A 60954-nucleotide genomic window follows, 5' to 3' on the forward strand; every position below is an offset into this window, starting at 1 on the left:
CTCAGATGTTCAAGTAGAGCAGTTTATGCTTTCATTAATTAAGCATCAGTAAAAGAGTTGACTTATGTTTAACTTATGGTTTATGATCTCTCTCTCTCTTTCTTTCTCTTTCTCTCTTTCTCTCTCTTACACACAAGCACATGCACACACATGCTTGTGTTTGCATGCTCGCATGCACGCGCACGCACGCAAGCACACACACACACACACACACACACACACATATCACACACACATTAAGGAATGATCTTGTTGTCAGCACAAGATAGTTTCTCAGTGCTCTAGTATAAGCAGTATGTGCCTGAGTAGATCAGATGGACCATGAAAATTTGTGTAGGCCACCTTCTTTTAAATAGTTTCTTCTCTCTCTCTCTCTCTCTCCCTCTCTCTCCCTCTCTCTCTTTCTTTCTCCCTCTCTCTCTTTCTGCCTCTCTCTCTCTGTCTCACTCTCCCTCTCTTCCTTCTTTCTGTCATCCTTGTATATACTTGTATATAATGACATTAAATGTTTATAGTGTGTTATGTATATATTGATTCAATTACATGACCACCTCAATCCTGATTGTAATCCTTTAAATGTTCAATGTCCTCAGTTGTACAATGCCCAATTGGCATATATCATATTGTTATACTTCTGGAGTCACTGTCCCCAGAGTAGAAAGCTACAAGACTTTCTACCTCTGCTTTCTATCTCAGTTTCCCATCTTTGCACATACCAAGCTGGGAGTAGTCATTGTATGAATGACAGAGAGCAAAGGAGAAAGCATTGAACTACCCTTTTCAGGAACATTCCAAGTGGAACACTTGGAACAGTGTTCCAAGAAGGAACACTGACATGCATGATCATTTGTGGCCAGGTTTTTTACAGGAGTAAAATTAATTCATTTAGTAGGCTTGTGAAAAAAAATATAGGGCAGTTAAAATACAGCATAAATGCTAAATAATAAAGTGACAAGCACAATATGTCAGGGGATGCATAGTAATGCAACTATATCTGTAAAACATTGACTGTATTTTGTCTCTAAAATGTACAACAACAACAACCCACCAAATGGTGGCATCTGTGCTCATTTCCTTCCTGGTCCTCGATATTTGGAATCTTTTCAATGTTCAAATGCCCAAAAAGGCAATAAATATTTTTACTTTGGTAATATTTGCTTCAACATTGAAGTTGGTACTGGACAGAATTGAGGGGCTACTCATATCATGTGACCCCCCCTCTTCTACCATTTGACCTGTTTACCAGTGAAAACTGATACCAGCAAGTGTCAGATGAAGCCTCATAGGAGCTGAATGAGGAATTTATAAGAAAGGTTTTTTTGTTTGTTTGTTTGTTTGTTTTTTGTTTTTTTTGTTTTTGTTTGTTTGTTGTTTTTTTTTTTCAAGAAAGGGTTTCTCTGTATAGCCGTTGTTTTTCTGGAATTCATTTTGTAGACCAGGCTCAAAAATCCACCTGCCTCTGCCTCCCCAGTGCTGGGATTAAAGGCGTGCATGCGCCACCACTACCCAGCAAGAAAAGGTCTTTTTACAAACCTTCATATGTGGTGTCAGTTTCGGCAGGAGGTGGGCTGGTAGGTTTGGATGAACTCTCACCTCTTTGAGCACCAGGTGGCACTACTCTCCTCTCTCCTGTCTACTGACTACCTGTCCAGAAACCCAAATTTTGCAAGAAAGGTGAGGCAAGAGCGGTGAACTCTTACATATCGTTAGAAGGAATGGGCAGAGAATGTAGAAGTCATGAGGTCACTTACATATTGCATCCTGGGAAAGACGATCCTCATGGGTTTTGATGTTGAAAACCTCAAATTCATGAATTAGAGAAACTGTTTCAAGTGTTAAGTTTTTGTTAGCAAGTTGACATGTCAAACTCTGAAAGTCAGAAAGATACAGAGGAAATGAGTAAGCAAGCCAACTGATATCAATCACTGACTTAACACCTACTCAGCCATCCTTTTAGAAGGAACCTGTAACATCAAGAAAATGCCTTTTCTTCTATGCTGTTAGTTTCTGTAGACCTAAAGGAGTAGCTGCTCAGATCTCACTTACTCATTCACTAGACTTACTCATTAAAAGACCATATGGGATCTACAGCTAGTGTACTTTTTGCAGGAGAGGAAGTGGTGCTAAGATGTTCCTCTGGATTTATGTGTATCTTGCTTTCCTTCTTACATCTGGCGATTTTTCACTTTTAATTTTAACTCTTGGTATCTTGTAGAGGTTTAAGTGTTCCTTAAAGCTTCTCTAAACACATTGTAAGAAGGGACAGAGACATGGCACACTCTATAATCACCAGCTATTCCTACGGGGGACAGTTTGTTAGCTACCACGAACCAAGAGAACTTTTCCTGCCTCTAAGAAGTTTCCAATAATGTACTAGGCTTATGAGGAAATATGCCCTAAAAAAAGAAAGACTCTTTTTAGAATACTAGTAAGAGTTGAGATACTTAACCATAAACTCCGGGGACAAAAGAATACTTGATTCCACAATTAACTTTGTAGTTCTACTGCAGGCTCTGCATGGCCTCAGGCGAGAAGGATAAACCTCTCTAAGCATCAATTTTTCATTAGTAAAAGACAGATTTATCTTGGGACAAATGCTCAGCTATGAGGATGAAAAGCACGTGATATTTTTGACAATTGTTATACAATATTTGGTCACTGTGAGCAAAACTAATAGGAGGGAAGATCAATGTGGATAACATACTAAAGGAAAAAGTGATTTCAGTTGAAATTTGGCACAGTTTCTGTAGTAATGTGTCATGCCACTGAGGCTGCAGGTATAGCCAGAGCCGTTTTCATTTTAAGCTTCTATTTTGAGGCGCTCCAGACAATATTTGGCATTGTGTTCATAGTATCAGAAGGAAATTTTCGTTTTTTTTTTATAAAAAATATTACAAACGTATATCTTTGTGGAGTTCGAGGCTAAAAGAGAAGGAAACTGAGAAAAGTGAAATTGGGAACATTTCTACAGGCTATCTTTCCCTAGTAAATTCAAGAGAAATCAAGAACAAGAAACAACTGACATTTTTACTGATATTGTCTGTCTACATATTTCATGTTTAGTTTGTTAACTTTAAATAAATAAACATATTACATATATGTCACCATATGTGACTATGTAGAAATGGTGGAGAGATTATCTTAGGATAGATAAGGGAGAGATGAGAAAGAAACTGAGCCAGGCAAGTGTCTTGGTGCTCAGATTGCTCTGAGAATACACGGAAAGGCGTGGGCAAACTGTTAAACAGAACACATTCTAGGGTCAGGGTCACTAGAGGCCCTCAAATTATTCTGAATATGCCCTGTGACTTTTCTAAATAGTGGCTTCCTTGTCTAAAATAGGTACAGTAATATCAGTCTTGTTGAGGGAACTAATATGTAGTTCAGCAGGGCGTGATGGCGCATGCCTTTAATCCCAGCACTTGGTAGGCAGAGGCAGGAGGATTTCTGAGGTCAAGGCCAGCCTGGTCTACAGAGTGAAGTTCAGGACAGCCAGGGCTACACAGAGAAACCCTGTCTCGACAAAAAGCCAAAAAAACCAAAACAAAAACAAAAACACAACAAAAACAAAGCTCCCCAAACAAACAAACAAACAAACAAACAGACAGTGTAGTTCATGGCCATGGCCAAAGGTTCCATAGAGAGCAGCTGATGCACTGCAAGCTGTTCTTCCAGCATCATCTCTTTTAATTCCTGGGACTCAGTTGGGAGAGGAACAGAACTGCATGTAGCTTTGGGGTTCTGTTGAGGTGGCAGCTGGCTTTGCAGGAAGTAGTCCCATTATATTTAAACTCTTATTCAAGACTAATCTTTCAATGTCAGAAATATTTCTCCATGATTTCTTTCTCCACTGAACTTTGCTTTAGTTAACATCTTCTTCAAGGTTACTTTCCTCTTCTTCATTTTCAGAGGGCAGGAATCATGGTGGAGGAGTGCTGCTCTGAGGAGGTCAGGAGCTTTTCATCTCTGTGTTTCCCAAATGGAGGGGTATGCTTTCAAAACAAAATCCTGACTTCATATTTGAGTTCCTTGTACTAGACTGGATTACCTCAGTGATTGGTTTAAAATGGTGTACTTTATAAATTCTTAGGCTAAAACTTAGGCTAAAATTTAATATCTACTTATGATAATCACCGCACAATATTTGGTTAAACATCAACTTGGAAAGTAAAACTGAGAGATTTAAGGAGATGTTTTCTCAAATCTTGTCTGTTCTAGAGTTTCTTAGACTGATTACTAAAAACAACACCTCTGGTGTGGAATCATAGCCACACAGGATCTGAATCAGCACTTTTAGTAGCTGGTCTCTGAAATAGCTGCTACTATTAAATGCACCAATTTTTATCCATGCCAAATTGACAAAGCATTGTTTTTATATCTGTAGACAAGTCAATTCTGATTTTTGTCTCTGTGGATCAAAATACCTGAAGTATAAGATGCCACAGATGTGAAATGGTTGAAGTCAGCTAGTTATTGGAAACTTTTCAGAGTGAGGCATGACCTTGATATTGGGAGGGGGAAAAAAGACAAAAACTGACAAAATATGGGGTCCTGAGATAAATTTACTCCATTCTTGATTTTGCCTGCAGATAATCCCTGGGAGACAATAGAGCCGGTGCAAAAAGAATGGAATTTAAACCACAAGCAACTTCTGAGTTCAGAACCATACTCCCAAATGAAATAACTCTGTTATTATTTTTAATTCCCCTTGCCCAAATACCCTAAGGCATTAATCTGCTTGATCTAGCAGTGTAGATACAAGTACATTTTCAGAACCAAGGCAGCTTTTCTGTTTTATTTCTCACATCACAGTAAAAATGCATTAGATAGGTTGAATGCCTGGGTTCAAGATTTCAGAAATTTGCACCTAAATTGTACCTGTAAAATATGTCCCCACACATGCACAAAAGTAATTTTACTTGCAAATTATTGTTTTGCATATGTAATTACAAAGTTGCAGCTGGATATACATTTTGGAAGACAATTAAGTGTTTACTTTACAAAATTAGATCACTAACTTTATGTTCATTTATTTAAGACGAACAATTTGAACTTCTAGAACTTTGTTTAGATAGAAAGATCAATATATGCTGCACCTGTTCTAAGTGGTAGGAGAGAGGCACAGTCTTTTACTCATCCATGTGTTAATTTGCCAGGTATACCTTGGGTGTTTTCTGTTGAGTCCTGCAGGGTTCTGCATGGCAGAATCACAACGATAAACCAATGATCCAGTCATTCAGTCATGGATATCGTTATAGTGCCCAATCAGGTTTAAGGGCAGTAATAATTTGTGTCCTATGTGCCAACTGCAAAGCAAACAATTTTCATTATTTTTTATAACAATTTACATTGAGTTATCTCCCACTATGTGTTATATCAAGTTAGCCATTGACAGTTGTCATTTATCCTTCTACTCAGTTGATGGAGTAGATAATACAAATGGGAAATGGGTGCTACAGAGATGTTTCGGTCTATAAAGTTCCTTTGCCTTACAAAGAAGACCTGGGCTCAATCCTCAAACTCATATTACCAAAAAAAAATTGTGTGTGAGAAGAGCTAGGTGAAGTCAGTAATAAACAGGACATAAAGTTGGGAGGGAGATATCTTTGAAAAATTACATGGAAAATTGGAGGAAAAGAGTGATGGTTTGACGTAATTTAGAAAAATTTTTTTACAGGTATGAAAACTTTGAAGAATAAATAAAAGCTAGTCAATGAAAGGTCACTTAACAAAAACAAAAAAACAAATATAAAGTTTGGTACAGTGTTGGGCCCTTGTATTTCCAACACTGTGCAAGGGAGAGACCTAGGCAGATCCCCATACCTTGCTAGCCAGTCAACCTAGACTATATGACAAGCTCAAAGCCTATGAGAGATCCTGTCAAGAAAAAAAGGGATCACACTTCAGGAATGACATCTGAAAGTTTTTTCTGACCTTTACATGTACACATGTACTTTGTACTCCAACATACAAGCATCTGCATGCTGTTGCAAACATGCATATATACACACACATACGCACACACACAAATGGGTCATTTAATTTTGTGTACACTTAGTTTTCATCCCTTCTAGTTCACAAGGCAGTGTGATATGCTTTTGGTGTGATTGCTGAACTCTATCAATCAGATAGTAGGTGATTAATGGAAGGATGAATTACTGGAAATGAAAGGCTAAATAAAGATGACTTCTGAGTGAACACCCTTTTTAGAGCATGATGTGGGGGTTTTCTGAGCTTTGACACTTTTATCTGGGTATATAAAAGTAACTTTTATTCTCCAGATGTAAGTCATCTCAGAGGCTTACTGCTGAATAAGCTCACCCTTTCTTGTTCTTTCTGAACTAGGCTGTGTGGTTCAACTCAACTGTTCTGGTTCAAACTCCTCTCCAAACTGACTGGTTTCTCTTACCTTCTGATGGAATTTCTCTGATTAGTTTTATACTAACTTTGACAGTATGTTCTAAACTTCTGACTCCTTCTCATTCTTTCGCTCATTATGACTTCATCTGCAACCTCTTTATGTAAAACTGTCCTGGTAAAATGGCCTTCCCCCTTCCCTGATTTTCTCTGTGATGTTCTCTTGAGTCCTCTTTTCCCTGTCTATTCTCATAAGAGTTGGGCATATCCTATATATGACTCATTCTGTCAAATCTCTCTCTGATTCATCACTTTGTCTGTCCTTCAATTAAACATCACTTTCAAACATGGCCGCTTCCTTCTAGAAACTAAATTTACCTTCATTATTTGGGATTAAATGTGTGTACTAAGGGCAAGTCTGTATTCCAGCCAGAATGATAAGGGTATGTGGTATGTTTGCATTCCATCTGGATCACCATAACTAGAAGGTCTGTAGCTATGATCACTTGTCAGAGCAGCCATGTTGCTGGTATAACTCCTCTACATGTGTATACAACAATGTTTCAAAAACAGTTAAGACACCAACCTCAAAAATACAAAAAAAGAAAACTTTTATGTGCGTATATATTGCTTCATAAAGAATTACCTGTACACATGCATTTGTGTGTATAGTGTTCCATAAAATCTATATAAAACATTGCAAAATAAACATGTTCAATTTCTCTTTCAGACCCAAGTTAAAAACAGAGTCTCTGTTGAAAAGTGTAAAGGATATATTTGGCTCAATTACCTTACTTTACAAATTGATAAGTGGTTGAGAACTGTGTTTCTCAGCCTTCCTAATGCTGCAACACATTAATAAAGTTTCTCATGTTGTGCTGATCCCAACCACAAGATTGTTTCATTGTTACTTCATTATTGTAATCTTTCTAATGTTAGGAATCAAAGTATAAATATCTGATATGCAGGATAGTCAATATGCAACTCCTAAAAGGAACATAACCCACAGGTTGAAAACTGCTGGCTTAGAGAATAAGAGAAGGGAAGAATAAAATTTGTTATACAGATATTCCTTATTATTTGTGATTGTTTGTATATCCTTGGACCAGGGAGTGGCACCATCTAAAGGTGTGGCCTTGTTGGAATAGGTGTGACCTGGTTGGAATGGGTGTGTCACTGTGGGTGTGGGTATAAGATCCTCACCCTAGTCTTCTACTAGCAGCCTTTGGATGAAGACGTAGAACTCTCAGCTTTACCTGCGCCATGTCTGCCTGGATACTGCCATGCTCTCACCTTGATGATAATGGACTGAACCTCTGAACGTGTAAGCCAAGTCCAGTGGTTCACAGATGTCTAAAACACTAACTCCAGGGGGTGCAGCACCTTTGGTGTCAGCAGGCACCTGCATTCATGTGCACATAACTACATGCAGTCATAAACCTACACATAGTTAAAAAATAGTAAAAGCCACTACTAGAATATGCCTGGTCTTATAAGATGATGAAGTTTAACTACAATAAAAGAAAAATAAAAATCATTGGTGCCATTGAAGCCAACAGATCTATTTATTTAATGATTCAGAAGACATAGGCATTTGTTTTTCTTTAATGTAATAAAATAGTTGTTTATCTCTAATAGCTGTACAGAGGTAGTTTAAGTCAGTAGCTCTTCTCAATGAGGGCACCTTCTGACAGACAGCTCTGGTTTATGTTTTACTTATTTAGCACCATAATGTTTAATTTTTAACTTGTGGGAAAGTCAAGCTAGAATGCAGAGGGAAAATGGCTTTTTTCAAAGGCCTTTGCTGAAACACTGAACACACTCTCACTACTTCTGCATTAACATCTATCTTCTCTAATTTCTTGAGTCTTGTTCCTGGGGCCACAGGTATTTATCTTTTACTTTTTTTTACCTGTTGGGTCAGGAAATTGGTCCTTTGCCCTCAAAGGCTGGGCTCTCTTATTTGATCCTCACTTAATCACTTAAACAATGGATCTAAAGTTTCAGGTTTTCTCATTATATCTGACGTGACATGGAAGGTAAAACCAGAAGGTACAGTCTCAGGAGCTCCAAGTGGTTTTTAATGAAGTCAAATGCAGTCTACACATAGTTAATTCTTCCAAGAGTAATTTGAACATGAGAACAATACAAGAATGGAAGAAACCTAGCTTATTTCATTTTCACCATTCTCTATAACCCTCTGTGAGGGTTTATAAAACACAGGGAAAGGGGATTTCTTTGTTACTCTGATTGGAGTGCTCTGCAATAAACAAGTGTAATTTACCAGTTGCATGCTGTGGAAACCTCATTTTATATTTTGCTTGTTTTGCTTCCTTTATCCCCTTTCTTGGTCAAATAAATTCACACCTCCTAGAAATGTTTTCACCTGCATCTTTAACTCTATCTGTGCTCTAGAAAACGTGCACAGAGGATGCATTTGTCTGTAGCTCATGCTGGTCAGTCTTGTCTCATCACTGTGCTATAAAGAACATCTTCTCTGAATAGGGCAAAGAAAAAAAATTGACTGGACGTTTAGACAAGTAGGCAAGATTTTACAAAATAAAGTCAGGAATAAGAATAAAAAGTGACCTAAACCAAGATGATATGCATACATAACTCCTTACACAAAATCAAACAAAATTCAGTTAAGATTTTAGAACCTCACAAGAAAAAGCAAACATTATACACTTCTGTGTCCTTAATATCTAGATAAAACAAAGATGATCAAATTCTTTACAATTTTCAGTACTCAAAATGAAGACAAGTTCTATCACAGTTAGGAATATCAACTGACAGCAGGAATGGAGAGTAGATATTTGATGCATTAGGTTTTATGTGGTGGTGCCAGAGTACCTGTGAGATAATTCAGTGGGCAAGGCATTTGTCATGTAAGCCTGGAAAATGGAGTTTGATCCTCAGAACTATGTAAAGGTGACAGGATCTACTACACAAAGGGTCTGTCCATGCTTCGGCATTTGTGCATACCCCCACACATGTGCATAGACTTACACACAATGTGAATACCCCCACACATGTGCATAGACTTACACACAACGTGAAACCCCTCCACATGGATAGTACATTTTTAAATATATTTGAAAAATCACTGATGTATTTGTACAGTTTGTTCTCTATTTTAGGACATTGATTTTTTTTTTTTTCTGCCTTCAGTTTGTCATTTCTTAATAGTGAGCTATCGGTTCATAGTAAGTATCATAGATAGGTATCAAGGAAAGAGGGAACAGGGAGGGCAGAGGAAAAAGGGAGTTTCCCTCTCTTCATTATCATGGATGAAGGCATCTCCTGGGACTTGCATATGGTCTTGTCACATGGACATGAATGAGAACTCCACGGCCAGAGAAAACAAGAGATTCTATTCCAAGAATGGAAACACCTCTACTTGAGGCTGGAAAACAGTCAATGGGGAAAAGAAGGCAGATGAAAAAGAAATTTCAGGGTTTTATCAGTTCATAAAATGAGTATGAATTATAGTGATATAATAAATCATATACAAGATAATGTAGTATGTTATATTTTTAACAGCTCTCTCTAAGTCCTCTCCCCAAATGTGGGCCCTTCTAGGCTAGCATGGAAGCAAAAATTCCCCTTGATTTGGACAGGACTACATTTACAGGAATCTTGTCTTTGCTCTTTTAGTACAGAAGATTCAGAATTTGATCCACGTGTTCAGAAAGTCTGTCTTTAACCCGTCCTTAGATTTTTCAAGGATTTATACTTGGCACTGACTTCCACATTAAAGTCCCCAGGAACTGAATGTAAGTCTTTGATTTTTTTTTTCTTATTTGTACATAAATTTCTAGAAACTAGTCAAGTTATGGGGAAGGTTTCCTGACTCCAGGGGAAACTAAGGAATCTAATATAAATGCGTGCGTGCTATCTCTGCTTGCTTACGATCATGCCAGGAAACCACACTTCTGCTCACAAAATTGCGCAAATTGGTTTCAGTGCCTGCACAAATGGATAATAAAGGTCCTCCATGTACATGCCGTATTTTACTGTGGAAATAATTATACATGAAGAATTTTAGGGCAGGTAGAATCACATGCTTGCCTGGACAAGAGTAAAACTATCCATAAAATATGTACAAAGTGGCAAGCTTTCAGTACTGCTATTTCCCAGTGTAACCTTCTAAGATTAACTGTTGGCTAATAGGCACCAAAATAACTAAATGAGGTAATTCATTGTGTGGGGTTGTTATTTATATACCAATTAAAAGCAATATAATGACTTCCAAAAATACCACCTTTAGTTTTATAATAATCTTCCTGAGCCTGCATTGGCAATAATCAGCAAGTTGGATTAGATCGTGGCCACTACTAACATGGAATAATAAAATTATGCTATCTTTAAATATCAGAATCTTTTCCATTTTCCCCTTAAAATGGAAGAGAGCTACTCCCTAGTGTTGGTTTATTTAGCTCTGTCAACACCAATGACTCACCTGGTGTTTTTGAAATGTTTAGACACTTAGAAAAGTTAAGGATGTAAATGGTAGGTCTGGGAGAATAGAGAGGTCTGAGATTGAAGAATCTAAAAGCAGACTCAGTACATGCAAAACAAGCAAGGAAATGGTCTCAATTTTTCTTTGGCACAGACTTATTCCTGAGATCAAGGTCACAATGATGGAGATACAAAGACTGTCTACTTTTAAATCTGGAAGAGTATATTTCATAATAAGATACAGCAAGGCCAAGAGCTGAAGCTTCATCACAGTCTAGCTCCTTTGAAAGCTGCCACTTCCATGCTATCAGCAGGCGATGGTCATTTGTACTTCTTCCTTTGTTTGCTTGTGGGCCATAGGGTACTTAAATGAGCCTGTTAGGATTTCCTAATTAGATCTAAGTGTAAATTGAAAGTCTGGTCCTTGGGATTTTTAGTGTACTATTTTTACTTATTTACTTTCCCCCATTTTTTTTCAAATCCTTAAATGTATCTACTTAAGTGAAAACTCTGTTTTCTCCATATAGTAACTTTAGAGCTCTTTTCCCTCACTCACGTGCAGACTCCACTTACAGCACTAACATGGACATGCACATGTGCACACACGTGGGCACCTTCCACAAGACACCAGTACCTACCTTCACATACACTTAACTTTCCTTTTCGTATCACGCAACAGGGACACATAACTGAGCAGGTCGGAAGGGCACAAGAAAATGAAGTGCTTTACTCCAGGAGGCATTCATTCAAGTTCAGTGTCAAGGATCAGGAGTTGTGTCTTTTTGAGTCATCCATGAACTCATACTATCAGAAACACAGTCCCGCCTTAGTTCAATACACATTCTCAGTTGACCTCAATCATCTTGCCTGTGTGACTCAAGAGAATGTGGTGTCTTATGATATATTCCCCAATTATATATATATATCCCTCATGATATCTTAGATATGAGTGCATATCAAACCTAAACTGCCCAGATTAAAAACTCCCATCAATCTCTAATCACACAATGTTAGATTTTTCTTTTTTAAAAAAAAATTATAAAATACAATTTTAAATTTAAATTTACTTTAATAATATTCTGCCTCTCCTCCAAGTCCTTTCAGATCATCTCCCATTCCTTAGCCATCCAACTTTCAGTTCTTTCTGAAAAATCAAACAAACTCCAACACAAGAACAAATCCTCCAAACCATGAAAATATAAAACGTCAATCCCCCAACCAAACCAAACCAAATTATAACCAGATAAAATCCCCTACGCTATCACAGAAAATACTGGGGAGTCCATTAAATGTTGGTCAGCTGCATCTGAATATGAGGCCTGTCTTGGAGCTGTTGGTATACCCAATGCCACTCCATTGGAGAGAACTGACTTTCTCTCTTTCAGCAGGTATAAATGACAGCTCAGTTGTTAGCATTTATTATAGTGGCTAAGTATTCATTCATTCATTCATTCATTCATTCACTTATTATTTTTAAATTAAAAGCATAAAATACAATAAAACAAAGCAAAATGTACCCATTGAATTTGGACAAGACAAGTCAACAGAAGAAAAGAGCCCAAGAGAAGGCACAAAGATCACCCACTGGTTCACACACTCAAGAAACACTAAACTGGAAATCATAATATAAGTTCAGAGGCCCTGTTTCAAGATGCTTCAGACTCTGTGCGTTCATATGAGCTTTGATCATGTTGATTTAAAGGGCCTTCTTATCCTGGTGTTCTCCATCCCCTCTGGCTCTTAGACTCTTTCTGTCTTCTCTGTACAAGGTTCCTTGAGCTCTGAAGGGAGGGATTTGATGCAGACATCCCATCTAGGGCTGAGTGTTTCAAGCTCTCTCACTCTTTGTGTAATATCATGCATGAGTCTGTACATTTGCTCTAATTTTCCAAGGAGCAAGCTTCTCTGCTGATAGCTGAACAAGTCTCTGATCTACGAGTGTAGCAGAATATCATTAGGAGTCATTTAATCACAACTTTTTTTTTTAACCAGTATTATTTGGTTTTACCCTATGATCCTGGGATATCTAGTCTCAAGTTCTTGATCATCCAAGCAGGATCAGGAATGGGTTTCATTTTGCGGAATGGGCCTTAAGTCAAGCTAGTGTTTGGTTGGTTACTCCCACAAGCTTTGTGACACCATCACCCTAGCATAGCTTGCAAGTAGCATACCTTGTAGATAAAGGGTTTGTAGCTGGCTTTGTGTTTACAATTCTCTTTTGATATTGTGCAGAATACCTCCCTGTACAATAATGTTTGTTTTTATTCAAAATAGGCATTTGACATGGATAACCAAAGAATATTTGTTAATATCCTGAGATTTAGAGGATACAAACTGGAAAACAGAGCTGCAGGAGAAAATGGATTAAAAAGTACTGAAGTTAAAAAATAGGAGTTAATATTAGGGCTCTGAGAGAAAACATACGTGGTATACATCTGTCTATCATCCATCTATCTATAATCTAAATATCTATCTATCTATCTATCTATCTATCTATCTATCTATCTATCTATCTATCTATCTACCTACCTACCAACCTATCATCTATCTACCTACCTATCTCTCATCTATCTACCTACCTATCTCTTATCTATCTATCTATCTATCTATCTATCTATCTATCTATCTATCTATCTATTTATCTATCTATCTATCTATCTGCCTACCTACCTATCATCTATCTACCTACCTATCTCTCATCTATCTATCTATCTATCTATCTATCTATCTATCTATCTATCTATCATCTATCTATCTATCTATCTATCTATCTATCTATCTATCTATCTATCTTTCTATCTTCCTACCTACCTACATACCTACCTACCTACCTACCTACCTATCATCTATCTATCACCTGTCATCTATCACTTGTTTATTTATCAACTCTCTTTAAAATAGACTTTTTTTTGAATTTTTTATTAGGTATTTAGCTCATTTACATTTCCAATGCTATACCAAAAGTCCCCCATACCCACCCACTCCCCCTTTTTGGCCCTGGCGTTCCCCTGTACTGGGGCATATAAAGTTTGCGTGTCCAATGGGCCTCTCTTTCCAGTGATGGCTGACTAGGCCATCTTTTGATACATATGCAGCTAGAGTCAAGAGCTCTGGGGTACTGGTTAGTTCATAATGTTGTTCCACCTATAGGGTTGCAGATCCCTTTAGCTCCTTGGGTACTTTCTCTAGCTCCTCCATTGGGAGCCCTGTGATCCATCCATTAGCTGACAGTGAGCATCCACTTCTGTGTTTGCTAGGCCCTGGCATAGTCTCACAAGAGACAGCTACATCTGGGTCCTTTCGATAAAATCTTGCTAGTGTATGCAATGGTGTCAGCGTTTGGATGCTGATTATGGGGTGGATCCCGGGATATGGCAGTCTCTACATGGTCCATCCTTTCATCTCAGCTCCAATCTTTGTCTCTGTAACTCCTTCCAAGGGTGTTTTGTTTCCACTTCTATGGAGGGGCATAGTGTCCACACTTCAGTCTTCATTTTTCTTGAGTTTCATGTGTTTAGGAAATTGTATCTTATGTCTTGGGTATCCTAGGTTTTGGGCTAATATCCACTTATCAGTGAGTACATATTGTGTGAGTTCCTTTGTGAATGTGTTACCTCACTCAGGATGATGCCCTCCAGGTCCATCCATTTGGCTAGGAATTTCATAAATTCATTCTTTTTAATAGCTGAGTTGTACTCCATTGTGTAGATGTACCACATTTTCTGTATCCATTCCTCTGTTGAGGGGCATCTGGGTTCTTTCCAGCTTCTGGCTATTATAAATAAGGCTGCTATGAACATAGTGGAGCATGTGTCCTTCTTACCAGTTGGGGCATCTTCTGGATATATGCCCAGGAGAGGTATTGCTGGATCCTCTGATAGTACTATGTCCAATTTTCTGAGGAACCGCCAGACTGATTTCCAGAGTGGTTGTACAAGCCTGCACTCCCACCAACAATGGAGGAGTGTTCCTCTTTCTCCACATCCACGCCAGCATCTGCTGTCACCTGAATTTTTGATCTTAGCCATTCTGACTGGTGTGAGGTAGAATCTCAGGGTTGTTTTGATTTGTATTTCCCTGATGATTAAGGATGTTGAACATTTTTTCAGGTGCTTCTCTGCCATTCGGTATTCCTCAGGTGAGAATTCTTTGTTCAGTTCTGAGCCCCATTTTTAAATGGGGTTATTTGATTTTCTGAAGTCCACCTTCTTGAGTTCTTTATATATGTTGGATATTAGTCCCCTATCTGATTTAGGATAGGTAAAGATCCTTTCCCAATCTGTTGGTGGTCTTTTTGTCTTATTGACGGTGTCTTTTGCCTTGCAGAAACTTTGGAGTTTCATTAGGTCCCATTTGTCAATTCTCGATCTTACAGCACAAGCCATTGCTGTTCTGTTCAGGAATTTTTCCCCTGTGCCCATATCTTCAAGTCTTTTCCCCACTTTCTCCTCTATAAGTTTCAGTCTCTCTGGTTTTAAGTGAAGTTCCTTGATCCACTTAGATTTGACCTTAGTACAAGGAGATAAGTATGGATCAATTCACATTCTTCTACATGATAACAACCAGTTGTGCCAGCACCAATTGTTGAAAATGCTGTCTTTCTTCCACTGGATGGTTTTAGCTTCCTTGTCAAAGATCAAGTGACCATAGGTGTGTGGGTTCATTTCTGGGTCTTCAATTCTATTCCATTGGTCTACTTGTCTGTCTCTATACCAGTACCATGCAGTTTTTATCACAATTGCTCTGTAGTAAAGCTTTAGGTCAGGCATGGTGATTCCACCAGAGGTTCTTTTATCCTTGAGAAGAGTTTTTGTTATCCTAGGTTTTTTGTTATTCCAGATGAATTTGCAAATTGCTCCTTCTAATTCGTTGAAGAATTGAGTTGGAATTTTGATGGGGATTGCATTGAATCTGTAGATTGCTTTTGGCAAGATAGCCATTTTTACAATGCTGATCCTGCCAATCCATGAGCATGGGAGATCCTTCCATCTTCTGAGATCTTCTTTAATTTCTTTCTTCAGAGGCTTGAAGTTTTTATCATACAGATCTTTCACTTCCTTAGTTAGAGTCACGCCGAGATATTTTATATTATTTGTGACTATTGAGAAGGGTGTTGTTTCCCTAATTTCTTTCTCAGCCTGTTTATTCTTTGTGTAGAGAAAGGCCATTGACTTGTTTGAGTTAATTTTATATCCAGCTACTTCACCGAAGCTGTTTATCAGGTTTAGGAGTTCTCTGGTGGAATTTTTGGGGTCACTTATATATACTATCATATCATCTGCAAAAAGTGATATTTTGACTTCCTCTTTTCCAATTTGTATCCCCTTGATCTCCTTTTGTTGTTGAATTGCTCTGGCTAATACTTCAAGTACTATGTTGAAAAGGTAGGGAGAAAGTGGACAGCCTTGTCTAGTCCCTGATTTTAGTGGGATTGCTTCCAGCTTCTCTCCATTTACTTTGATGTTGGCTACTGGTTTGCTGTAGATTGCTTTTATCATGTTTAGGTATGGGCCGTGAATTCCTGATCTTTCCAGAACTTTTATCATGAATGGGTGTTGGATCTTGTCAAATGCTTTTTCTGTATCTAAGGAGATGATCATTTGGTTTTTGTCTTTGAGTTTGTTTATATAATGGATTACATTGATGGATTTTCGTATATTAAACCATCCCTGCATCCCTGGAATAAAACCTACTTGGTCAGGATGGATGATTGCTTTAATGTGTTCTTGGATTCGGTTAGCGAGAATTTTATTGAGGATTTTTGCATCAATATTCATAAGAAAAATTGGTCTGAAGTTCTCTATCTTTGTTGGATCTTTCTGTGGTTTAGGTATCAGAGTAATAGTGGCTTCATAAAATGAGTTGGGTAGAGTACCTTCTAGTTCTATCTTGTGAAAAAGTTTGTGCAGAACTGGAATTAGATCTTCTTTGAAGGTCTGATAGAACTCTGCACTAAACCCGTCTGGTCCTGGGCTTTTTTTGGCTGGGAGACTATTTATAACTGCTTCTATTTCTTTAGGGGATATGGGACTGTTTAGAAGGTCAACTTGATCCTGATTCAACTTTGGTGCCTGGTATCTGTCCAGAAATTTGTCCATTTCATCCAGGTTTTCCAGTTTTGTTGAGTATAGCCTTTTGTAGAAGGATCTGATGGTGTTTTGGATTTCTTCAGGATCTGTTGTTATGTCTCCCTTTTCAGTTCTGATTTTGTTAATTAGGATTTTGTCCCTGTGCCCTCTAGTGAGTCTAGCTAAGGGTTTATCTATCTTGTTGATTTTCTCAAAGAACCAACTCCTCGTTTGGTTAATTCTTTGAATAGTTCTTCTTGTTTCCACTTGGTTGATTTCACCCCTGAGTTTGATTATTTCCTGCCGTCTACTCCTCTTGGGTGAATTTGCTTCCTTTTTTTCTAGAGCTTTTAGATGTGTTGGCAAGCTGCTATTATGTGCTCTCTCCCGTTTCTTCTTGGAGGCACTCAGAGCTATGAGTTTCCCTCTTAGAAATGCTTTCATTGTGTCCCAAAGGTTTGGGTACATTGTGGCTTCATTTTCATTAAACTCTAAAAAGTCTTTAATTTCTTTCTTTATTCCTTCTTTGACCAAGGTACCATTGAGAAGAGTGTTGTTCAGTTTCCACGTGAGTGTTGGCTTTCTGTTATTTTTTTTGTTATTGAAGATCAGCCTTAGTGCATGGTGATCTGATAGGATACATGGGACAATTTCAATATTTTTGAATCTGTTGAGGCCTGTTTTGTGACCTATTGTGTGGTCAATTTTGGAGAAGGTACCATGAGGTGCTGAGAAGAAGGCATATCCTTTTGTTTTAGGATAAAATGTTCTGTAGATATCTGTCAGATCCATTTGTTTCATCACTTCTGTTAATTTCAGTGTGTCCCTGTTTAGTTTCTGTTTCCATGATCTGTCCATTGGTGAAAGTGGTGTGTTGAAGTCTCCCACTATTATTGTGTGAGGTGCAATGTGTGCTTTGAGCTTTACTAACGTTTCTTTAATGATTGTGGCTGCCCTTGTATTTGGAGCATAGATATTTAGAATTGAGAGTTCCTCTTGGAGGATTTTGCCTTTGATGAGAACAAAGTGCCCCTCCTTGTCTTTTTTGATGACTTTGGGTTGGAAGTCAACCTTATCAGATATTAGGATGGCTACTCCAGCTTGTTTCTTCATACCATTTGCTTGGAAAATTGTTTTCCAGCCTTTCATTCTGCAGTAGTGTCTATCTTTTTCTCTGAGATGAGTTTCCTGTAAGCAGCAAAATGTTGGGTCTTGTTTGTGTAGCCAGTTTGTTAGTCTATGTCTTTTTATTGGGGAATTGAGACCATTGATGTTAAGAGATATTAAGGAAAATTAATTGTTGCTTCCTGTTATTTTTGTTGTTAAAGTTGGCATTCTGTTCTTGTGGATGTCTTCTTTTAGGTTTGTTGAGGGATTACCTTCCTGTTTTTTCTAGGGCGTTGTTCCCGTTCTTGTATTGGTTTTTTTCTGTTATTATCCTTTGAAGGGCTGGATTCATGGAGAGATAACGTGTGAATTTGGTTTTGTCGTGGAATACTTTGGTTTCTCCATCTATGGTAATTGAGAGTTTGGCTGGGTATAGTAGCCTGGGCTGGAATTTGTGTTCTCTTAGTGTCTGTATAACATCTGTCCAGGCTCTTCTGGCTTTCATAGTCTCTGGTGAAAAATCTGGTGTAATTCTGATAGGCTTGCCTTTATATGTTACTTGACCTTTTTCCCTTACTGCTTTTAATATTCTATCTTTATTTAGTGCATTTGTTGTTGTGATTATTATGTGTCGGGAGGAATTTCTTTTCTGGTCCAGTCTATTTGGAGTTCTGTAGGCTTCTTGTATGTTCATAGGCATCTCTTTCTTTAGATTTGGGAAGTTTTCTTCAATATTTTTGTTGAAGATGTTTTCTGGTCCTTTGAGTTGAAAATCTTCATTCTCATCCACTCCTATTATCCGTAGGTTTGGTCTTCTCATTGTGTCCTGGATTTCCTGGATATTTTGAGTTAGGATCTTTTTGCATTTTCCATTTTCTTTGATTGTTGTGCCGATGTTCTCTATGGAATCTTCTGCACCTGAGATTCTCTCTTCCATCTCTTGTATTGTGTTGCTGATGCTCAAATATATGGCTCCAGATTTCTTTCCTAGGGTTTCTATCTCCAGTGTTGCCTCACTTTGAGTTTTCTGTATTGTGTCTACTTCCCTTTTTAGGTCTAGTATGGTTTTGCTCATTTCCATCACCTGTTTGTATGTTTTTTCCTCTTTTTCTGTAAGGACTTCTACCTGTTTGATTGTGTTTTCCTGTTTTTTTTAAGGACTTGTAACTCTTTAGCAGTGTTCTCCTGTATTTCTTTAAGTGATTTATTAAAGTCCTTCTTGATGTCCTCTACCATCATCATGAGATATGCTTTTAAATCTAGGTCTAGGTTTTTGGGTGTGTTGGGGTGTCCTGGACTGGACGAAGTGGGAGTGCTGGGTTCTGATGATGGTGAGTGGTCTTGGTTCCTGTTAGTAAGATTCCTATGTTTACCTTTCGCCATCTGGTAATCTCTGGAGTTAGTAGTTATAGTTGACTCTGTTTAGAGATTGTTCTTCTGGTGATTCTGTTACCGTCTATCAGCAGACCTGGGAGACAGATTCTCTCCTCTGAGTTTCAGTGCTCAGAGCACTCTCTGCTGGCAAGCTCTCTTACAGGGAAGGTGCGCAGATATCTTGTTTTTGGACCTCCTCCTGGCCGAAGAAGAAGGCCCAAAACAGGGCCTTTCTCAGAAGCTGTGTTGCTTTGGCAGATCCCAGAAGCTGTCAGCTTCTGTGGTGCAGACTCTCACCTGTGCAGACTAAAATCCTAAGTTCCAGGGAGTCCCGGAACCAAGATGGCGACCGCTGCTGCTGAGGCTGAGGCCGCCTCCCAAGCCAGGCGGACACCTGTCCTCTGGTCCGGATGGTGGCCGGCTGTCTGCGGCCCGCCAAGGGTGCTGCCTCAGTGGCTCTGTGCCTCCGCCTGTCCCAGAAGCTGTCTGGTTCTCTGGCGCACCCTCTCACCTGTTCAGACTAATTTCCTAAGTTCTGCTGAGTCCCGGAACACGACTTTATTTTTAAATGTGTAGAAAAAATCAGTATCTCTTCATTATCTCAATGAATAACAAAGTTTTCTACCTTTCCTATATGTATTTTTCATTTGTGCAAGTATTTGTATGTGGTATTTCTGTATCTACACATGTTAGATGTGGGTGGGGTTGTACACATGTACATGCACTTTTATGTGAAGGCCTGAAGTTGATGTAATACATCTCCCAAGCACATTTCTTGTTCCTTCTACACTTAAAATGAAAATGTCTTTTTATCTTGAAATATCTACCAACATATTACTCATAATTTTCTGAATGAGTTTTCATTCTGTGTATGTTTTCAACCATATAGCAAAGCAACAGTAGTCTCAAACAAATTAACAATGGCTTAAAATGCTTTGCCAATGATATAGGATTGTCTTATAGAACTGTTATTAAAATGAGAGTAATATGCATTTAAACCTTTCCACTGTAAATAATTTTAGTAGGATTCTTAGGGCATGGATGTTGAGGAATTATTAACATGGCAAAGTCAAGGGGAAATTTCTACAAGAATAGGACAAAACTAAGTTTGTTTTCTCATATAAAGGAATAGGTAAACAACCACGAAAACAGAAATTCTCTCACCTCTAGTTTAAAATGGCATCTATGGGCACCTAGTTGAAAGACATTTTTTTGTGCATTACAGAGGGAAGGAGAGAAAGAACTTTGCAGGCAAAGTTTAACTAGACCTTAAAAAGTGGGCAAGTGGTTTGAAGCAAATGTTTCAAGGGAAACATTACACATTGCTCACAGTATTTAAAATCTATCTTTCAAGAAAACAAATAAGTAAAATTATCACCTAGGACCCAGGTCCTAGGTAAGATTAGCGTGCAGGGAGTCAGCTTCAGTGCTTGGTTCATCTTCCTCTTGAAAATGCAACCTGAAGTGGCTACTTGTCTATATTGCATGGTGAGACTGAGGATGGGGGAGTGAGCAGCCCCTCCCCATTAAGGACAGAATGGCCTGGCATCCAGAGTAGGATGCAGGAGGACTCCTGTCGTAGGACAGGAACATCAGGGGGCTCCCATTAGCAGAAAAGATGAGCAGATGTACTGTCTCAGAACTTGTGTGAAGATCATACCAGTGAGTTAATGCCTATTGGTTCTCAGCAGAAGCAAAGGTAATTTACTCTCTGGGAAAAGATGCCATCTATGATCTCAAATTATTTCTTTAAGCGATTAGTAAAGAAAAAAAAGATGTAAGAAAATTTGATTTGGGAATACAAATTCACATAAATGATGCAAAGTATAAATAATGAAAAAAATAAGCCCACAGTCATAATAGACACAGACAATGTTCATATTAACAGTGCTTACCGAGTTAAAGGAAGTTAAAAATCCAAGTTGATCGGAGACGCAAATGGGAATTATTGGATGGAAAAATTTAACGACTCATATTGCAAACTCAATGGAAGGATTTAATGACAAATTCAACCCAGTTGAGGAGGAAAATTAATAATTTGAAAGGTAGGACCGAAGAAAATGTTCAAACTGGAGCAGGGAGATCACAGTAAAGAAACATATGAAGTGTAACATCATAGAAAGGAAGGGGCCATAAGTGTACCCAGAATCCAAGCAAATGAAGACTGAAAAACAATGTGCCCAGTACAACTTTTGAAGAATTAATGGAACAATAATTTTCTAAAAAGGAGATATAAAATCAAGAATCATATTAAACTGCGGCATGGAAAAAATCCATTATTAAGCTGGTTACAGTAATAAAAGAGCTAAACACTTTAGGGTGAATTAAAAAAAACAAAAAAACAAAAAAAAAAAAAAAACAAAACACTTTGAAGACAACCGAGAAAAGGAAGATTGCTTCAAAGGAGCAATTCCTAGACAGTATCTGGCTTCACAGAAAGAATGGAAGCCAGAATCCAGCTTAATAATGCTTGGGATAAACTCAAGGAAACCTGGTGAAAAGGCATTGTGCATCTTGTAAAGATATTCTTCATGCATGAAGTTGAATTAAAGACATCTTGAAGCATTTTGTTTAATAGATCAAAATCCTTACCCATTGTTTATACTTATGGAAATGTCAGAACTCAAATATCATAGGCAAAGGGAAAAAGCAAAGTATATTGTATATTTACTGGTTAGTATAAGTAAATATTATCTATTTAAATAATTCTATAATATATATACGTAACATAGTATGACATTATATTTTATGTACATTTGTATACACACACATCCATATATTATGAAAATTCATAGATTTTTTGAGAGACCATTGTTAGAAAAAACATGATGCCTAATTAACTTTGATAGACAAGCCCAGGATGTGGGCAGAGTTGTAGCTTTGTTCAAATGTTCCAGTTGATAGGAGAGATGACAAGGGATAGCAATTTGTTTACACCAGTTTCTTTAATGTACGCAGAATACGGCACTGGAGAAGGATACGAACAGTCAGATATTGAGACCTGTTGTGCCAGAGCAACGCTCGGCAGGTAGGAGTACTTTCAGCCAATCGTGACAAACTCAGTTTCATCCGAGGTCCTCATGATGGAAGGAGAGAAAGTTGTCCACTGGCTCTGGCTTCCTCATGTGTGTAGTGGTACCTGCAAGTTCCTCTTTTCTCAGTCATGCAAATAAGTAATAATAAAGAAAAATTAATATCTCTAACATATTTATAGTTGAGACGAGAAAAAAAAAAACAGACTTCCTATCACATTTGAGTTTGCTGTGTCTCAGCTCAGGGGAATATAACAAACTACAGGGCCCACCAGTCAAGATCTGGCTTTAGTGATCCTGGGGTCTTTCATGCTTTCTATACTTCAGGAAATACATGTAAAACTGTCTAAGGCAATAGTGATATACACCTTATATCATGGGGAAAAGGGAGAGGAGGAAGCTCTGCCTGAGTGAAGTCCTGAAAAGGATAAGATGCTAAGAATCTACATGGACCATCCTTTCATCTCAGCTCCAAACTTTGTCTCTGTAACTCCTTCCAAGGGTGTTTTGTTCCCACTTCTAAGGAGGGGCATAGTGTCCACACTTCAGTCTTCATTTTTCTTGAGTTTCATGTGTTTAGGAAATTGTATCTTATATCTTGGGTATCCTAGGTTTTGGGCTAATATCCACTTATCAGTGAGTACATATTGTGTGAGTTCCTTTGTGAATGTGTTACCTCACTGAGGATGATGCCCTCCAGGTCCATCCACTTGGCTAGGAATTTCATAAATTCATTGTTTTTAATAGCTGAGTAGTACTCCATTGTGTAGATGTACCACATTTTCTGTATTCATTCCTCTGTTGAGGGGCATCTGGGTTTTTCCAGCTTCTGGCTATTATAAATAAGGCTGCTATGAACATAGTGGAGCATGTGTCCTTCTTTATCCAGGGATCCACCCCATAATCAGCATCCAAACGCTGACACCATTGCATACACTAGCAAGATTTTATCGAAAGGACCCAGATGTAGCTGTCTCTTGTGAGACTATGCCGGGGCCTAGCAAACACAGAAGTGGATGCTCACAATCAGCTAATGGATGGATCACAGGGCTCCCAATGGAGGAGCTAGAGAAAGTAGCCAAGGAGCTAAAGGGATCTGCAACCCTATAGGCAGAACAACATTATGAACTAACCAGTACCCCAGAGCTCTTGACTCTAGCTGCATATGTATCAAAAGATGGCCTAGTCGGCCATCACTGGAAAGAGAGGCCCATTGGACTTGCAAACTTTATATGCCCCAGTACAGGGGAACGCCAGGGCCAAAAAGGGGGAGTGGGTGGGTAGGGAGTGGGGGTGGGTGGGTATGGGGGACTTTTGGTATAGCATTGGAAATGTAAATGAGCTAAATACCTAATAAAAAATGGAAAAAAAGAGATGCTAAGAATCTGGGAAAATGGGCAAAGCATTTTCCCGTATGGGCCAGACTTGAAGTTGTATACAAACATTAGCAACTACAGCTTCCTCCTCCTGGATAATTACAACCTGAGACTCCTTACTTATTGAGATCTTCTCCAGAGACTAGCCAACTCCATCATGTCACCTGTGCTGGTTGTGATAAGCACACTGAAGTTCCAGGATGCAGTGGTAGGAGGTGTCATTCCATCAGAGGCCGCAAAGCAAGTGTCTGTAAGCAAACTGAGGACCAATGCAGGCATGAGCCAAAGTTCACAAGGTAAGTTCCTACATGCATGCATTTGGTTCTGTAGTGTGGCTAACTTTGCAAGATAATCATGAACAAAAATCATGGCAGAGACTTTAGTCAATAGGAATTTTATTGCTGATAGGTTTTTAAGTAAGGAATCTTTGATTGCAGGAAACAAAAGTGCAGGTGAGAGACAGGGGGGATGGATGTAATTTTCTCTGTTTTAGAAGCTGGTGGTTATTTCCACTGCAAAGAAAAAAAAAGAAAGGCAAACCAAAAGCAAACAAGCAATCCCCCAAAAAACCAAAAAAATAAAATAAAATAAAATCCCCAAACATTGACTATATATCAAGAAATTAAAGGGCAGTTCTTGGATAAAATTTAAGAAGTGCTAACTAAAGGCATTTTTAGTAAACTTTGAAGAAATATAACAGAAAAAATATTTTCAATGTGTAATTTACTTCAGAGGTATTAATGTAGTCTATAGTGATAAGGTTTACAAATTGTTCAGTCCCTCAAATTACATGGAAGAACACCACACCAAGAATCCCCAGGGCAGCTCAGCTCCCTGGAGCTTGTCAGCCTCAAACCTATGTCCACATGATGTAGAAGAGGTGTTCATGTCTGATCTGAAATCAAATTGTCAACATATGAATTTTGGAAATTGTTTTCAGAGAAAAGATAACTTTGTCAACTCACTCCTACTTCTGAAGTCAAGTATTTATTTATGAAAGGAAAAGAGCCTGATTATTTACCTAAATTCAAACCTGAAGCCACAGTGACTTGAGCAAAAGCCAGTGCCTTTATTCTGATGTTATTCAGACTTCCCAGCAAGTCTGCTGGACACTTGACAGTAGTAAGAATTTGATTTAACAGCTCTAGGCACTTCACGTGGATAAAAATTAGAAGGGGATGAAAATGGAAAACGTGTCTTTTCAGGAGGTAGGGTTGATCATTTTTCTTTCTGCCCTGAATCGGTAGACTCATGACACAAAATACTCTCTACTCACGCATTGTTTCACGTCACAGGTCAATTCCTGTTTCCAGAGTTTTTATGCCCACGAGTGAGAGAGCAGAGCTGACTCATAAATGGGCAGCACTTTTGCTTGTACTTTCAGTCCTTTCAACAAATGTAAATAGGTGACTCAGCCTCTTTACAAAGCACAATTCCAGAGTTCTGTGCAACCAAATCCTGTCTTTATGTCATCTCTTACCTCAGCACCCTTTGTGGAAGAGTTAGGAGGGGGAGGAGGCCGTTAGCAGGCATCCTGTCAATTGAGGTTGATTGCTCAAAGAGAAATGTAAACAGAGCAAGACAAAAGGTTTGCTTGTATCCATGGAAATCCAGTCTGGGCTTCATGGACTTTCAAGAGGCTACAACAGAGGACCAGTTCACACTGGATGGATAAGGGGTGGGGGTGGCAATGGGAAGCTGTAACAGTGATCAGAGAAATCTAGTAGTTAAGGCAGATTCTAGCCCCTAATAACCAGGAAGCAACATATAAAATCTAGCTGTGAGTCAAATATGACTCAGGGAGTGATACAGGCAGCTCAGTGTCTGAGAAATAAATGGCTCGATCCTAAGATTGGCAATCCTACTGAGTCAACCACAGCACCTACAAAGTCCTGGTATATTCATCATCAGTGTCGTCACCATCATTGTCCCACCCAAATGATTTAATTCCACAAGCCATTTTCACATTAATGATGGTCTTGCGTTCCACAGATGGCAGGTGGATATAGCTACAGTTCATTTTGTAGAGGAGGAAACCAAGGCACATAGCCATGAAATACTTTCTTTAAAATCATCAAGCTAGTTAGTAGCAGATGGAACCCCTTCACCAACACACTTAGGTTTCTAATACAAAAATTTAAGTATGAAATCGGCATCTTAATTTATATCCTATGCAAAAGAAATGAAACGTAGCATAGATAATTTCAGTAGAGACTACCATAGGATTGGGACAATGGAACATTTTCATTCATGGTAGGCTTCTTGTCCTTGACGGAAATCTTTTGTAAGCAAATCTCTTTTTTTTTTTTTTGGAACAATATATTCATTTGTCTCAAATGCATAAAAGAAGACATCAATTGTGGAGGAAGCTTCCAGAACCTACAGTGAAAAAGAAGTATCTTACTGTTCAGATTCATATATATATATATATATATACATATATATATATATATATATATATACATACATATGTATATATACATATATATACATATATATATATTGTGTAGGACAGCTTTGAATGAGGAACTTAAGACTCTTATCAGTCTTCTACCTAGATGAGAAATTCAGCAAGGAACTGGATCATTTAACTCAGCTTGGTCATATGTATGATTAAGCACTTTGGTTTGATCACTAAGGGCACACGCACTTGTACAATAACTAAAAATTAAATTCAACATACTCACTCTAGAGTACTAATTTGAATCATTTTATCAACTAAGAATATCACCTGCTTCATCACATAAACCAAGTTTTGGCCTGGGTAACTTCAAATTCAAATTCTAGTGCTGAACTTAACCAAGAGCTAAAAGCCCAAATCTATTACCATTTCTACAAATCTGACTTCATTTTATTTATCTCTAACAGGTGAAGAAGAGGGTATAGGGGAATTCATAGAGAAGATATTTGCTGAGAAGTAATCCACCATTTACTTCTTATTGTATTTTCCAGTGATAACCCAAAGAATACTTTAATTCATTTCATCAGACCCCAGGCTAGTAAATAACATGCTGGTGTTCTGAGTGCAGCTACTGTTGCTTTCTGCTCTAGACAATGTAGAATAAATGTTGCCAGGATCTCTGAAACAGACTTGCATCTCATAGGTCTGACATGTTACTTCATCTTTGTTCTATCCTTTGAACTGGATTTTTTGAAGGAAAGGCAGGGAAGAAATGGAAGTATGTGTTTCTACCCCACCAAACATGCAAGATATGCAAATATGCTCAATGAGACTATCCTGTTTTTCCTCACATCATTGTAGTTGTTTGCAATTTCTCAGGCTGTCCTGACATTTGTGTCATATGGAAAAGTGAAGGAGCAGAGGGAGACATCGATTTCCTGAAGAGGTCAGAGAGCATACCAGGGGACAGAGACTAGTCAGCAATCAAGCATGCTGCACACACTTTCATTAAGGCTCATGCCTTTCCAAACTGCAATCTTAATTTCTGCTCCTCACTGTTTATGTTGAAGAGGCTCCATTAAGGTTTATTTTAGTTCCCTTCTGTAAAGGACGAAAACATGACATTTTCAGATTAGTCCTGACCCAACATTTTAGGTTATTTTATGCCATCAAATTCTTATTCTAAGGTTCATCTTCTTTTACATGAAAGGAAAAAAAGCTCTTTCTGATGATTAAATAATAAAGAAGGCTGATTGTTTACAGACTCAAGTAACAAGACCCGACTGTGTGCTGTGATCCAATCTCTCTTTTAAATCTAGAAATTTGCATCCTACTTAATGGTGGCATCTGTTGAGAGGAGAAAATTTCCATAGCATGTCTCTATAACAGCCCCAAATCTTGTGGGAAAAAGGCCAGGAGAAAATTTTAAATGAATGCAAACCTCTTGGAAAAATACACTTAGAATCTTCCACTTGATGGGAACTTTGTTTGCAGACAGCAAACAGCCCAACTAGAAAACTCCAACAGCTGTTGCCTTTGGGAAGAATGTACCATTTAAGCATGAGCTAGTCACATCAGAATGACTGCAGGCTGTTGGAGCAGCAAATGCCTTCCTGCACAAGACAGTTATTACAGAGACCCCATGCCAAAATAATATTCCATTTTGTTATTTTTAATGATATTTTCTAAGACAAGGTATGAGGACTACGTGGAGCAGAGCTTAGCACCTTGTCAGCCATGTGCCATGAAGGTGATCAACTCGGTTGGCATTGTTCTGAGCAGGAATGTTCTGGATACCTTTAATTTTTACCTTATGTCTGTCAATTTGAGCATATCATTTATCTCTCTTTGGCAACTTTATTTTGGTGGGAGGATGGTAGATACCAGTGGACTGATCAAAAAGACTCTGAATAGAGTAAGGATGTTGGGTTGGGTAATGACCCATTAATCCTCCATAGGTTCAAGGTCACCTTTCTCAGGGGAGTGACATGATAGACTGTGACTGGTATGTCATAGCACTGGGAATTTTATGGCTAGTCTCCTTGTGAGGGCACACTTCTGTTGATTTTCTGTCTATCAGGATTCAGGGCAATGTAACAATGTTCAGATAACCACCCTGGGAGCTCTTTCTTTATGCTCTGCATGTTTATTGATATTGTCATTGCTCAGACCTTGTTAGGTAGCTATTTCTGTAAAAGACAATTTTGTAGCAGAGTTCCTGATATTCTGGCTCTCATAATCTTTCTGTATCATCTTTTGTGATGTTGTCTGAGACAGAGATACAGGAGATGTACTATATAGATGTGTCTATTGGGACTGGTCTTCCCACAATCCATTGGTATCTACATTGAATATAGTTGTTTTCTGTGATGGTCTCTATTTGCTATAAAAGGAAGCTTCTTCAATGAAGGTGACAGCTATACTTATCTGTTGGTCTAAAGATAAAGAGTTTAAATGTAGTTAGGAATTACGTTGTCTGGCAAAGTAGTGGTAGTAGATTCTTTTCAAAGATCTAACTAGCTCCATAAAATTGGCCCAGTTTCTAGTATATTTTTCTTCCTATTGAGTTGGTCTTATGTCCAATTAGATAGTTGTAGGTTACCAACAATATCTGAGTGCCTCTTATTCCAGTTTTCTGGAATTCTTACCATGGTGGTCATTGCTGTAGTTCAAGGCTGTTGTAGAATCACCAATCAATCACTTTTCTTCCTTGACAGTTTAGTATCTCTTGATACCATGGAAACTAGACTCTAGGAAATAGCTTTTTAGGTCAGATCCAAACTGAATAATTTGAACCCTGTATCCTACGTATGCTGTGTTCTCAACCTATGAGGGGCAAAAAGGAGCAGCAACCAGAGTCTATAATGGTTTAGGGGCCACTTGGGCTTTTCTTATAAACATTTCTAAAGGTAATTTTTCACGCATGACACTGGGGCATTTATTACTCTATATTGTGCATATTTTGATGGGATTCCATTGAATCTATAAATTGCTTTTGGTAGTATGGTTATGTTCAAAATATTAATTTTATATTCCATGAACTTGGGGTGCCTTTCCATTTTTTAATGCCTTCCTACTCAATTTCTTTTTTCATAGATTGATTTTTTTTCCTTGTAGGTGTCTTTAACCTCCTTGGTTAGGTTTATTCCAAAATATTTTATTTTATTTGATGCTACAGTAACTGGGACCATGTCTATAATCTGTTTTTGTAGTTAGTGACATATAGAAAGGCTATTGATATTTGCAAGGGTATTTTGTATCTTGCTACTTTTACTGAGTTTGTTGATTGCTTCTAGAAGTTTTCTGGTAGAATTTTTGGGATATTTTATGTAAAACATGTCATCGGAAATTGACATATTTGACTTCTTCTTGTCCTATTTATATCTCTCGCTTTATTTCTCCAGCTGGAGTTTCAAGCACTATCTTGAAAGGAAGTGGAGAAAGTGGTAAGCTCTATCTTGTTCCCAATTTTACTGGGATTGCTTTGAGTTTTTCTTTATTTAGAATAATACAGGCTTTAAGCTCGTCATATATAACCTTTATTATGTTAATGTATGCTCCTTTCACTCCAGCTCTTTCTAGTACTTTTATCCTGAAAGCTTGTTGGATATTGTCAAATTATTGTGTGTGTGTATCTAATGAGGTGATCAGTTGATTTTTGTAGTTAAGTAAATTTATAAGATTTTTTGTATTTATTTACTTATGTATGCCATACAATATGGAGTGTAAAAGAATCCTGCTGTGGATATGTGTTGTTGACATGGGCATATCATGTCAAAAACTCCATCCTCAGACTCCCAGGAAAATGGGAAAGCCTATAATTCTGGTCCATCTTTTTATGATAGGGTGTGCACAAAATTTCCACCATAACTTCCCCCACCCCCCCACTGGATGTTAATGGTTTGAACGCTGCTCTCCTACAAAGACTGCTCCTACTGAAATTATCTAAAGAATTGTTTTGATCCTGGTATGCTGTTTAGCTGTATGTAAAAACCCCATCTTCCAGTCAATTATGTCATTAACATATTGAGCTTAAGGGAGGTTGCAGTTTGTGACACAAGCTTTCCTATCTGTGTATATGTGACTTTTTCATCCCTTCAATGCCCCACTCAGATTCTAGTTCCTGCTGCTGTACAAAGGGCATAGCCAACCAACCCTACATTTCTGAGAAAAAGCAACCTTAATCTTGGCGAATGATTTTCTTGATATGCCTGTATATAATTTTGCTATACATTTGAGAACATATTATTAAGGTTTATATATATATATATATATATATGTATGTCAGGGATACTGGTTTGTACTCAGGTTTTTGTTCCTGTTTCCTTATTGGTTTGGGTTGTAGAGTAATAGTTTCATAAAGTGTGTTTGGAAGGAACTTTCTATTCCCTTTTTAAAACTAATAATTTGAATAGTTTGGGTTGTGGTTGTAACTTAAAGGTCTGTAAGATTTCTGCTGTGAATCAAGCTGGAACCGGATACTTTAGTTGGAAGCCTTTTTATTACATTCTCAATCTCCTCATTTATTATGTGTCTATTTATATTGCTGATCATTCTTAGCCATCAGAGAAATACAAATCAACATGGGTTTGATATTCCACTTTACACCCATCAGGACATAGAACAAAAAAAAAAACTCAAGAGAGAGCACATGATGATGAGGATGTGGAACAAGGGGACCACACTCCTCCATTGCTGATGGGAGTCCAAATTTGTACAACCACTTTGGCTATCAATTTGGAGGCTTCTCAAAATATTAGGGAGAGTTCTACCTCAAGATTCAGCTATGCTACTTCTGGGAATGTTACCAAAAGATGTCCTACTATACCATGGAGACACTTGCTCAACTATGTTAAGAACAGCTTTATTTATAATAGAAACTAGAAACAACCTAGATGTCCCTCAGCTGTAGAATGAATAAAGAAAAGGTGGTACCTCTGGAAATCAGTCTGGCGGTTCCTCAGAAAATTGGACATACTATTACTGGAAGATCCAGCAATACCTCTCCTGGGAATATACCCAGAAGATGCTCCAACTTGTAATAAGGACACATGTTCCAATATGTTCATAGCAGCCTTATTTATAATAGCCAGAAGCTGGAAAGAACCCAGATGTCCCTCAACAGAGGAATGGATACAGAAAATGTGGTACATTTACACAATGGAGTACTTCTCAGCTATTAAAAAGAATGAATTTATAAAATTCTTAAGCAAATGGATGGATCTGGAGGGTATCATCCTGGGTGAGGTAACCCAATCACAAAAGAACTCACATGATATGCATTCACTGATAAGTGGATATTAGCCCAGAAATGTAGAATACCCAAGATACAATTTGCAAAACACATGAAATTCAAGAAGAAGGAATACCAAAGTGTGGATACTTCATCCCTCCTTAGAATGGGGAACAAAATACCCATGCAAGGAGTTACAGAGACAAAGTTTGGAGATGAGATGGAAGGAAGAACCATGCAGAGGCTGCCCCATTTGGAGATCCATACCATAATCAACCACCAAATGCAGACACTATTGCATATGCCAGCAATATTTTGCTGACAGGACCCTGATATAGCTGACTCTAGTGAGGCTATGCCAGTGCCTGGCAAATACAGAAGTGGAGGCTCAGAGTCATCTATTGGATGGAACACATGACCCCCAATGGAGGAGCTAGAGAAAGTACCCAAGGAGCTGAAGGGGTCTGTACTCCTCTAGGAGGGACAGCAATATGAACTAACCAGTACCCTCTGAGCTTGTGTCTCTAGCTGCATATGTAGCAGAAGATGGCCTAGTTGGCCATCATTGGGAGGAGAGGCCCTTGGTCTTGCAAAGATTATATGCCCCAATACAGGGGAATACCAGGGCCAAGAAGTGGGAGTGGGAGGGTTGGAGAGCAGGGTGGGATGAGGGTATAAGGGACTTTTGGGATAGCATTTGAATTGTAAATGAAGAAATATCTAATAAAAAATGAAAAATAAAAAGAAAAGAAAAGGTGGTACATCTACACAATGGAATACTAGTTGGCTACTAAAAACAAAGACACCATGATATTTGTAAGCAAATGCGTAGAACTAGAAAAGATCATCCTGAGTGAGGTAACAGACTAGGAAAGACAGGAAAGGTAGGTACTCCCTTATAATGGAACATTAGTCATAAAGTGCAGTATAACCACGCTACAATCCACAGACTCCCAAAACCCAAGTAATAAGAAGGGCACAACTGAGAATGTGTGAATCTCACTCAGAATGAGAAAAAAAATTCATCAGAGGTGGATGGAAAGGGTAGGAGATGGGGCAAGAAACAGCAATCATGTATTGGGGGAGTGGGGACAGGAAAGGGCTGGGATTGGAAATGGAAATCACTGGGGAACATCTCTGGGAATGGTTGGAGATCTGGGAAGAGGGAGGCCACAGGGAGTCTATGGGGGTGACCCTAGCTGAGATGCCTTCCAGCTGGGGCATATAGAGACTGAAGTGGTCATCTTCTATAGCTAGGCGGGAATTCCAGTAGAAGTAGGGGGACATCAACCCACCAAAAAAATCTTCAACCCAAGCTTTGCCCTGCCTTTAAGATGCACAGGGATAAAGATAGGGCAGAGACTGAGGGAATGGCTAACCAGTGACTGGCCAAACATGTGACCCATCCCATGTGAGAGAGCCAACCCCTGAAACTATTAATGATACTCTGCAGTGGTTGCAGACAGGAACCTAGCCTAATTGTCTCCTGCATCAGATGGTAGCAGATGCAAAGACCCATAGATGAACATCAGGCTGAGCTCAGGGAGTCTTGTAGATAGAATTGAGCAAGCCAGACAGGACAACGACACTGCAAGAAGACCTGCAGAGTCATCTAACCTGAGCCCATGGGGCTCATAGAGACTAAAACATCAACCAAATAGCATGCAGAAGCTGGAACTAGCCTCCCCCATATACTTTTAGCAAATGTGCAGCTTAGTCTTCATGTGGTTGTAGTCTAGCAGCTGGAGCAGGAGCTGTTTCTGACTCTGTTGCCTGCTACTGGATCACTGTCCACTATCTGAACTGTCTGATTGGGCCTCAGAGTGAGAGGTAGTCCCCTGCTGGGATGAGATATCTCAGGATGGGGTGGTATCCAAGGGGGCTTCCCCAGTAATGGGGGGGATTTTGTAAGGGCAGGACTGGGAAGAAAGGAGGGAGGGGTCTATGACTGTAATGTAAAGGGAATAAAAATAAATGAATTAAAGAAAAAAGTATTCCCTTATAATATTCAGTATTTCTCAGCTCCAAACTTTGTCTCTGTAACTCCTTCCAAGGGTGTTTTGTTCCCACTTCTAAGGAGGGGCATAGTGTTCACACTTCAGTCTTCATTTTTCTTGAGTTTCATGTGTTTAGGAAATTGTATCTTATATCTTGGGTATCTTAGGTTTTGGGCTAATATCCACTTATCAGTGAGTACATATCATGTGAGTTCCTTTGTGAATGTGTTACCTCACTGAGGATGATGCCCTCCAGGTCCATCCATTTGGCTAGGAATTTCATAAATTCATTCTTTTTAATAGCTGAGTAGTACTCCATTGTGTAGATGTACCACATTTTCTGTATCCATTCCTCTGTTGAGGGGCATCTGGGTTCCTTCCAGCTTCTGGCTATTATAAATAAGGCTGCTATGAACATAGTGGAGCATGTGTCCTTCTTACCAGTTGGGGCATCTTCTGGATATATGCCCAGGAGAGGTATTGCTGGAGCTGAGATAAAAGGATGGACCATGTAGACACTACCATATCCGGGGATCCATCCCATAATCAGCTTCCAAATGCTGACACCATTGCATACACTAGCAAGATTATGCTGAAAGGACCCTGATATAGCTGTCTCTTGTCAGAGTATGCCTGGGCCTAGCAAATATAGAAGTGGATGCTCACAGTCGGCTATTGGATAGATCACATGGCCCCCAATGAAGGAGCTTGAGAAAGTACCAAAGAAGCTAAAGGGATCTGCAACCCTATAGGTGGAACAACATTATGAACTAACCAGTACCCCGGAGCTCTTGACTCTAGCTGCATATGCATCAAAAGATGGCCTAGTCGGCCATCACTGGAAAGAGAGGCCCATTGGACACGCAAACTTTATATGCCCCAGTACAGGGGAACGCCAGGGCCATAAAAGGGGAGTGGGTGGGTAGGGGAGAGGGGGTGGGTGGCTATGGGGGACTTTTGGTATAGCATTGCAAATGTAAACGAGCGAAATACCTAATAAAAAATGGAAAAAAAAATAAATAAAAAAAAATAAAAAAATAAAAAAAAAAGAAAAAAAAATATTCAGTATTTCTTTGGTGTCTTTTGTAATTTTTCCCTGTTCCTTTATAATTATGTAAATTTTTAATATAATATATTTTTTTATTACGTATTTTCCTCAATTACATTTCCAATGCTATCCCAAAAGTCCCCCATACCCGCCCTGCCACTCCCCTACCCACCCATTCCCACTTTTTGGCCCTGGCGTTCCCCTGTACTGGGGCATATAAAGTTTGCATGTCCAATGGGCATCTCTTTCCAGTGATGGCTTACTAGGCCATCTTTAGATACATATGCAGCTAGAGTCAAGAGCTCCGGGGTACTGGTTAGTTCATAATGTTGTTGCACCTACAGGGTTGCAGATCTCTTTAGCTCCTTGGTTACTTTCTCTAGCTCCTCCATTGGGGGCCCTGTGATCCATCCAATAGCTGACTGTGAGCATCCACGTATGTGTTTGCTAGGCCCCGGCCTAGTCTCACAAGAGACAGCTATATCAGGGTTCTTTCAGCAAACGCTTGCTAGTGTATGCAATGGTGTCATCGTTTGGAGGCTAATTATGGGATGGATCCCTGGATATGGCAGTCTCTAGATGGTCCATCCTTTTATCTCAGCTCCAAAATTTGTCTCTGTAACTCCTTCCATGGGTGATTGTTTCCAATTCTAAGAAGGGGCAAAGTGTCCACACTTTGGTCTTCGTTCTTCTGTTTCATGTGTTTTACAAATATAATTATGTAAATTTTGTCCTCTCTTTTGTCCTTTTGGTTAGTTGTCCAAGGGTCTGTGGATATTGTTTATCTTCTAAGAACCAGCTGTTAGAGTCATTGATGCTCTGTATTGTTTTCTTTCTGTTTCCCTGGTTTATGTTCTGATTGTTATTATTTCTAGCCATCTGCTAGGGTTGGTTTTCTTCCCATGATTTTTTTCAAGTTCTTTAGTTCTACCATTAAGTACTTTATTTGTGTGCTCTTTGATTTTTTTTTCTTCTTAATGTAGACACTTAGGGCTATAAACTTCCTGTTCTGATCTGCTTTTAATTTCCCCTAGAAGTTTTCTTGTGTTTTAATTTTCATTACTTTTTGGATTAGCTTGAGTTGCTTCTTAAATTCTTTTTTGCTCATTTCATTATTCAGTTAAGAGTTGTTTAATCTCTATATGTTTATACACTTAGGAGATTTTTTTGGTCAATTTTACATTTTATTGCATAATGACCAGATTGCATACATGGGATTATTTCACTTTTGAATTTTTTTTCTCTTTTCAAAATTGAAAATAGATTCTTCATTGACATAATACATCCAGACTAGAGAATTTCCTCTCTCTCCACTCCTTACAGTTCCTTCACCACTACCACTTCCTCTCTCCCTCATATTCACCACCCCCTTTGTTTCCCTTTAGAAGCAGTAGGCTTTTAAGAGAGAACAACCAATCAGGACAACCCAAGCTATAGTAAGACAAAGCAATAGCCTTTATATTGAAGTTGAAAAGGCAGCCTAATAGAAGGAAAAGAGTCTCAAGAGCAGGCAAGAGATTCAGAGACAGACCTGCTCTAACAGTTAGGAGTTCCACAAAAATAGCAAGCTAATAGTTAAAACATATATGCCCAGAACCAGGTGCCAACCCACGCAGGTCTCATGATTGTTACTTTAATCTCTTTGAGCCTATTTGAGCCCACCTTAGTTGACTCAGTGGACAATGTTCTCTCACTGTCCTCCATTATATCCGATTTGTACAATGCTTCCTCCTCCTCTTCTCTGGGATCTCCAAGATTTCCTTGATCTCCATGGGGAGGGACCCAATGGAGACCTCCAATTTAGACTCTCTCCACATAATGTCTGGCTATGGGTCTTGATATCCACTCCCATGTGCTTCCAGAGGAAGCCTCTCTGAAGATGACTGAACAAGGCACTTATCTATGATTACAGCAGAGTATCACTAGGAATCATTTCATTGATTTTTTTTTTTTATTTTGCCAGTTTTGTTTGGTTCTGGGTCTCTGGGTTCCTAGCCATCTAGGCAGGGTAGGGCATGGGCTCCCTCTTATGGTGTGGGCCTCATGTTAAGCATTGTTTGGCCACTCCCAGAAGTTCTGCACCACCATTCCCTTAGCACATCTTTTAGGAAGGAGAAATTGTAGATCCACGTTTTTTTGTGTCTGGGTTGGTGTCCAAGTTTCTCTTTCTGTAGCCTTTATGGCACCTTCTAACACCAGAGAGACTAGAACATAGGGGTGCAGACTCCATGTAGTCACAGCTTACCCTCTCTATGTCCAATGTGCTGTGTTGATGTTGTCCTCAACAATGAGGCCATTCTCATTTTTCAGAGAGTGACCTCCTCACCTACCATCAGCCTCGGTTGGTTAGGACCTCCATGGGATCCCCTTGGACAAAAGCTCAACCAAATGTAACCTACCTCACCATTGGAATCCTTGCCTGGGTGCAAAAGATGGCCAGGTCAGACTCCATATTGCCAGGAGTTCCCAGTAGGGTCACACTTATAGATTTCAGGAAGTTCTTACTGTACTAGGTTTCTACACTGACCCCTCCAATCTGCACCCTCCCCCATTTCCAGCTATCTCTCCCAGCACTGCATCCACTTCCTTTATCCCTTCCCCCAACCTGCTTACCCCAGCTCTTGTCTCCAGCTGCACTCAGTCTACCCACAAAAATCTATGTTATTTATTCTTCCCAGGGAGGTCAGTGGTCCCCTCTAGAGCTCTTCTTTTTACCTAATCTCTTTGGGTAGGCAGATTGTACTTTATCATTTATATAACAACTGATATCCACATATAAATGACTATATACCATGGTTCATTTTGAAAGTCTGGGATACCTCACTCAGGATTTTTTTTTCTAGTTGCATCTATTTATCTGCAAATTTTATGATTTTTTTTTTCGTGGCTGAGTAATGTTTTATTCTGTAAATATACCATATTTATTTTAGCTGTTCCTCAGTTTAGGGACATCTATTTTGTTCCAAGTTTCTGGTGATTGTGAATGAAGCTTCTATGAACATAGTGTCCTTGTGGTAGGATGGAACATCCTTGGGTATCTGTCCAAGGGTAGTATAGATGGATTGTCAGGTACATAAATTCACAATTTTCTGGGAAACTGCAATATTCATATCCTAGTGGTTGTACAAGTTTGCACACCCACTAGCAATGGAAAAGTGTTCCTCTTGCCCCACATCCTCACCAGCATGAGCTGTCACTCTTGTTATTGATGTTAGCCATTCTGACAGGTGTATGATGGAATCTCAAATTATATTTGATTTGGATTTCCCTGACGGCTAAGAATGTTGAAGATTTCTTTAAATGTTTCTGAGACATGCAAGGTTCCTCTATTGAGAATTCTCTGCTTATATATGTATACCATGTTTAATTTGATTATATTAGATTATTTGTTTTTTTTTGATAACCATTTTTGAGTTATTTATATATTTTGGATATTAGACCTCTATCAGATTTAGAGGCCATGAAAATCTTTTCCTAGTCTGTAGGCTGCCACTTGTTTGATTGATAATGTCCTTTGTTATGCAAAAAAAATTAGTTTTGTGAGGTCCAATTTAGTAACTATTGCTCTTATTGCCTACATTATCTGTGCTCTATTTAGAAAGTTGTCTCCTGTGCTAGTGTGTTCAAGGCTATTCCACACTTTCTTTTCAATTAGGTTCACTCTTTCTGGTTTTATGTTGAGGAATTTGATTTACTGGGACTTGAGTTTTGTTGGCGATAAATGTGAATATATTGGCATTATTCTACATGCAGACATTCAGTTTGAGAAATACCATTTGTTGAAGATGCTTTCTTTTTGTTTTCTGTGTATTTCCGATTTGTCAAAAATCAAGTGTACATTGGTGTGTGAATTTATGCTTACGTCTTCAGTTTGATTCCATTTATCAAAGTATCTATTTCTATACCAATATAATGCAGTTTTTATTACTAAAGCTCTGTAATAGTTTGAAATCAGGGATGGTCAGACTTCCAGCAGTTCTTTTATTGTTCAGTATTGTTTTAGCTATCCTGGGAGTTTTGTTTTTGTGTATGAAGTTGAGGGTGGTATTTTAAAGGTATGTAAACAATTGTGTTGATATTTTGAAGGGAATTTTGTTGAATCTGTAGTTCACTTTTGGTAGTGTGGCCATTTTTACTATGTTAATCCTATCATCCTATCAATTAATGAGTTTGGGAGATCTTTCCATATTCCAATAGCTTCTTCAATTTCTTTCTTCAAAGACTTGAATTTTAATCATACAAATCTTTTACATGCTTGGTCAGAGTTGCCCCAAGATATTTTATATTATTTGAGGCTATTGTGAATGGTGTTTTCCCCTGAAATCTTAGTTTCTCCATTTTTCATTTATATATAGTAGGGGTATTGAACTTTTTCTCCTCTCTGTCTCTGTCTCTGTCTCTGTCTCTGTCTCTGTCTCTCTGTCTCTCTGTCTCTCTGTCTCTCTCTTTCTTTCTTTCTTTCTTTCTTTCTCTCTCTCTCTCTCTCTCTCTCTCTCTCTCTCTCTCTCTCTTTCTTTCTTTCTTTCTTTCTTCTGTCCTCCTTCCTTCCTTCCTTCCTTCCTTCCTTCCTTCCCTCCCTCCCTCCTTGATTTCTTGCTTTCTTTCCTTCTTTATTTCTTTTTCTTTTCTTTCTTTCTTTTTTGAGTTAATCTTGTATCCAGGTACTTTGCTGAGAGTATTTATCAGATGTAGGAGTTCCCTAGTGGAATTTTTGGTTCACTTATGTCTATTATATTATCATTTGCAATTAACTATACTTTAACTTCTTCTCTTCTAATTTTTATCTTCTTGATCTCCTTCAGTTGTCTTTTTGTTCTAGCTGAAACTTCCAAGTTCTAAGTAGAATAGATATATAGAGATATAGAGAGAGTGGACAACTTTGTCTTGTTCCTGATTTTAGTGCAATTGCTTTGAAGTTCTCTTCATTTAATTTAATATTGGCTATAAGCTTGGCATGGATTGCTCTTATTATGTTTATATTCGTCTCTGTGTTCCTAATCTCTCCAAAACTTTTATCATAACAGGGTATTGGATTTTGTCAAATCTTTTAAGCATTAAATGAGATGTCATGTGCTTCCTCACTTCTATTTATTTACTGGTTTTCATGTATTGAAATATTCCTTCATCTATGAGATGTAGCCTACATGATTTTTTCTATGAATTCATGGATTTAGTTTGGAATCATTTTATTAAGTATTTTTACATTATGCCCATATGGGAACTTGGTCTGTAATTCTCTTTATTTGTTGAATTTTATATTGCTTGCATATCAGGATTAACTGATATGCATATCAGTTATATGCATAAAACGAATTGGGAAATGTTCCTTTGTTTTTATTTTGTGAAATAATTTGAGGAGTATTGGCAGTAACTCTTTTTTGAAAGTCTGGTAGAGGCTGGGGCAGACTCCTAGCTGGTCTGCTTCTGTGAAGACACCATATCCTGACCCATCCTAGAGAATCCACTGTACTCAGAGAAGTTGACACTATACCCTGAGCCATTCCAGAAGATCCTCTCCAGTAAGAGCAGTTGGGCAACTGACACCACAGTCTGAGGCAGGCCAGGAGATCTGCTGCACACAGGGCAACTGAGCAACTGATCACCAGCTTGTCTGTTTCCCTGAAGACACCACAGCTTGAAGGCATCCCAGGAGCTCTTCTGTACACAGGGCAGACACCACAATCTAAAGACCTCTCAGGGGCTTTGTGGCATGCTGGGCAACTGACTGGAGAGCCTGAAAGCCTGCTGGGAGTTCTCTTGCACAAGAAAACATAAACCACAGTTTATAGGGCCCCTGGAGAATATCTTCACACAGGACAACAGCTTAATGGCTCTTCTTAAGACCCAACAGTTTGAAAGCCTCCCAGGAGATCTACTGCAGCCAGAATAACAGATCAGTAGCTTCTCTGCCCTTCTTAAGAGACCCCAGTTGGAAGGCTCCACAGGTGGTCTGATACAGCCAGGGTCTACAGGGCTATCAGGAGACCCGAAGCAACCCAAGGAAAAAAGAGTCATGCTCCAGACACAGTCTCCTAGACCAGAGTCATCTAAAACCCACATGAGGGACAAGCTCCAGTTAAGAGAGAGCAAGACCAACTAACACCAGAGATAACCATATGGTGAGAGGCAAGTGCAAGACGATAAGCAACAGAAGCCAATATATATGGGCATCATCCGAATCCAGTTCTCCCACTACAGCAAGCCCCAAATACACCAACAAACCTGAAAATCAGGAAGCTGACCTAAAATCCTATCTCATGATGATAATAAAGTCCAATACCAGTTCATGTTCTCCTCCCCCCAACTCCCTCCCACCCTGTCTGCTTTCCCTCCCAGGTCCCTCCCTCCCTCCCCACTTGTGATTACTTTTTTCTCTCTCCCAAGTGGGACTGAGGCGTCCTCACTTGGACACTTCAGTTTATTGAGCTTTTTGAGTTCTGTGGACTGTATCTTATGTATTCTGTATTTATTATTATTATTTTGGATAATTTCCATTTATTAGTGAGTACATACCATTCATGTCCTTTTGGGTCTTAGTTACCTCACTCAGGATGATATTTTCTAGTTCCATCTATTTGCCTGCAAAACTCAGGATGTCCTTGTTCTTAATAGCTGGATAGTATTCCATTGTGTAAATGAACCACATTTTCTGTATCCATTCTTTATGGAACATCTAGGTTGTTTCCAGATTCTGGCTATCAAAAATAAGACCTCTATGAACAAAGTGTAACATGTGTCCCTGTGGCATAGTGGGGCATCTTTTGGGTATATTCCCAAGAGTGATATGGCTGGGTCTTCAGGTAGAGATGAAATGTTCAACAGTAGGGAGAGGGAACTTATTGCACCTACCTCCAACAGAAAGACAGGACATCAAGTGAGGGATGGGGTTGCCATGCCACAGTCACACCTCTGACCCATAATTGTTCCTATCTGAAAGAATTACAGGGATGGAAATGGAGAGGGGCCTGAGGAAAAGAATGTCCAGAACCTGGCCCAAAGTGGGATCCAGCTCAAGTGGAGGTCCCAAGGCCTAACACTATTACTGAGGCTATGGAATGCTCACAAAAAGGGATCTATCACGATTGCCCTCCAAAAGACCAAATAAGCAATTGAAAGAGTCAGATGCAGATGTATGCACCCAACCAATGGACAGAAGCAGCTGACCCCTGTTGTTGAATTAGGGAAGGCTGAGAGAAGCTGAGGAGAAGGGCGATCCTGTAGGAGCCTGTAGTCTCAGTTAATCAGGACCCCGGAGAACTCTCAGACACTGGACCATCAAACAGACAGCATGTGTCAGCTGATATCAGGCCCAACAACACACATACAGTAGAGGACTTCCAGGTCTGTGTATTTTCAGAGATGATGCACTTAACCATCAGGAGATTGGAGGCCTCAGGGAGTTTAAAGTATCACCAATAGAATACAAGAGATGGAAGAGAGAACCTCAGGTATAGAAGGTACCACAGAAGGGATTGAGACAACTGTCAAAGAAAATTCAAAATGTAAAGAACTCCTAACCCAAAGCATGCAGGAAATTCAGGACACAATGAGAAGACCAAATATAAGAATACTCGGGATAGAGGAGAACAAAGATTTCCAGATCAAAGGACCTGAAAATGTCTTCAACAAAATCATACAAGAAAAATTCCCCAGCATAAAGAGAGAGAGATGGCCATAAAGGTACAAGAAGCCTATAGAACACCAAATAAGTGGGACCAGAAAAGAAAATCCTCTTGCTACATAAGAATCAAAACACTAACTGCACAGAACAAAGAAAGAATATTAAAATCTGCAAGGGAAAATGATCTAGAAACATACAAAGATAGACCTACCAGAATTACACCAGACTTCTCAATAGAGACTATGAAAGCCAGAAGAACCTAGTCAGATGTCATGCAGACTCTTAAGAGAACACAAATGCCAGCCTAGCTACTATACCTAAAAGATAAAATGTCATCTTGGTGGATATTTTCTTTGATGACTATGCAGTGTCTTTTCCTAACTCTTTTGATTAATTTTGATTTGAAATCTATTTTACAAGCTAGATATGAAAGTGGCTACACTAGCTTGTTACTTAGGTTCATTGCTTGAAATCTTTTTCCAGTGCCTTACCTCGAGGAAGTGTCTGTCTGTGATGTTGAGGTTTGTTTCTTGTATGAAGCAGAATGATTGGTCCTGTTTTTGCATCCATTCTGTTAATTAATTTCCCCCTCAAATTTTGAGGGAATTAATTAGGACAATGATATTGAGAGGTATCTATGAACAATGATTATTAATTCCTGTAATTTTGTGATCATTGTTGTTATTATGGCATATGTGTGTGTGTGTGTGTGTGTGTGTGTGTGTTTGTGTTTCCCTTTTGATTTTGCTAGTGTGAGATTATTATTTTTTTATGTGTAGTTCACTTCCTTGTTTTGGCTTTTCATTCTAGCACCCTCTGTAGGTCTCTAGCTATAGATGGGTATTGTTTAAATTTGACACTGTAATGGAATATCTCATTTCCATATCTCTGGTTATAGAAGTTTGCTGACTGACACATGCTGTCTCATCGAGAGATGTATGACATTTGTTCAAGTCCTTTTCACTTTTATAGTCACCAATGAGAAGTCAGGTATAATTCTAATAATTATGCCTGCCTTTAAATGTTACTTGGACTTTTTCCTTTGCAGCTTTTGATATTCTCTCTTCTTTTGTATTTAATTAGTGTTTTGGTTATTATGTGTTAGAGGACTTTTTTCTGGTTCTATCTATTTCATGTTCTATAGTCTTCTTCTATATTTATAGGAAACCCATTTTTTAGCTTAAATAAATTTTCTTCTATAATTTTGTTAAAATTATTTTCTGAGCCTTTGAGCTAGTATTCTCCTTGCTTAATCCCAATTATTCTTTTTTAAAATTTTTATTATTTATGTTTAATATTGTTATTTTTAAATTTTTATTAGATAATCTCTTCATTTACATTTAAAATTCTATCCCCTTTCCTAGTTTCCTATCTGAAAGTCCCCTATACCCTCCCCATGCCCTGGTCTTCAACTCAGCAAATCCCTCTTCCTGGTTCTAGCATTCTCCTGTACTGGGGCATATAATCTTCACAAGATCAAGGGCCTCTCCTCCCATTGATGCCAACTAGGCCATCCTCTGCTACATATGCAACTAGAGACACAAGCTCTGGTAGGGGGGGTACTGGCTAGTTCATATTGTTATTCCTCCTATAGGGTTTCAGACCCCTTTAGCTCCTTGGGTACTTTCTCTAGCTCCTTCATTGGGGACCCTGTGTTCTATCCAATAGATGACTGTGAGCATCCACTTTTGTATTTGCCAGGCACTGGCATAGCCTCACAAGAGATAGCTATATCAGGGTCCTGTCAGCAAAATATTGCTGGCACATGCAGTAGTGTCTGGGTTAGGTGGTTGTTTATGGGATGGATCCCTGGATGGGGCAGTCTCTGGATGGTACTTCTTTCAGTCTCAGCTCCAAACTTTGTCTCTGTAATTCCTTCCATGGGTATTTTGTTCCACGAAGGAACGAAGTATCCACACTTTGGCCTTCTTCTTCTTAAGTTTCATGTGTTTGCAAATTGTATTTTGGGTATTCTAAGTTTCTGGGCTAATATCCACTTATCAGTGAGTGCATATTATGTGTGTTCTTCTGTGACTTGGTTACCTCATTCAGGATGATATCCTCCAGACCCATCCATTTGCCTAAGAATTTCATAAATTCATTGTTTTTAATAGCTAGGTACTACTCCATTGTGTAAATGTACTACATTTTCTGTATCCATTCCTCTGTTGAGGGACATCTGGGTCCTTTTCAGGTTCTGGCTATTATAAATAAGGCAGCTATAAGCATAGTGGAGTATGTGTCCTTATTACAAGTTGCAACACCTTCTGGGTATATGCCTAGGAGAGGTATTGCTGGATCTTCTGATAGTACTATGTCCAATTTTCTGAGGAACTGACAAACTGGTTTCCAGAGTGGTTGTACAAGCTTGAAATCCCACCAGCAATGGAGGAGTGTTCCTCTTTCTCCACATCCTCACCAGCATCTGCTGCCACCTGAATTTTTTATCTTAGCCATTCTGACTGGTGTGAAGTAGAATCTCATGATTGTTTTGATTTGCATTTCTCTGATGATTAAGGATGTTGAATATTTTTTCACATGCTTCTCAGCCATTCAGTATTCCTCAGCTGAGAATTCTTTGTTTAGCTCTGTACCCCATTTTTGAATAGGGTTATTTAATTTTTCTGAAGTCCAGCTTCTTCAGTTCTTTATATATATTGGATATTAGTCCCCTATCATATTTAGGATTGGTAAAGATCCTTTCCCAATCTGTGGCCTTTTTATCTTATACAGTGTCTTTTGCCTTACAGAAGCTTTGCAATTTTATGAGGTTCCATTTGTTGATTCTTGATCTCATAGCACCAGCTATTGCTGTTCTGTTTAGGATTTTTTTCCCCTGTGCCCATATCTTCTATGCTTTTCCCCACTTTCTCCTCTATAAGTTTCAGTGTCTCTGGTTTTATTTGGAGTTCCTTTATCCACTTAGAATTGAGCTTTGTACAAGGTGATAAGAATGGATCAATTTGCATTCTTCTACATGAAAACCGCCAGTTGAGCCAGCACCTTTTGTTGAAAATGCTGTCTTTTTTCCACTGGATGGTTTTAGCTCCCTTGTCAAAGATCAAGTGACCATAGGTGTGTGGGTTTATTTCTGGGTCTTCAATTCTATTCCATTGATCTACCTGTCTGTTGCTGTACCAGTACCATGCAGTTTTTATCACAATTGCTCTGTAGTAGAGCTTGAGGTCAGGCATGGTGATTCCACCAGAGGTTCTTTTATTGTTGAGAAGAGTTTTTGCTATCCTAGGGTTTTTTATTATTCCAGATGAATTTGCAAATATCCCTTTCTAACTCTGTGATGAATTGAGTTGGAATTTTGATGGGGATTGCATTGAATCTGTAGATTGCTTTTGGCAAGATAGCCATTTTTACTATAATGATCCTACCAATCCATGAGCATGGGAGATCTTTCCATCTTCTGAGATCTTCTTCAATTTCTTTCTTCGAAGACTTGAAGTTCTTATCATACAGATCTTTCATGTCCTTAGTTAGAGTCACACCAAGGTATCATATTATTTTTGACTATTGTGAAGAATCCCCATTATTCTTAGGTTTGTTCCAGATTTACTGGATGCTTTGTTTTAGGAATTTTTAGATTTATCATTTTCTTTGTCTGATCTCTTTCCTTATGTCTTCAATGCCTGAGATTTTCTCTTTTCCTTCCTTTTAGTAGAACCTAACCTCTATAGTTCCTGTTCACATTCCTAAATTTTTCATTTCCAGAATTCCCTTAGTTTGTGTTTTCTTTATTGTTTCTATTTGTGTTTTCAGACCTTAAACAGTTTTGTATGTTTCCTTCAACAGTTTGTTGTTCTTGGTTTGCCTTCATGGATTTATTAATTTCTTTCCATTGTTTTTGTGTCTTCCTGTCTTTCTTTGAAAGCCTTATTTCCCCTAGTTGCTGGAGATTTCCTGGATTTCATTATATGATCGTTTGCTTCCTTTTTAATAATCTTTATCATCTTCATACAGTTAATTTTAATATCTTTTTCTTGTATTGCAACTATTTTAAAATATTCAGGGCCTGCTGTAGTAGGCTAGGTAGGCTCTGGAGGAAAAGGTGGCCTCATGTGCTATTGATTTTGTTTTTATGTTGCTGTTTAGGGATCTTAATTTAAGGTCATTATAGGTCTAGGTGTTGATTTCTGATTTTATCTTTGTTCGGCCAGTGTTTTGTTCTTTGTTTTCTGATTTCTCCTTAGATTTTTCAGACAGTGTGATAGCAGTCTATTGCCTATTTTATTGACATTAACAGTGTTCATGAGTATAGCTTTTGGTTTAGAAGCTGGGGAAAATGGAAGCCAGATGGAGATGATCCATTTAGCATTAAGGGCAGCCCTGAGAATTGAGTCTGTGGAAACAGAAAGAGTAGAGACTATCTGCCATCAACCTACCTGGTCATTGTCCTCTGTGGTTGAACAAGGGGAGCCTGCCCAAGTTGGGGACTGGCAAACAGTGATGGAGGAGAAGGGGAATTCAGGTGAAAATGGTCTGTGGGATCCATATGACAGAAGTGAGGGGAGGCTGTTGTTCACATACTGTTGCAGTGCTATGGGTGACTATCTTAGTCAATGCTCTATTCCTGTGAAGAGACACCATGACCATGGCAATTTTTATAAATTAAGACATTTACTTAGGACTTGCTAACAGTCAGTTTCAGAGGTTTAATTTACCGTGTCAAGATAAGGAACATGGTGGCATGCAGGCAGCTATGGGACAGGAGATTAGCAAAGAGTTCTATATCCAGACCCATAAGAAGCAGGAAGAGAGAGCTATTGGGATTGGTTTGGGCTTTTGAAACCTCAGAGCCCATTCCCAGTGACACTCTTCCTCCAACAAGGCCAAACCTCCCATTTTTTTCAAATCCTGCCATTATAAGTGATTAAACATTCAAATAAATGAGCGTATGAAAGCCACTCTTAATCAAACCATCACAATGGCATTTTTAATGTTTCAAAAAAAAATCTTGTCAACATAGATTTCCATGTACAAGAAAAATGCAGTAAAACATAGTAGCAAATAAAAGGCTTATCAGGAAGAGGACAACTTCTTGTATTTAAGTTAGACACCTTCTTTTCTACATTAGCCATTAAGAAAATGAAAAGATAATCCCAACACTGGCAATATACTGCCTCATGCTTATACTGACAGAGGATTTATATTTACACAGACACACACACACACACACACACAGACACACAGACACACACACAGATATATATATATATATATATATACACATCCCTGGCTGCTCAATTATGAGGAGGTTAATCACTTGATAGTATAATCAACAAATATTTAGACCAGGTATTTCAGAAGAATATGTGCTTGGCTATAAGCATAGAAATGATATTTTATATCATTAGTAATTAAAAGGATATGAAACAAATTTGCAAGGCAATGCCAGTACAAAAGAGTATGCACATGATATGTGATTCAATGTATATGAGCATAGAGAAGATATTAATTTGAATTATAACAGTAAGTGGATGAAGAATTGTCTTTTCATCATTTTGCATCATCATTAACTGGAAAAAGGTGCAGAGAAAGTGGAGTGACAGAGAACTGTCTAAACATAATGGTTTCAAAGCTCACAGGAGGCAAAAGCCAATGGATTAGATGTACAAAATCAGAACATTTAGGATCATGCCATTTGTACCTCAAACTGAATCCCTTTTACATCGAGTATCATTTTCCTTTAGACATTTCTTTGCAGTAATTTTCACATAGAGCAATGTGAAGTTTTACAGGATCAAAATATATCAATCTTTTTCTTCACAGTTTTTGAGTCTTGTTTCATGTCTGGAAAAGTTGCACATTTTCCCCGATAGGCTATTTAGGAAGCTGATTTAGGGATACATACTCTGGCATAAAACAACCAGGAGGATTGTTTTGTTTGTTTGTTTGTTTGTTTGTTTTACACAGAGGCAAGTTATTTATTTTGCAATATCTATGTGTTTTAATCTATGTAACTTCAGCTTCTACTTTAGTGATAGTTAGTGACACTAAAATCTGTAGTTGTTAGAAGAAAAGAAGTAATCACATGGGACACGTGATTGACATAAGCTACTCTATACAATCTTTATTAATTCTACAGGAGGCAATAAAGTAGTTTGATCACATTCACCTTGAGCTTCTCTTTTTTAACTCTTCTTAGATGAGCCACCAACCCTTCTGTGTTCTCTGTCTCTCTTTTTCTTTCTGTATCTCTGTCTCTTTATTGGGTCAGTGTGTGTGGTGTACATATATCGATGCATGCAAAAAGCCATTCACCAGGGACCATGTCCTTAAAGAAAACTGACTCTTCCTTCCCCAGAAATTGCCAACTATCAATAGCTCCTCAGTTAGGAGAGGGGGCCATGATCTTCTACCTTCTTGGTGCTGGAGTTCTGACTGTCTTGATGTTAGGAAGGCAGCCACAGCTGTTCTGGTTTCATGTGTTCAGTGGTTCTGCAATGTCCAGAGGACACAGCTGTGCTCTACTCTGCTCCTCTATGAACCCAGGCTCTTGAAATTCTTCTGTTTCCTATTGCATGACAGTCCATGAAATTTGGGTGTAGATATGTGATATACATGTCCCATTTGTGGTTGATCATTCTACTACATTTATTCTCTACACTCTGATTAGTCTTGAGTTTCTGTGTTAATACCTGTCTTTGTGTAAAGAAACTTTCCTCATGAGGCCTGAGAACACCACTGATTTGGCAGCATAAAAATATGAATTTAGAGATCACTTGATACTATGTTCATTTAGCAAAATGATACAGAAATTTACCTCAGGGCTCACAAATTCCTTGACCATGGGTTCCTAGCCAGACTTACTGTCCTAGGCATGCATTGCTCCTGTGGACCAGGTCTTAAAACCATTCAGAATGAGCATGGTTGCCCTCATGATATTCATGTCAATATTGCACCTATGGGTATATTGTGGCATACTAGTCATTATTACTGTTCAGAGAGGTCACAACTGGGTGAGAGTATTGATGGCATTTTTTCCCTCAGCAGGTTTTCATCAGTACCAACTTTGTTTCTTCAAGTTCTGCACTGAAAATGCATGATATTATTAACAATAAGGTCCCAACATGAAGTTGTGAACTGCTAAGATCAGTGGCTATAAATTGTATTGATTTGGAGAGTCTTCAGGATACCCTTGCTCAACAAAATATAAGCTACTTTATTATAAAATTTTTAGAATATATTTTTATGGAGCTAGATCAAATGAGATCAGTCAATACATAGAGGCACTTGCTGCCAAGACTTATGACCTAAGTTCCAATCTCAGGGCCAATATGAATATAGAAATATTCAATATAGAAAAATTTCAATATAGAAAAATAAAGCTGACTTGTGCACACACACACACCACAGAAGTGGGGGTGTAGATTATAATGAGCATCTATATACCCACTACTCAATTTTGTACTTAATTTTGCCAAATCCTATGATGTTTCTACTGTTATTCTCCTTTTTTTCCTTGTTTTCTATTATTCCTTGCTCATCTCATGAGTGTAAGTAGTTGATATTTTAAAATATTATTTAATAGTCATTAGTTATTAGTATGACTTGGCCAGCCATCCCCAATAATTGAGTCAGAGTGCTATGTCCTTTTTAAAAATTAGCTTTAGTATAATTGTTTTGTGAGTTATTCCTAATCTATATTTCTATACATAGACTGTTAATTTCCTGGCTGCACTTCCTAAGTACTTGCTGTTTGACTCTTTCTAGGGTTATTTCTGCTCCATCTGTCCATCCTTAGGAAACATTTTATTTGGCCACAAGCTCTATCATGACCTCCTATCTCCTATCATGTCTAATGTAGACCTCTTATTCTCTCTGTCTTCTGTCTCCTTCACTTCTTCCTCTCTTCTGCTTTCTCTCCTCATGGTTACTACCTGCAACCTCCAGTCCTGTAACTGAAAACCCATCTGTCTCTCTTCTCCCCAGTACTGTATGTAGTCACTTTTGTTTAACCAATAACTTAAAATGAGAACCAAGGTTTACCCGGTATCACTTGGTGTATGTAAGGATCTGTTCCAGTTATGGGGGTGCAAGCAGACCTTGGAGGCCAGTATTTACCATTTGAATACACAGCATCACCAGATCAACTCCTAACCTATGAGTTATAAAATTACAATAATGTACTGTCTATCCTCAATTTAGGAAGTTCTGAGGATCAAACACAGGACTTTCTGGATGTTAAAAAACTACTTTATCAACGCTGCTACATCCCAACTCCAAATCGGTGAGACCTTAATCTAATATTCATCCAAATATGTTTCAGAGGCCTCAAATTTAAGAAATTTGGACAGGAGCCTGGGGAACTGGATGGATTGTCAAAATGTTTGGCATGGAGGCACAAGACCTTGAGGTTAGATTCCTACTAGCTGCATAAATATCAGAAATACACCAGGCATCTGAAATCCCAGTACTTGGGCTCAGTTACCAGTTTAGACAATAGGTTCTTTACCTACAGCAAGAGACCTGATCTGAGAAAATAAACAAGAGAATAAGTAAAAGAGATACAAGATATTGTCCTCTATCCTTCACTCAGTCTGCATACACGCACATGCACACAATACATGGATAGATAGATAGATAGATAGATAGATAGATAGATAGATACATATATGCATACATACATACATACATACATACATACATACATACATAGGAAGACCCTAGTTTGGACAGTAGTTAATCATTTTGATAGTTCTTATTTTCAATCTTTTTCAAACTTGTTTATCATTACTTAAGTTAAAATTGTACATAATTTAAGTCATCAAATTGTACTATATATTTTATAAGTATAGAATAATTGTTATATTTAATATATTACATTTGAATATTAAATATTATTTAAGTGGTATATTATTCATTCTAATATGATAAGAATTTCTTAGTCAATATTATATAGCTGAAATGATGTTTTTGAATGTTAATTTATTTTTCTACATTATACATTTATATCTTTAATACATACAGATCTTTGCTGTAAATTATGACATAAGGAATATACTAAACTTTTAAAACTCAGTCAATTGATCATACATTGTGTGTGTATGTAGTTAAAATACATCTAATATTAGGAATTTCTTGACCTCTTCTGGTCCATATATTTAATCTTATGGCATTATTACATTATTTCAATTTTTTGTTTATTAAAAATGTCTTTGATGCTTGCAGCCTACCATTAGATTGAGCATGGAGACTGCAATGGAGGAGTTAGGGGAAGTAGTGAAGGAGCTGAAGGGGTTTGCAACCCCATAGGCAAAACAACAATATTAGCCAACCAGAGCTCTCAGGGACTAAACCATCAACCACAGAATACACATGGAGGGACCCATGGCTTCAGATGTTTATGTAGCAGAGGATGGCTTTATCTGGCAACAATGGGAGGGGAGTCCCTCCACCCTGTGAAGGTTCAAAGCCCAGCGAAGGAGAATGCTAGAGCAATAGGGGGTTGTTAGGGGAGCACCCTCATAGAAGCTGGGAAAAGGAGGGATATGGTCAGGGGTTTGCAGAAGGAAACCAAGAAGGGGGATAACATTTGAAATGTAAATAAATAAAATAACCAAGAAAAAAGTTTTTAAGAAAGGTCTTCAAACATCTGTACACTTATAATACTGAAAAAGTGTTCATTATTTGATTTTTTTCAAGTTACCTGCATTTTTCTTTATTAAATTTATTATTAGCCATTTGATATTCCTCAGTTGAGAATTCTTTTTTTTTCTCTGTATCTAATTTTTTAATAGGGTCATTTGGTTTTCTGGAGTCTAACTTCTTGAGTTCTTTGTATAGATTGGATATTAGTCCTCTATTAGATGTAGGACTGGTAGAGATCCTTTCCTAATCTGTTGGTTGCCATTTTGTCCTACTCACACTGTCCTTTGCCTTCCAGAAACTTTTCAATTTTATGAGGTTCCATTTGTCAATTGTTGGTGCTGGTTCAACTAGTGGTAAGCATGTAGAAGAATGCAAATTGATCCATTCTTACTTCCTGTACAAAGCTCAAGTTCAAGTGGATCAAGGGCTTTCACATAAAACCAGATACATTGAAACTAATAGAAAAAAAATTGGGAAAGAGCCTCAAGAACATGGGCACAGAGGAAAATTTCTTGAACAGATCACCAATGGTTTATGCTCTGTTATTTGATTTTTAAGAACATTAAGAAAATTATTGTTAGAGAAGAGAGTATATCATAAATCTTGACAATTGAACGATAATACTCTAAGTGATAGTCCACAAACAACAAACATTGATGTGAGTTCAAATGTGCTAGAAAATATTTATCTTTCCAAGTAAGAAGTCAGTATGTTCTGTTAAAACATACAAACTCAAGTAATAATGTCTAATTTTATTGTTTTTTATTAAATAGTAAGTATGAGAAAAATTATGAGATTGAGAAATAATACTATATGTTTTAAGTTTAAAATAGCAGTATTCAATACTACTATACAAAACATTGAGAAACATACACATTGCTTCAATTATAGAGGCTACTGCCAGAGTATCTAGAAAAGATATCTCACAAAAGGATGTAGATGACATCTTATTTTATAACATTTTCTGTCATCTGCATTAGCCTCACCATGAAACTTACTTATAAAGGTCAGTTTCATTTGAAGTTTATTCTGAAGTTCTGTGTACCACAAGTCGAACTTACAACTCAAGCTTTGTCATATGATTAAATTTTATTTGTAACTGTTCTAATAAATCAGGACCTCAATAGGTAACTATGAAATATACCTCTTTGATAATCAGACTTTGTATCATTGGCACCAAAATATCCAAGGGACAATTTAAAGGAGAAAATTGTATTTTACTTGAAGTTTTAGAGAATTCATTATGCATCATAGTAAGAAGGATATGTCAGAGAAATTAGCATCATGACCGTCAGGAACAGAGAGAGATGTAAAGCAACCAAGTGTAACACACCTCTAGGGCCTTGTCCAGAGACCTATGTGCCCAAGCAAACATGCTCCATACCTCTAAATTGGTACAGGCACATAGGGGCCATTGTTTCTGCAGGTGACTATATGTTGAATAGGATTCTCACATTCAAAGTCTTTGCAGCTATTTTGGAAGATCTAAATTCTATTCTATTATTTATTTCATTTTTTTTCTGTTAGGTTCAGTAGAAGTATTTTTTATTATATATATATATATATATATATATATATATATACACATACATACATATATATATATATATATATATATATATATATATATATATTATATGATTGTGTGTAATCTCCTGAAATAGCAACAGCAGCAGCAACAATTATAGAATTCCTCCTCCTATTTTACCACCCATTAATCCTCTTCCTCCTCCTCCTCCTCCTCTTCCTCCTTCCTCTCTTCTTTCTCCTCCTCAACCCTCTTCTCCTCCTCTTCTTTGGTTTCTTGTAAATTGTTTGACTTTGCATGGGATATTTTTAAATAATTCAGAAGTCAAGTTCTTCACCAGTTAAACAGATGATTTTCCTTCCAAATCATAGTCATATATTTCCCAAGGGAGTCAGTAGTAACAACATGTTGGTCCATGCAAGGTAACATCTTTTGATGGTCATCCGTATGCCTTTCTTAGGTTGGTTCAATTCTCAAAAGTCAAGTCATTGAAGTTTCAAAGTCGCCTTTGTAGTAGTGTCTTAATGATGAAACTTGAACCTCTGTGTAGATTACTTCCTTGGAAAGCAATTCTCCAGGCTGTAAAAAATCTTTTCAACCTAACTCCTTATGTTTCCAGGTTAATTAATTTATTTTTTTTTGGCCTTTTATACACTGACGGTGTGGACTCAAAGTGATTCCCTCACCCAAACCCAATTCTCAACTTCATCATTTGCTGTTCATCTCTCTTTTAATTGAAAATTCTTAAAATTCCCACTTCTGTTATGTTATTTGCAGCTTCTTCCAATTAAGGATCAAACTCATTATATTTTAGGAAGTACTGCTTGATTATATTTTATTGATTCATTTGATATGTCAGATTGAGCTATACCACAATGGGAAAAATAATTCTGACTGTTAAGGAGCCAAACAGTAATCATCACCAAGGGTTAACGTAAAATCCCTTAGATGAGTCCCCCTAGCATTGCAGGTGTGGCTGCTGTGTCATGTGTGAGTCAGTAGGTGGCAGAGAGGAGAGAGGCTAAGTTTCCTATGCTCACTGCTCTGGCCTATGAACATCTAAATGATTAGTAGCCTAATATTACCTGAAAAACACAAACCTGAGATGATCACCAGTTTGGTGTCAGGGAACTGACTCAGGGAGGTATCCTGAAATGACCACCAGTCCAGCTGTGCAGGTTTAAGGGCTCCCAGGACCAGGAGCAAGCCTGAAACTAGAACTCTGCCTGGGTCTTTCAGAAGTGAGCCTGAGATATATGACCCTCACATGGCCCACTTAGGCAGTCCAGGCAAGGAACAAGTCTGAGATGACAACCAGACTAGTACTATGGGGCCTACCTAAACAGGGAGCTAGATGGAAACAACAATCAGCTGTGTGCCAGGCATGACTGGGGGGGAGGTGATAGACCATGCCCATGCCAGAGATTACCCTTACCCAATGTCACAATGGGTGGACGGGGCATAGCATTTCTGAGATCACTCTTGAAAAGACTCCAGACACTCAGAGACTGGAGGAGCCAATAAGAGGAGCTAAGTGGTAGAGAAATGGAAGAGAAAGATAAAAAGGATGTAGATATGATGAAGAGAGGCAGAATTGGAGGTTCAAGAGTAGTGAAGAACAGTCTAATATGAGTAGCTCTTGTTGCCACCCAGGACCGTGGTGGAGTCTGGCCTGTGCTGCTACCAGGAGCCATTTTTGAATCTGTGGTCCTGAAGCATCAGGGGTCTGTTCCCCACAAAGGCCAGGCAGATGTTCCTGATCTTGGCTTTTGCCCAGAGACATGTTGATGTCTGAGGGCTATACAGAACTGACCCCACCCTCACCTGGGCATCATGGGAGAGTTGGCCCTAGGGGCATGAGAGCAGAAGAGATGACCTTGTCCTTTTACAGCTGCAGAAACTGAGAAAAGGCTCTGCACCTTCCGTGGGCATCAGAGTAGAGCCGACCTTGGTGGAGGGGATGTGAGAAAGTTGGCCCTGAAGGTGTGTGAGCATGGGAGAGTTGGCCCCTCTACTTGTCTGCTGTGCTGTTCTGTGGTGATATGGGTAAGGGAGAGATGGCCTTCCTTGCTTATTGTCACCAGTGGCAGGCTGGAGACCTTACTCAGAGTTCATAAGACTGATGGAGCTGACCCTGTCCTTCACCTGGGGCAGCACTTGAGAGAGCAGGACCAGCATCCACCTGGACGGCACAATAGAGCTGGCCCAGAATTCAGATTAGCTAGCCTTGAGGGGGGTGTGAATGTGGGAGAGTTGGCCCTTTGTCTCCTGGGCAGATCATGAGATGAAGGAAAGGTGCCCTCCTCCCCTCCCTCATCCATCAGCATCTATGGCAAGAAAGAGTGCTTGACCTAGGGTCACAAGAGTGGGAGAACTGGCCATGTCTCTCACTTGGGAGAGTGGGCCCTGTATCTTGCCTGGGCAGCAGAGTAGATCTGGTCCCTGTAATAGGGGTTTCTTTGAATCTGGCCCTAAGAGTATGAGAGTGGGAGAGTTGGTGGTTTGGCTAGCTCAGATATGTCTTAGACCTAGATTTGGGGCTTTGACTAGGTCCACCACAACATCTACCCCATCAATAAACTGATGGTGTGCACGAAGGGGCAGGCCCTCCACAGAATTAAAACTAAAGGACCTCTATGACACAGGGCCATAACATTATCTGAGAGGAGTCCCTGTGAAGTTCTAGTATCGATGGAGGAGCAGAAGCCAAAGGCCTTGTATCAGAGATTGCCATGAATGTTTGCAAGCAAAACAGTGTAGACAAAAGAGGATACTGTGGTCACACTGTGATATACTATAGTGTCTACAATAGATTTTTCTTTCTTGGAGGGGAGTTTACAATGGTGGAGGGCAGGCACAGAGGAAGGAAAGATTAGTGGGACTGGGGTGCATGATATGAAATTCACAAAGAGCCAATAAGAAGTAAAAAAAAATATATAAAATAAATAAAATTGCTTGTATTATGTTCCTAAGGAACAATGGGTTATCTTAGAAAATAAAACTGGATCTACAGTTTATATTCAATGATATATATGTAATATTCAGTTGTATATACAATATTCATATAGAATATTAAATTATAATTAATATATAACACATATTTTTGTAAATATTACATATATTTACAGAATTCAATACATTATAACTTGGAGATAATTAGAATTTTATTGCTTTTAAAGAGAGTTAGTTTCTTCCTTTAAAGACTTTAAGATCTTTTATGACCTTTGGTGTATAAAAGTCTAGAAGCAAATGGATCTATTGGCCAAATCTACTGTTTAAACTTGAAGAGAAGTGCTGTGAAACTGCCTGGCACAAGTGATAAGGGCTATTTTATTATTTTTATATAATTTTTGGCAGATTGTGACTTGCCTTAAAACTTCCATTCTGTCTGCCAATGTATATGCAGTGTGTTTGGGTCTGTGCTCCCATCCCAGTGAGCTTTTAACCTATATTCTATATTCTCTTCAGCAGGGCCATCAAGTTGTGATACTTGACAATCCATCCCACTTGCAGTTTGGGGGGAAGAAAAAGGTTTGCCTGCACAAGGGAGACTTTGAAAACCAGATGCCATCATTTTGTTAATGTCAACTGTTGTACTGGTTTAGCTCTCATAGTGTAGAGGAAAACAATATACTAGAAATTTCCCCATATCTTTTTGTGAGATTTAAAACCATGTTAGAAACAATTAGAAGAAAGGAAGGAAGAAAGGTAGGAATAGCAAACCATTCATTCAGTGCGCACCTGGTGATGGTTTGAAGCTTGGTCATAGAAATGAACTGTATTATTATGGAGGGTTGACATAACAGCTGGTCAGGATTCTGTTTGCACAGGTATTATTGAGTTCCAAGTAGCATTGTCTGAGAGAAGATCTCTCTCTCTCTCTCTCTCTCTCTCTCTCTCTCTCTCTCTCTCTCTCTTTCTCTCTCTCTCTGTGTGTGTGTGTGTGTGTGTGTGTGCGCGCGCGCGTGTGCGTGCGTGTGCTGTTATTGGACTGTAGCTCTTGTGTAAAAAAACTTGCATGTCTAACTGTGGAATGAAGGTTCAGGATACCTATAGAAAACTCTTTTGTTGTTCATTAGTTTATTTACTTTATATCCAGATTGCAGAACCCCCCTCCCTATTTTCCACCTCATCCTCTGACTCCCTCATCCTCCCCTTCTCAAAGCATCCCAGTTTCTGGAAAGGGACCCAAGATCAGGCAACAGAGTTAGAGACAGCTCCTGTTTCAGTTTTTAGGGAACCCATATGAAGACCATGCATACATCTGGTACATATGGGCAGGGGCCCTAGGTCCAACCCTGCATGTTCTTTGGTTGGTGGTTCAGTCTCTGTGAGTCCTGAAGGGCCCAGGTTAGTTGATTCTGTAGGTTTTCATGTGGTGTCCTCGATCCCTTGGCTCTCTCCATCCTCTCAAGTCAGCACAAGATTCCCCAAGTTCTATCTAATGCCTGACTGTGGGTTTCTGCATCTGTTTCCATCAGCTGCTGGATGAAGCCTAGCCGAGGATGGTTTTGCTAGACTCCTGTCTTGAAGCATATACCTGCAATGTCTATTTCCCCTTCCTAACAAGATTCACAGATCCTCTTCTGTATATGTGTTGGGGGCCTCAAATCAGCTCATGTTGCTGCCTGGTTGGTGGTACAGTGTCTGAGAGATCTCGAGGATCCAGGTTAGTTGAGACTGCTGGTCCTCCTAAAGTGTCACCCTCCTCCTTCTTCTAGCTTTCCCCTAATTAAACCACAAGGGTCTATTGGTTGGGTATAAATATCCGCATCTTACTCTTTCAGGTACTTGTTGAGCCTTTCAGAGGGCAGTCATGATAGCGCCCCATGTTTGTAAGCACACCATAGTATCAGCAATAGTGTCCGGCCTTGGGCCACCCCCTGAGCTGGATCCCAATTTGGGCCTGTGACTGGACCTTCTTTTTCTTCAGGTTCTTCTCCACTTTTGTCCCTGCAGTTCTTTCAGACAGGAACAATTCTGGGTCAGAGTTTTTGACTGTGGGATGGCAACCCAATCCCTCACTCGATGCTGCGTCTTTTTGCTGGAGGTGGGTTCTACAAGTGCCCTCTCCCCACTGTAAGGCATTTCATCTAAGGTCCCTTTGAGTCTTGAGAGTCTCTCACCTCGCAGACCTCTGGTACACTCTAGAGTGCCCCCCACACATACCTCCTACCTCCCAAGGTTGCCTGTTTCCATTCTTCCTGCTGGAACTCAGGGCCTCAGTCCTGTTCCCATCAGCCAGTACTGATCATGTTCTCCTCTTCCTCTACTTCTCCCCTTTCCCACCCAGGTGCCTCCTTCCCTCTCCTTTCTGTGATTGCTTTCTTCTTCCTCCCAGGTGGAATTGAGGCATCCTCAATTGAACCCTTCAGCTTGTTAACCTTTTTGGGTTCTGTGAATTGTATCCTGGGTCTTTTAAAGTCTCTGTTGAGAAGTCTGATGTAATTATAATAGGTCTGTTTTTTATATGTCTTTTTCCTTGAGGCTTTTAATATTCTTTCATTGATCTGTATATTTAGTGTTTTGATAATTATGTGGCAGGAGGATTTTCATTTGGGTCCAATCTATTTGGTGTTCTTTAAGCTTCTTAAATGCTTATGACATTCCTTTCTTCTTCTTTTTAATTGTTTATTTTATTTAATTACGTTTCAAATGTTGTCCCCCTTCCAGGTTCCCCCCCACACACAACCCCCCATCCCATCTCCCACCCCCTGCTTCTATGAGGGTGCTCTCCCCCAACTCCCACTTCACTGCCCTGTACTGTGGTACTGACATTCCACAGGACTGAGGGAATCCCCTCCCATTGGCGCCAGATAAGGCAATCCTCTGCTACATATGCAGCTGGAGCTATGGGTTCCTCCATGGTACTCTTGATCCTATCTAAATGAAATACAGGGACAAAGAGTGGAACAGAGACTGAAGGAAAGGCCATGCAGAGACCGCCCCACCTAGGGATTCATCCCATCTGCAAACACTATTGTTGATGCAAAGAAGTGCTTGCTGACAGGAGCCTGGTAGAGCTGTCCCTTGAGAGGCTCTGCCAGAACCTGACAAATACAGATGTGGATGCTCGCAGCCAACCATCTGACAGAGCATGGGGACCCCAATGGAAGAGGTAGGGGAAGGGCTAAAGGAGCAGAAGGGGATTGCAACCCCATAGAAGAACAATAGTAACCAACCAGCCAACCAGATCCCCCAGAGCTCCCAGGGACTAAACTACCAACCAAAGAGTACAAATGTAGGGCATCCCTTTCTTTAAGCTACAGAAATTTTCTTCTATGATTTTATTGAAAATATTTTCTAAGTTTTTGAGCTGGGAAATTTCTCCTTTTACCCTTATTATTTTAAGGTTTGTTCTATTCATAGTGTCCCAAATCTCCTGGATGTTTTGTGTTAGAAAGTTTTTAGGTTTAACATTTCTTTGACTGATGTATCAGTTTCTTCTATTGTATTTTCTACACTTGAAATTTTCTTTTCCATTTCTTGTATTGTGTTGGTGATGCTTGCGCCTGCTCTTTTTTTTTTTCCATTTTTTATTAGGTATTTAGCTCATTTACATTTCCAATGCTATACCAAAAGTCCCCCATATCCACCCACCCCCACTCCCCTGCCCACCCACTCCCCCATTTTGGCCCTGGTGTTCCCCTGTACTGGGGCATATAAAGTTTGCAAGTCCAATGGGCCTCTCTTTCCAGTGATGGCCGACTAGGCCATCTTTTGATATATATGCAGCTAGAGTCAAGAGCTCCGGGGTACTGGTTAGTTCATAATGTTGTTCCACCTATAGGGTTGCAGATCCCTTTAGCTCCTTGGCTACTTTCTCTAGCTCCTCCGTTGGGAGCCCTATGATCCATCCATTAGCTGACTGTGAGCATCCACTTCTGTGTTTGCTAGGCCCCGGCATAGTCTCACAAGAGACAGCTATCTGGGTCCTTTCAATAAAATCTTGCTAGTGTATGCAATGGTGTCAGCGTTTGGATGCTGATTATGGGGTGGATCCCTGGATATGGCAGTCTCTACGAGGTCCATCCTTTCATCTCAGCTCCAAACTTTGTCTCTGTAACTCCTTCCATGGGTGTTTTGTTCCCAAATCTAAGGAGGGGCATAGTGCCCACACTTCAGTCTTCATTCTTCTTGAGTTTCATGTGTTTAGCAAATTATATCTTATATCTTGGGTATCCTAGGTTTGGGGCTAATATCCACTTATCAGTGAGTACATATTGTGTTAGTTTCTTTGTGAATGTGTTACCTCACTCAGGATGATGCCCTCCAGGTCCATCCATTTGGCTAGGAATTTCATAAATTCATTCTTTTTAATAGCTGAGTAGTACTCCATTGTGTAAATGTACCACATTTTCTGTATCCATTCCTCTGTTGAGGGGCATCTAGGTTCTTTCCAGCTTCTGGCTATTATAAATAAGGCTGCTATGAACATAGTGGAGCATGTGTCCTTCTTACCAGTTGGGGCATCATCTGGATATATGCCCAGGAGAGGTATTGCTGGATCCTCCGGTAGTACTATGTCCAGTTTTCTGAGGAACCGCCAGACTGATTTCCAGAGTGGTTGTACAAGCCTGCACTCCCACCAACAATGGAGGAGTGTTCCTCTTTCTCCACATCCACGCCAGCATCTGCTGTCACCTGAATTTTTGATCTTAGCCATTCTGACTGGTGTGAGGTGGAATCTCAGGGTTGTTTTGATTTGCATTTCCCTGATGATTAAGGATGTTGAACATTTTTTCAGG

General features: G+C 38.9%; 1 long non-coding RNA gene and 1 other non-coding gene across 3 annotated transcripts; one reads left to right on the forward strand and one right to left on the reverse strand.

The window, feature by feature from the left end:
- Positions 1-22293: 22293 nt before the first annotated feature.
- Positions 22294-54582, reverse strand: Gm50212. Of its 2 annotated transcripts, none has more exons than XR_003952876.1 (3): positions 54307-54582; positions 23940-24034; positions 22294-22518 (listed from the first exon to the last, which is right to left on the reverse strand). It is a non-coding gene; the product is annotated as a predicted gene, 50212 (long non-coding RNA). The 2 variants fall into 2 exon arrangements; XR_003952875.1 differs by having other exon boundaries at positions 23896-24034.
- On the forward strand, positions 54158-54289 carry Gm25437. Its single transcript, XR_003952951.1, has one exon. It is a non-coding gene; the product is annotated as a small nucleolar RNA SNORA17 (small nucleolar RNA).
- Positions 54583-60954: the final 6372 nt, after the last annotated feature.

The sequence above is a fragment of the Mus musculus genome, chromosome 19 (genome assembly GCF_000001635.26).
Source record: "Mus musculus strain C57BL/6J chromosome 19, GRCm38.p6 C57BL/6J".
Taxonomy (NCBI): domain Eukaryota; kingdom Metazoa; phylum Chordata; class Mammalia; order Rodentia; family Muridae; genus Mus; species Mus musculus.